Consider the following 72089-nt stretch of genomic DNA (forward strand, 5'->3'; position numbering starts at 1 on the left):
ACCAAAGGAATTGTTCCAAGTACGTGACTTATTTATAAGTTGGAGGCGTGGGAATACATAAGGAACTAGGTGAACTATAGGGTTAGTTACTTGGTCTCAACTATACGAAGTTAGTGTAATTATGTGTAGCGGCTTAATCCTGAGAGTATTCAATTCTGGACGAAATCCCGGGGGTTTTCTGCATTTGCGGTTTCCTCGTTAACAAAATCTTGTTGTGTCATTTACTTTTATATTCCGCATTATAATTGTTTTATTATAACTAAAGTAAATTACACAAACATTAATTCCTATTTACTTGATAAGCAATCCTATTGTGTTTGGCTAAGTCCGAACCTTTGTATCAAGTAAACATACTTCGTTGTTGTATTGTCTCAATCTCGTATCCATAGACGATCACACGAAGTGTGAACCGATTAGTTGTATTGTCTCGACTCAGTCCATAGACAATCACTTTCGGAGAAATGACTTATAAGTAGGAAAAGTTTTAGCTTGAGGTATATTTGGGTACCCTCGCCTTTTCAATTGGTATCAGAGCAGGCAAACACGAAAAGATTTAACAGTATGTGTTTGGTGCGGTCCAACCTATGAGAATTGAATCTAATGAATGATTCATTTAACGTAAAGCAAGACATCAAGAGTTCTGAATTAACACTTGATGATGGCATCTACGATTCAATATCTGAAGAAATCATCTCTAGAGATTCTACGAGACAAGTTAATCTTGTTAATAATGTAGAAACCGATGACGACTGGAAAATACGTCTACAAAAGGGGTTAGATGAAATTTCCGATGATGATGACTCAGATTTTGAACAAGAAGTAGAAGAGGATATCTCAGAATACTCTAAACTGCTGGAACCTTTGAAAAATGAAAAGCTGAGAACTTCGGATTTTCTTGGTTTTATAACTCCTCTTTGTCGTGAGAACAAGAAATTGAAGAAGGTTTTTCAAGGATATTATATTGGTTACCAAAACAGTGATTATCTTCTTAAAGTTCGTACAAACGATCTAAATTCTATGAAATTAGAATGTGAAATCTTCGAAGAGAACTGTTTTTATCGAAAAAGAAACGTGTTGAATCGGAAGAAATGTTTAATTCCCGACAAGTACAGGGTCTTGAAGAAAAAGCCAGTGCTAGTCTCTCTCAAACAAAATTGTTAGAGAAAGAGTGTGATGTTTCTTTTGAAAAAATTCACTTGTTGGAAGAGAAACTTGTTGAATCTGATGCAAGGATTAACTCTCAACAAAAGAGTTTCGAAGAGAAAGAAGGTGTCTATCTCTCACAAGAAAAACACCTTGAGGCTGATCTAGCCAGTGCTCTTGATAAAATCAAGATGTTGGAATAAGAAAATTTGGAAATGAAAAAATCCAATGAAAGCACGAACAAGTTAACCTCAATGTTAGAAGCAAGTAGAAATCATCGTGACACATGAGGATTGGGCTATAAGGGAATATATGCTTCAAACATTAGCAAAGAGGTAAAATTTGTTAAAGCTATAAATTTTTCTCAACCAGAGGCTTCCACTGATGACAAATATGCTCATATTTCTTGTAAAGAAGAAAAGTCTGTCAAGCCTAAGAATAGTGTTCAACCAGCAACAATCAAAGAGAGCACTTCTTCTAATGTCAAGAAAGCAATAACGCTGAAAAAGGATAAGAAGGAGAAGAAAACTCGTCGAACTCCAATGCAAGAGGATCCACAAAAAGGTAACATCAAAACTCATACTTCGTGTATTTATACTAAGCATTGTTATTATTGTGGTAATAAAGGACACTTGCAATGGGGATGCAAAGTTCGTAAGATGCAAGATGCACTTTCTTTTGTATCAAACGAATTGGCTAAGTTTTCTCCCCAAAGGAACTCAGATCGGTATTGTCCTAAGTTTAGAAAAAAGAATTATTATAATGATAGTTCAAATTTTGCATATCATTCGACAAGCTCGTTTCATAAAACACCAATTATAGAAAGAGACATGACTTTTTAAACGCAAAAACAAGATCTGATGTTCCAAATTGGAGAAAGGGTGTTTCGCAAAATACTCAAAAGGACAATGATCCTAATGGTATTATGAAGGAGAAAGCTGCTCCTGCGAAACCCAACTCTAAATGGGTCCCTAAGTACTCCATAGCCAAGAAGGGACCAAAAGTCAGTCACAAGAATGACTCTCAGCTGTTAATTGTTGGTGACAATAATTACAAGAGTCTTCTTGAAAGGCTAAAGATAGACATTATGTTTGAAATCTCTTGTACTAGTAAAGATTGTGATAATGACACTCTACATCACAAGTCAAAGAAGAAAAACAAGAGATGGGACAAGAGAAAACAAACCAAGCAAGAGGTCAAGAATGATGATTCCGTCTTAGTCACTCGTGACGAACAAGACAAGGATCAACTCAACACAACCTAGTTGTGTTAGAATGTGCATACTCACCTTGGTGCTCAATTTTGAAAGGTGAGGAAGCACATGAAACTGAGCACATGATCTCTCGATTTTTATATGACCAATTAACATCTTTAGGAGATTTTTTTTCTTCTATACTCATACTTTTTCTATCTATTTTTGGGTTTTGAAAGAAACGGTAATTTTAGTTTATGATGTTGGTATCTACTGATCATATATGTGTAGCTCTTGTTTTTATGGTTAAAACGAGCCAAAAATCATTGAATTCGGACATCGTATGCAAAAGTTATGTCGAAAACAGTTTAGCATTGTGATCTATCACAAGTAGCTCTTGGGAACCGATCATAGTACCCTATCATAGTGAGGGGACCGATCCTAGTACCATGTCATGGTAAGGGAACCGATCCTATTAAGAGGCCCCCTTACAAAGAAGTGTAAAAATTGTTTTGCGCATAACTTCTTCGTCCGAACTCGGAATGACCTCATTCTTTTTGCGTCGGTTTCGTAATTCAATTTCCTAAAAGATTGAGGTAATTGCAATACTTGATTTTATGTTGAATATTTATGGTGTATTGCAAATTGTTTTATGGGATGTTTGATTTCGGTTTTACTACCTTAATATTTGAACTCATATATTGTGAACTCTTATGATTTGGGTGACTTTTTGATTTAACGGGATTAAGTTCTAACCTTAGTAGGTAGGCTTTACCAAAGGATCATGAGGAGTTCTGATAGAAACAATATGTGAAAAAGTCACAATATGTTGAATCGGTTTTGGTTTAGCATAAAAGCATATGTGTTTCGACGGTTTTCAACTTTTGCTTGCAATTATTAAAACCGGTTTTCAACCTTTCTCTGGTAAAGGTTGAGGTGTGTTGTTATTATTTTGTTTATGCATAAGGATGACAATGTGGTGATATTTCGATATCAATTCTCCCTGGACGAAGATGTTATCATATTGGAGAAGTGGATGCGAAATTTGAGGTAACAATCTTGTTAGTTAATTGTTTTCCTGTTTAAGAAAAGCCTGAGTTTATATTATATATATTTGTTGCTTTTGCTTAACAAAATTTCAGTTCAATTGATATTTATTCCATGATGTGTGTGTGGATGTGTGATTCAGTTGGTTCCGGTTAAGAAAAACTATTGTTATCTTGCTTTATTGTGTGGTATCAATTGTTTAGGCTTACAAATTTTCGGTACAATTGATGTGTGTGTGATTCAATTGGTTCCGGTTAAGAAAAACCATTGTTATCTTGCTTTTGTATGGTATCAATTGTTTCGGCATACAAAATTACAGTGCAATTGCGGTGCTTTTAATGTCTATGTTGTTTCAATTTCTTCCGGTTGAGGTGAATAATTATACAAGTTGATTTATTTTGGTTTGTATGAATTATTTATGGCTTAACGAAATAATTTGTGTACGAGATGAGTTGTTTAGGCCAATTCGATTCCGGATAAGAAACTAAGTTAATTCTGATCTTAGTTTGTCTTATCAAAGTGAGGTTTCGGTTATTCAAGTCTAATCGAATGCCTAAACAAAGAATGCTAGTTAACTAACCTAGTACTTGTCTTGTTTAAAATTGAAAGGTCTAAGTTTATGGATAATTAGAACCTGATGAGAAAAATGGAGTTTATCTTTATTTTGGTCTTATCGAATTAAGTGGTTGTTTTTGAACAATCGGTTTAGCAAAGGGACTAATGTGCTTAGTTGTTTTTGGTTTGCTAAACTAAATTGGAAAAATTGTTTCGGACAATTGTTTCCTTGGTAACATATACTACTTGTAGTTTCGGTTTTGATATTGGTTATCAGAACGTGATGTGTGGAACCCTCATGCCTAACTCTACAGGTTTGCAATTCTATTCTGAGATTTGTAAGATTCTTTTCGTGTTGTCCTTTATTTTTTTCGTTTTTTTATCATTTTTGTGACAAAAAGGGGGAGAAATATATGGAGTAAACAGGTGATGTTGGCATTGATTTTATATTGATTGGCATCGCTAGGGAAAAGAATATTGGTACTTTAATGTTTTATCTAACGAAAGAGTGAAAGCACAGACTAAGGGGGAGTAACATTTCATATAAATTGGTATATCAAAGACGTGCGGATTGAATATCTATCTATCTTCCTTAGGGGGAGTATTATCTTTTTTATTATAATGTCAACAACGACATTTTCAAGGATTGAATGTAAGCAGTTTTACTGTGTTGTTGGATCGGGAATCAAGCGGATTGTAATGAATTCTTGTAATTTGTTTATCCATATGATGTAAGAGTTTTGTCACTAAAATTGTCAAAGGGTGAGATTGTTGGACCATTGCTCGGTTGACCCACCAAGTGTTGGTACGTCAAGTTTAGTTGTCATATTTTAGTGAACTCATGTTAAGAGTCGCTTGATTATGTACTAGAGTCAACTTCGTATAGGTTAGCTTGAAAGTATTAGGATACGAGACATTAAAAATATTACGAAGTCTTGAAGATGTGAAGAAGCAAGGAGCTACAACGACAACAATCATCCTTCCACTTGAGGTTAGTGATATTTGACTTGAACTGTTTCATTCCCTAACGTATCTTTCAAGTCGTGCATATTGAAAACATAACTGCGAAGCATATTTGAACTCTAGATAGACATAGTATTAAGGAATACAATACAAGGTTTATTGCTTAATCATTAAACTTTGTAGATAAGACATCGCCATAATCATTTGAATGGTATTGTGATTATGTATGGGTATGAGGTGAGGATTTCATCCTAGGGAACAATGTTTACATGTGTTCTAAGGAAGTAAGTTCATAAACTTGTTTGTGTACCAAAAAGGAAATTTCCAGGTGTTATTGGTTTTGTTATTCATTGCATATCTTATGAACAACCAATATGTGTGAGAAAGTATAACCGCTCACAACTTGTTGTGTTCTTGGAAGAACTATTCACAAAGGCCTGACTTATGTATTGGTATAATTTTTATAAGTAAAACCGATCTTAAGTAATCACCTGTGGTATGATCGGATTTTGTATGTCTGACCAATTAAAAGGAAAGGGGAGCCGATCCTTGTAAGGGGTGCAATACATTAAAGGGAACCGATCCTTGTATGGGTGCAGCAAGGTTTATAGTAGAAAGGGGAACCGATCCTATGGATATGTGCAACACGTTTTTAGGCAAAGGGGAACCGATCCTTTGGACATGTACAACACATATAAGTTAGATACCATATATATGTGGGGAACCGATCCTAGTACCTAGTCAACCGAATTTTTGGAAAGCTAGTGTGACTATGCACAGTACTCACATGGAGGTAGAACCGAAACTTGTTTTGGTAGAACCGTTAAACCCATGATTGTGATGAATGTTGGTTTGATCAATCACATAGTTTTTGAAAGTCAGATGAACCAATTCTAAACTTGTTTGGAAGTGTGGCAAATCGGTTTCAAGGTTGTAAGTGTGAAAGAGAACTTACAAAGTAAAGATGTCGACAAACTTTGAACACGTGTTGTGAATGTTTATTTCTTTAATTGTTCAAAGATATTCCTTAAAGGCTAAGGGAAGAGAATCCTAGGATCGAAACATAAGTAAGTTACGAATCTTTTAATTAAGGTTATTAATTTCATTTCATAGGGAAATTACAGAATTAGTAATGTGCATTTACTAATTAGATTTTCCGAGAGATTTCGATCGTTATTTTTGGACAGAGCATTTCTAGGAGTTATGAAAACCGAATCTGTGCTTTAATGAATATTTTGAGAATATTTTCAGTTTTGGAAATTACTTGGTGTCCAAACTTCCTTGTCTATAAATACTCGAAGTTTGTCTTTTTAGCAAACTAATCCTTCGTAACAACAGATTTACTCTTTTGTTGTTTTTACTGGTGTACCCGCCTATTCGGAGAAGGGAGTAACCTAATTAGGAAAAATCTCTTACGACCGCTTAGTTTAAAGTCTTCTTTGGGATTGAGAATCTCTAGCGTGTACCGTTGGTGGGAAACTAGATAATTTCGGTTTATCTTTTGTTTTCGATTGATTGATTGACTAACGGTGGTTGAAATCTGATTGCACCTGGTTTGTTTATTCTTGAGAATCTTCTCTTCTAATATAAGATTCACTCAAACTAGTTCAGAGTTTCGACAGGGATCTTTAGACTATTGTTAGTTCTAAAGACGATCTTGTGATAATCCATTATTAACGGACTCCGTTCTGTGCGTGATTGATCACAAGAGATTCAAGTGATTGTGTGCAGGTTTTTATTGAAGACTTAAGAAGATTTGAAGACAAAGAAGATATTGAAGATCTGACTTGGGTTTTATAATCTTTGGTGTGCACAATATTTGTTTCTGTAAAAGAGGATCCAATTAATAATCGGTTTATCCTTGTGGTAGATTGGATTGATTAATTGAGTAGATCGACATCAACACGATTCTTCGGATTAAAGGTGTTGTTGGCTTAATCTTAAACGATTACCTTTGGGTGATTGAATATGACATAGATCTAAGGACCTGACGAAGGAGTTTATGTTGAGATAAACAGAAGATCCTTTGTCCGAATCATATCACTTGGTTGCATAGAGTTGATACCAAACAGATTTGTTTTTCCTTTACTGTTTGGAATACGAACCAAAGGAATTGTTCCAAGTACATGACTTATTTATAAGTTGGAGGCGTGGGAATACATAAGGAACTAGGTGAACTATAGGGTTAGTTACTTGGTCTCAACTATACGGTTAAATCCCGAGAGTGTAATTTTGTGTAGCGGCTTAATCCTGAGAGTATTCAATTATGGACTAGGTCCCGGGGTTTTTCTGCATTTGCGGTTTCCTCGTCAACAAAATTTCTACGATTTTTAGCCATGTTAAAATAAACAACCAATTCCTTTTTCTTGTTCTAAATCTTGCATATACCATCCTCTATAATAATTTTGAATCCGTTCTCATAAATTTGATCCAAACTTAATAGATTCAATGTAAACTAGAAACATAATAAACATTGCCCATGAGAACCATTCTTTCAGTGAATACGTAACGAATTTTACCTTTTCTCATGATTGGAACCTTGGCTTTATTTCCAAAATTCGCATCACCACAAGCCGATTCATCTAGATGGTAATGTTGTTCTCGTTTTTGTTTCCGCACACATGGTTATTTTTCCCTGTATCAAAATTTCACTTGTCCATTTGTGCATATTCAGGAACACTACAAGCTAACAATAGAGTTTCCGTTTTTCTTGACTTCATCTTGAACAATTAGCATGCTTAGAATTGAATTTAACATGAAGAAGTTTACACTCTGATTTATAATGACCACATTTCTTGCAATGATAACATCTTATTTTAGATTTATCGTATATTCCCTTAGGCTTAGAAGCTTTGTCTTCAATCTCTCCGCTAGAACTTTCATTCTCCGTCACAAAAAACCTTGCTTTGAAAAGCTTGTTCTATAGACCTGCAACATATATTAAGTCCATTTTATATTCATGAGCACACAACGAACACATCAAACCATCAACCATCATAGTTGTTAGATTTATTCCTTCCTCAATTGAAGCGACAACGTAATCGAACACAGCTGGTAGAGACCGAATATTTTTAAAAATTACGTAATCATCTAACACCTCACTGTTAACTCATAATTTATTAAAAATATAGAAAAATAATCAGAAATCTTTTCAGAATTATTCATATGGAGAGTCTTGAATTCACCTCACGCGGTCTGTAACCTCTCGTTATTCTCCTTGTCATCACCTTTGCAAGAATTCTGCAACTTATCCCAAGATTGCTTTGCTATAGTTGAATTCTGAATCTTTTTCATTACCACTTCGACTGTAGCGTATATGTAATACGGTGTCTTCTTGTCTTTTTGTAATACAAGTGTCTTTCCGCGCTTGAGAGAGCTCTGCTCCTGCTGCTGGTTCGACATAATCATTCTCCATTATCTCTTTCAACTCCAACAACCCAAACAAAGCTACCATTTGGATGACCAATTGATCAAAATTCTTACCACATAACTTTGGAAGTGGAAAAATTGAAGCATTTTGATAACTACTTTAACTTACTTAAAACAAACACAAATAACCTAGCTCTGATACCAATAGTTAAAATCATACTACTAATTTCTAAGGAACAAAAAATTGAATCAGAACAGTGAACCACCAATACTATAACTCGTATAATTTTCACTCAGAAAAATGAACAAACACTCTAACTATAAAGGTAAAGTTGAAGACATGATATGTATCTACCGAACTTGTGTATTATATGATTCGATTAAATAAGATGACAATCCGACCACCATTATATGGATGAAGATCTGTACATATTTTACACCCACTACCGACATGATCAGTTACATAAATGCGATTAAAAACAAACTAAGTTATGGACAGCAACAACTTTAATGGTTGACTGTAAAACTACCGACAAACTTGCTGGACTTCAAGAAATAATGAAGTGTGCAAGAAAAATTAAACAAATAATTCCTACTAACCAGGAATTTGGATAACTTAGATTTGAGTTTAAGATTCTTCAAAAAAAAATCCCGCAACATAAAACCAACCTTAAGACGGATATGATTTTAATATATCAACTTATGAAATGGCAAGGATTTCCCTCTTCCGGACGATTGCATCTTACACTTCACATCACATTAAAATCCTGAAAGCTCAACTTTACTTATGAAAAAGAAAGGTATCCAGTACACCACCAAATTTTAATCCGGAAACCTGTATGGATAAACCTGTCACAATCAGTAGTACAAATCAACACTAATGATCCGATATCTGATATGACAAATAAGTTTAACTTGGAGGATCCCAGATATCAGTATCCAAGCAATAACCTAAGTATATACTGAACTGTAACAGAACCGAATTCTAAGAATAAAAATCTTGTAGTCTTTCTTTCAAGATACGAATTATCAAGGATAAATCTTCTAGATTCTACACAGTCTTTTAGGATTAGAATGTATAGGTTATTTTAACGTACTTCTTGTGATATTTTTAATTATAAAGATAAATAATATAATGCAAAAGAAAGATAACAAAAGACACCAAAAATTTTGTTAACAAGGAAAATTGCGATGCAGATAGGACCTAGTCTAGAACTTGAGAACCATACTGTATTAAGCCGCTAAAAACACTAGCATATTATCAGGCTTCGAATGGAATGTAATTGGGACCAAATCGACCCTACAAGAAATTCATCTTCAGTCGCGTTACTTTACGTCTCTTGGATCTCGCAAGATCTTATGCAACACGATTCCCGTAGTTGATGTCCTTTACATGCCTAGGAGTTGCTTCAGCCTAAGTGAGGACTTTTATGACTATTCTGCCTCTAACAGAAGGCCTATTTGATTTCCTTCAGAAAGATATTTAATCAAGGTATGAGAATTTATATGCTTATGAGGGATCTTCAAACAAAGGAGATATCAAGTAAACTCAAGATTAGGTTGAACTTATTCTCTTCAAAAGTAATAGAGATGCCTAATCAATTCTGCCTCACAAGAATAATCTAAAAAAATAAAAAATAAAAAGCGATTTAGACATCTATCTTGTGGAATCACAAAGTCTGAGACGAAGATTACTTTGTGATTTCTATCAATCAAGTTTCTGATTTAAAGTTTCGGGAACCTAGAAGATCGATAATAACAAGATCTGGATAAAAAAACTATCAGGTAAAAGATAATCAAACGGGACTTCACGCCCTTAGTGAAGTCTTTCAAAGTCGTAATCTAATTATGTTTCTTAGAAGAAACTTAAGTTGTAGAGGACAACTCTAAAATACAACTAGGACGCGGCATTGTTGGGATTAAGCTTATAAAGTGAGGGAGTCCCTACCAATAAACCTCAATAAAAATAATAAACCTCAACAAAAAATTTCACTAACACCAACTGATTGTTTTGAATCGCTTTAGTCACAGTCGTCGATGAACGAATGGATTTATGATCAAAGAAAAAGAAATCTATATATAGCTTTTCAAGAACCCTTCTCATTTGCATTACCAAATGATTTCTCCAATCTACTTTGCACAAACCACCAAGAATCGGTTTACTTCCCATATTTTGTTCTGCAAATAATAAAATTTACCCTTTATTTAAACAATTTATAATTTCCTAAAATTGCCTCAAAAAAGTATTTAGAATATATGATTATCCACGTGTGAGAAGAGAAGGAGGTTTATGATCCTTTGACATGGCATATACTTTTGTATGAATACCATATTCTCTCAAAATAACATCTTTGAAGAAGAATATCCAATCACAATTCTTCCTTTACAGATCCTTTTCAATATTATAATTACTTCCTCTACTTACCTTACTAGAATAAACCACAATCATGAATACTATTTCTTCTCTCTATATAAATCATTCCTTTTCTCCCTTCCTCCCTGCTACCAACTCTTCTTCTTCAACTTCAACTTCTCTTTCTGTTGTCCATTTTCCATCTTCTTCTTCTCTTTGTAATTCTAGAATTAAACTAAAACCCGTTCCTTATTTGATTAGTAGAGAGCTAAGGAGTAGTAAAGGAAAGAAATTTATATCGAAAATGTCAATTACTGAATCTTTGCTTGAAGAGGGTCGTGCTGGTGCTAATGATAATGATAATGATGATGAAGTGATTCCTCCTGTTGTTGATTATACTGAAGGGAATAAACCTAGACGTATTGCTCTCTTTGTTGAACCTTCTCCCTTTGCGTGAGTATTTTTTCCAGCTCCTGTCTTGTATATTCTTGATGTGATTGTGGTTGTAATTGAGTGTGTTTTGAAGTCTTAATCACTTTTTTTCATGTGGTTTCTTGTTTTGATCAGTTTTTTTGTATAGTTTCTTGTTGCGATGTTGACTTGAATTGGGCATTATAGTATCAATAACTAGTTTTTGAAGGCTAATTTCGTTCATTTAGTAGCAGATTTTAGTTTTTATTCTCAAGATGTTGGCATCAATTTGAGTGTTGATTCCATGATGGAGTTTAGTCCAGATGTAGTTTTATGGCTGACCCAAGTTTGTTGTTGCTATTAGCTGTACTTGAATCTACTTCTATGCTTCTGTTGACTTTAGATTGGGCTTTGTGTTTCAATTGAGATTTTGATAAATATAAGTTTTAAAATTGTTGTGTCATATATTCTCTCAATTACATTGTCAAGAAATGTGAATCATACAGGTTAACTGTTTACGGTTTTGTCTGTGAGACTGACAATTGCTTGGTTTTGTTTTATAGCTATGTCTCTGGGTATAAAAATAGGTTCCAGAATTTCATCAAATACTTGCGTGAAATGGGAGACGAGGTATGAATCCTTTGTTGGTGGTCATGTTTCCATTTGTAGTTATACATTACAGGCTAATCACATTATGAGTCTCAATGTGGTTTAATAACAATCAACTTTTGTATGCTTGGTTTAGGTTTTGGTTGTAACAACCAAAGATGGAGTTCCTGATGAATTTCATGGAGCAAAACTAATTGGATCAAAAAGGTTAGTTTCCGTTACTATCAAATAATTACGGTCAATACTCCACTTCATATGAATTCTATTTCTTTTACGCTTTATCTCAAGTATAAGCTTATTTTTTCTACTGTTATGTTTCAGCTTCCCCTGCCCGTGGTATAATAAGGTTCCCCTTTCACTAGCTCTTAGCCCTAGAATTATATCAGAGGTTGCCAATTTCAAGCCTGACATTATACATGCATCATCACCTGGAATTATGGTAACTTTGTCACAACTGTTCTACATCTTCTTATAGTGATGTTTTCTTTTCCATCTTCCACAGTCTGCTCCCAACTGTAGAATTAAGTCGTTCTACTCTTTGGAGGGTAATTCGTCTTAGTAACTGCTGATGCATGGCTGACGATAATGTTGATGATGTAGGTATTTGGCGCTCTTATCATTGCAAAGCTCTTGTCTGTTCCAATAGTGATGTCATATCACACTCATGTTCCAATGTATGTCTGCGGTTTCTATATCTCTCTCTTTTGGTTCTTCAATAAATATGACTTTATAACTTCTGCTTTATAATATTGTGAACAGTAGACACAAGCTAAATGAGATGCCTGACTTGGCTCATCTGGAAGTTTGACCAGGGTCACACTCATAAATATTAATTAACATAGCAAACCCACATTTTTATACTTAAATGAAAATAGCTGAATTGTTTTCTAATATATATGTTTGTTCCGTGCTTCAAATATTTGGGGTGCGTAAAGTATTTTCTGGACTAAAACTAATCCAACGATTGCATAACAGATACATTCCAAGATACACTTTCAGTTGTCTGGTGACACCAATGTGGATGGTCATAAGTAAGTTATCTGTTGTTTTTAGATATGATATTGATTAAGACGAGTAAGCTGCTACATTTTCTTAAAATCTTTTCCTTGTTTTACAGAGTTCCTGCACAGGTCTGCTGACCTTACTCTAGTGCCATCAGCTCAAATTAGCAGGGATCTCCAAGCAGCTCATGTGACAACAGGTGAATACTGAACTCCTGTTCACTCGATGGTTTCTTAATTAACACAAAGCAAGTGTTTGTTTCACATGCTAGATAGCCACAATTACATTGGAGGATCACCATTTATATATATGCATTTTTGCTTGAACTACACTCTCCTTCCTCTAGTGGATGCTCACTAAGTTCGCATTAGTATTTTGTTGTGTAATACTTATAGTAATCTTAAGTGGAATATCTCTGTTTTTCATTCTTTGTCTATACACACTCCAACATGTATGCCTTTTCGATTTTGTTACTTCTTGTTTGTTCTGTTCCTTTACCCTCTCTTGTCACTTTTCAGTTCTTTTCTTCATAGTTTCGTTTACTTATTTTTAATGTTTCACTTGTCAGCCAATAGAATCCGTCTCTGGAATAAAGGTGTAGATTCAGACAGTTTCCACCCACGTTTCCGGAACCACGAAACACGATGTTTACTAAGGTATGGCTATTATGTCATCATCTCCCTCCCTGGTAAATATTCTTAGTTGGCTGTTTGTCTAATCTTCAAATTTCCGTCTACTCAGCAATGGAGAACCGGAGAAACCTTTGATAATTCATGTTGGGCGACTTGGAGTTGAGAAGAGTCTGGATTTCTGTAAACAGTAAGTTCCTGTCTTTTGGTTTTGAGTTTTTTTTTTTTTTGCCTTTTCTCCTTCGCTTGTTTTATCCATATTTAGGGCACCCCCATTCATCACTTCAAAATTATTTCTATCATTTTGATATATGTAGTCGGGTGTCTGAAATCACTCACATGTATAAAACTTACTTTGCTTGAGTTTGACAATAACTGGATGAGTCTATTCAACCTTTGACGAATATGTTGTGCTGCAGGGTGATGGATAGGATTCCAGAAGCACGAATTGCTTTTATTGGTGATGGGCCATACAGGTAAGCGTAGAGACTCTGCTATCCTCTTGCTCGCTTAAAATAAGCTACATGTTTCTTATATTCACATGAGCATTGTCATGACCATGCAGGGCAGAACTGGAGAGCATATTCACCGGCATGCCTGCAGTATTTACAGGAATGTTATCGGGTGAAGAACTCTCAAAAGCATATGCAAGTGGCGATGTTTTTCTTATGCCATCAGAGTCCGAAACTCTAGGTCTCGTCGTCTTGGAATCCATGTCTTCAGGGGTCCCAGTGGTGGGTGTTCGTGCTGGTGGAATCCCTGACATAATTACAGCAGATCAAGAGGGAAAAACAGGATACCTTTATACTCCTGGAGATCTTGAAGACTGTTTAAACAAATTAATTCCTCTCTTACGTGATTCCGAATTGAGAGAAAGAATTGGGAAAGCTGCTCGTGAAGATATGGAGCAGTACGATTGGAGAGCTGCCACGAAAAAGATCAGAAACGAGCAATACAATGCTGCAATCTGGTTCTGGAGAAGGAAGAAAGCTGAACTGTTGAGACCCTTCCAATGGTGCTTCAAAAAGATATTCGGACCAAAAGATGAAGTCACCTACGTAAAGTAATGGTAAGAAAATATGATTTGAACACGAAAAAAATGCTTGTTATTATAATTATTTTTAGATTGTCGTGGTACTAGTCGTCTATAAAAAGTAGATTCAGGCTTAAAAGGAAAGCCATTTTAGGGGTTTTAGGGTGTAGAGTTGAAAGTTAGTTGTGTGAATGTATAATGCTACTGTGGTGGGGTTCAGAATGTAGACTTTGGGAGGGTGGATGGATGAATGTGTGGGGTTTTTGATTTGTATGTATGAATACGATGGATCTTCCAATTGGTTCTTGTACATCTCAAATTCGTTAAAATTGCTATTTGTACACCTCTTGTCATTTTTAGATTCATTTAAAATTGCTATTTTAATCGCTGCTGCATCTACACTCTCTTTACTTTCCTCACCTACAGGTCCTACACTGGATTAGGGGTGTAAATATTACCCGAAAAAACTTGGATTAGGGGTGTAAATATTACCCGAAAAAACTCAGCCTGCCCATACCCGCCCAAGCCCGCCTGTACCTCAAATTGCCCAAAGCCTGTTATGGCCCGTTGCGGGTTACCCGGCCTGGCCTGGATTAATTTATTGGGCGGTCTCGGGCTTTGCGATTAATTATGATGCCCGGCCTGATACCCGGCCTGGTGCCCAGCCTGAAAGGCTTCTATGTGCTATTAATCATTTAATATCCTCTTAAAAAGACTTAAAAGTTATAATTTTATAATTGTCAATTTTGTGTCAAGAAAAATAAAATATATAATTGTTTTTACTTATAATTAACCTTTTCAAAACATTAATGGTAATATATTTTCTTATTAGAAAGTTTATTGTACTCTAATTAATTATTTATTATAGCCTAAAATTAAAAATTTGTCAGTGTAATTTAAATATAAAATAATACTATCACTTTACTTACGATATGTGATGTTGTATTTAATACCGTTGATTTGAAAATTTAAACTTAAAAAAAAAATTCAAAATAGTGGCCTGTCCGGCCCGATCTGGCCTGCCCGTATAAAAAGCGGGCTTTGGGCGGTCTTTGGGTAGCAAATTATCTACTTGTACCCGGCCTGTCCGGCCTGAATTTGTTTACGGGCTCACAAATATTAAGCCTGGACTGCCCGGCCGGTCTTAGTTTTTGGGTCGGGCGGCCCGGCCTGCCCGAATTTACACCCCTACACTGGATGCACTCCCAGTTAGGGATGAACATGGTGTCGGTTAACCGTTGGAAACCGACCGAACCAGACCAATAAGCAAGAAACCGAACCAAACCATTTAGATTTGGATTGGTTTGGTAAAAGATGTTGAAAAACCGACATTACTGGTTTGGTTTTGGTTTGACCTGAAAACCGAACCAAAAACCATTGGGGAACCGATTAATTTTTAAACTTAATTTCTACCGTGGATTTAAAAGTATTAGATTCTACCCATTAATTTAGAGGATAAATAGAAACCCTAAATCTAATATTTCATTATGATACTCTCCCTCTTTCTCTTTCTCCTTCTCTCAGCCGCCTCCCTTCTCCACCCCCAACTACAGCTGCTGCCACTCGACTTTTTTCTTCCCGTCTTCCTTCTTTTTTATTTGTCAATATCTAAATTAAGATATATTATATATCTTCATTTGATCTCTAGAATTAGAGTAAGCTTTAACTATTCTTGATTTTTTTTTTGTTTGTATATTTGTGTAAACCAATACTATCGGCAACTACGATTTTTTTATCTGTAAATTTGTGTATTTTTTTTTGGTTTGACATAATTATTGGTTAACCAAAAACCACTGGGACAAACCGAAACCAACTGGAACCATTTGGAATCCGAACCAATGGTTAATGGATTGGTTTGGTTTAGATTTTTAGAAACCAATAATATTGGTTTCGGTTTTGGTTTGGCTAGAAACCGAACCAAAACCAACCATGAACAGCCCTACTCCCAGTTGCTTTCTTTGTTCCTTCCACTACATTATCTTTCAAGGAACCTGTTATATCTTTCGCATTGGCTTGTAATTTCCTTGATTTCGCACTGGCTGTTTCAATATCTTTTGTCGCTTTTGCTTTTGCATTATCTGACAATTCTGTTGCATTTGCAACACCCTCGTCTATTTTTTCTCCTGCTTGACCAACCAGTAAATCTTTGCTTGCTCTGCATTTCATTTCTTTAGAGCGTCGACAGTCACGACCAAAATTGGGGACTATTCCCAAATATGGTCTGTGATTCAACCTTAGTAAAGCCAAATATGGTCGGGTTTTTTTAGGGTTTTGAAACAAAAAAATATTCGCTGACCCAGATCAAAATTTAATTAGCGTGTGAGGTTCGGCGCGAGTACAGTGAGCATGTGAGGTTCGGCGCGCGTACCGTGAGCGTCTAGGTGTACATTAATTAAAGTACTGTTTGAATGTTAATGTGCGCCTAACCATCAGGCGTAAGTATAATATATGCCTAACCAAACTGCACTAACCAAATCCAAAATCTTTTCCAGTAGAAAGTACCGGGTCGACTAGAAAATATCTCCTAAGAATCGAACATGGATTTTACGCCGGTCTGTCCGAGCCTTGCACAACTTGCACTACGGCAAGCAAAAATACTTGACGCTACCCGCATCGCGATTGTTTTTGTTTTTGGACCCGATGGGCAGAAATCACTGTGTTAATGGAATTACGAATTCTCGACAATTAATGCGGATATACTTACATCATGTCCCGGTTGCAGAAGCTACGGGGTGTTGCCCCTTCACAATCCTGTCAACTGCAGCGCTACAGGGGGATTCCCCCCTTCACAAACTGCAGGGTTGCCTTTACGTGTTCGTTGATTGGGTTGTAAAGAAATTTATAGAAAATAAAAGGAGAGCGTTGTTAGTCTACATACTTGAAACCCACCTCTTCCACGCGTATTGCCGCCCTCCATGTCCGTATGTCCAACGCCTGCTCTGGTGAAAGGTTTCGGTTGCTCAAGTTGTTCTTTAGGCACTCGTTCCAAGTTAGCTTCGGTCGGCCTCTTCGTTGCATCCTTCCTTCGGCGCGCCTGATGCAACCTACTCGAACTGGGGCATCAGGCGGTCTTCGCTGGAGATGCCCAAACCAGCGCAGCCGATGCTGTACAAGCATCTACTTGATTGGCGCTACCATAAATTTCTTACGTACGTACTCATTCCTGATACGGTCAAGCCTCGTATGTCCGCAAGCCCATCTCAGCATCCGCATCTCGGTACTCTTCGGTCTCAAAGTGTCCCGACTGTTTATCGCCCAACATTCCGCACCGTATAGCATGGCAGGCCTGATCACCGCTTTGTAAAACTTACCAACTACACTAACCATCAAGTGTAAATATAATGTGCGCCTGACCACCAAACGCAAGTGTAATGCGCGCCCAACACCGGACACAATATAGTGTGCACCTGACTAAATTTAGTCTGTCTCTCGTTGTGCTTCGCGTCTAAGAATACCAAATTGTTTTAGGATTTAGTCTGTTATTTGGCTCGTTTCATGATTATGGGTAACGACTACATTTCTATCTTACAATGAAAAATTATCAAAACTGTTTAGCTAAATTTGGCTCTGGTCCGTGGGAACTATAATTGTACGGATCCGAACTATAATTGTACGGATCATCGTATGAAGGTATTTTCTTATTGTTATCATTATCGACCTCTCTTTCCCCCCTCTTTTATTCATTTTTTAGCGGGATATTTTACTAGATAGAAATTACCATATATTCCAAGAAATAATATTTTAGAGTGAGTTTGGTCATGTTGACTCGCCAACTGTTTGTTTGGTCTTTTTTTACTATTCTTATTATTGTTTGGACCTAATATTACAGTTTGGTCCTAGGTGTACATTATTACCTTCTGAAATTGGTACCTAAAATACCTTTCCCTTTCCATATATATAGAAAACATTAGTGGAGAATAAATCATTTTCAGATTTACTTTCTCTCTCCTATCTGTTTTCAGATCTAGACTCTCCAATCATTTTTCTTGATTTCTTTCTTAAAATTGATTTCGAAGACTGGGGATGAAAATTTATTTTACAAAGAGATCGGTTTGATTTGATTACAGAGATCCATTTGATTTTGATTACGGAGATTTTGATTTTGATTGCGCATATTTTGATTTGATTATAGAGATCGAAGATGAACTCATGTTGAAGATGAAGATGATGAGGATTTATTTTACAGAGATCGATTTGTTTTGATTATAGAGATCAATGTAATTTTTATTACATAGATTTCGATTTGATTACAAAGATCGAAGATGAACTCATGTTGAAAATGAAGACGATGAAGACGATGAAGAAGATAAGGAAGATGAACTAATGTTTTCCTTCTCTGCTGTTGTTGTTGAAGATGACGAAGACGATGAAGATGATGAATACGAACTCATGTTATTGTTGAAGATTGATCTGCTGTTGTTGGAGATCTAATTAGTTTTTTTTTTCTTTTTCTCTGTTGTTGTTGAAGATTTGAGTTTGAATTAGGTTTTGTTGTATGTTCATTTTTAAGAATGGATTGCATTTTCAATTAGGTGTTCATTTGAAATGATGAACTCTGTTTTAAATATTGATTTAGTTTGGTTTTATTAGGTGTTCATTTTAAAGAACGAACTATGTTTTATATTTGATTTAGTATGGTTTTATTAGGTGTTCATTTGAATGAATGAATCATGTTTTCATATTCGATTTAGTTTGGTTTTATCAGGTTTTCATTTGAAAGAATGAACACTGATTTTTGTTCATAATAATGAACATTGATTGGTTGTTCATTTGAAAAAATGAACTCTAATTTTTTTCACAATGATGAACTTTGATTGGGTGTTCATTTGAAAGAATAAACTCCGTTTTCATATTTGATTTAGTTTTGGTTTTGATTATGTGTTCATTCGAAAGAATGAACTCTGTTGATTGTTCATAATAATGAATTTTTCGTTGTATGTTCATTTTTAAGAATGAACTCAAATCTACAAAAAACATTACCAAACACCTGACAGTTCATGAAACAAAATGAACTCCTGCAAGAAAATAAGTAGGAAGTTCAAAGTTCATCATAGAGGATGAACTCAAACAATTTCGGGAATGAAACAGGCACGCAAATTAACATAGAAGGGCATTTTGGTCCATTTTATATTTTCAAATAATTATGGACCAAACAAAAAACACTTTTTTCCGCTGGTCCAAAATTGGGACCACCTAAAAAAGGACCAGACGATAATTTCCCCTTTACTCTATTGATTTGAATAAATGGGCAAAATGATTGTTCCCGCTATAATGATTATAAGAGGAAGAGAAAAGAAGAAAAACAATCTATAGATCAATGTCACATTACTTGTTACTAAATCGAATATAGCGGTCATTTATTACAATATTTGTTTGAAATTTGAGGGTTATGTGCGGGCCATGTGCCCTTTTTTCTATTTTTTTTCTTCTAAGGGTTGTTTTCGGGTGGATTAGTAATTTTATTGTTTTCTTTAGTTTCTTTGTTTAATTTCACGATACAATTTGCTGGATCATTAGACCTATATATCTTCGTTTTTTGTAAGTATTATATATTTAATGACTTGCACAACCTGATAATTTGAGTAGTATTATTGTAAGATTTTATCGAGTCTGCCGACATATATAACTCTCTTTTGATACAGAGATTGGTTGCAAAGTACTTTAATTATCACCTTTGGAAATCACTTGATTGAGGTTGTGGAGGTCTAAATTTCATCTAATAGCATGACGCAAGTCTTTCAGCATACATAACTCTCTTATGATGCAGAGATTGGTTGCAAATTACTTGAATTATCACCTTTGACAATCACTTGATTACTGTGGAGGTCTAAACTGCATTTGATAGCATGGCAAGGAAGGGCCCCTGCTTGTCCAATGTCTCTAGCTCGAAATAGTTTGATTTTTTCTGCCATAAAAGTTCCTACATTCATTAAGTTCAGTCTCAAACCTACAGACTGCCTTCATGTGGATAGGAAGCATCATAATTAATTTTAAGCCGTTATTCGGGGGTGTTTTAACACAATCCTAATAAAAAAAATGAAATAGAAATGAAAGCAAAACTAATTAAGACACACACAACACAAGGATTTATAATGGTTCTATCAAGATGATATACATCTGTTTACCAAGATGATGAACTGATTCCACTATGATCAAATAAATTTACAAGATAATGATTGAAACCCCTCTCAGAAACCCTAGCTACCTATTCTGCATCTACTTCTCTTACAAAGAATGTAAATCTCATTTTTCTTCTATGTTTTTGTTGACCTAACATTAGCTGCACCAATACATGTACTGTTGCACATTGTATGCAACGGCTCCTGGTGAGATCAAGTTAGAAGCAACAACTTCGGGTGCAGATCAACAACCTCCAATGCGTTCCAGTTCTGCTGCAAGAAAAGAACTTACCGGCAGGACTAAAACATGTATTCAAGTCATATTACAATAAATCTCTACCTTGACTTGAATCCTACTAAGTAAACAACCTGCATTCTAATTGCACACAACTTTTATTTATCATCGTCTTCGCTCAACCTTACAAGGGCTCTCAGTGCTTGCTGACACCATCCAAGTCCAAGCAGTACTTAAAATTGATACTTGGAACCGTATTTGTCAATATGTCTGCTGGGTTATCTGTTGTAGGAATCTTGAGAATTCATAGCTTTCCTTCCTCAACTGCATTCTTGATGAAATGGTACGTGATGGTGATGTACTTTGTTCATTCATGATATATCTGGTTCTTGGATGAATGAATGACATTTTGACTGTCACTATGTAAAGCTACACCCTCTTTCTTGAAATCCTAATCACCAATCAAACCTATCAACCATATACCTTCCTTAATTGCTTATGTGGTCGCCATGTACTCTTCTTCAGTCATAGACAATGCAATTGTACTTTGCGAAATTGACTTTCAACTTATAGTACTACCACACAATGTGAAAGTATGACTAGTCAATGATCTTTTTCTACAACCGTCAATCTATAATTGGGATCGCGGATTGATCATAACCCGCCTTGTCTCAAACATGCCCGTCTTGGCTTGTTGTCTAAATATGACAGGTTAGATTTAGATTTGCATATATGAACCCGTCAAAAACAAGTCGGACTAGGATCAACCAGCGGGTTACTCTTTAACCTGAAAAACTGTTATTCAGATAAGGTTTTGTTAATAATAATTGTTAAATTGTAATTAATGACATCATCTATATCATTGAACTTCATCAGAAAAACTGTAAGAATTTTATATAATTAAATCTTGAGTGTCTATTTATTATTAGGATCTACATTCTAAACTATTGATGATACATTAAACCAACCATAAACACATAAAGCAAATCTTAGGAACAATGAATCACCAATACTAAATGATATATGTATAGCAGATTGTAATGTAGACTTAGAACAAATAAAGACTCATTTATTACCTTTTCCAAAACTCAGTTAATTATTTGGTGTGATGATAAACCTTCATTATTAATTTTAGATCATAACAAAGAAAACATCATGAATTGAGATATCCTTAAAATAAAAAGAAGAGAAGAACCTTAGAAGATATGTCGGCGATGTGTTGAAACAATGGAATAGTATACTAAGTATATGGTTATACTTTTTTTTTTTGAACAAAAGTAGCTATTTTATTAAGAGATTAGTTGTCTAGGGTACAAGGTCCCCATGGAGTTATTCATTACAATTACATTAAGGAAATTAGGGCATGTGTGATCCCAGATATTTGTGGACAAGTTGGTGTTGTTGTTGTTTCCCGTTTGTAACTGTTTCAGTGCTACGTAGTTTTCCAATCCATCTGCCGCCTGGTTTGATTCCCTATATGCGTGTGCAATTATGTACTGTTGAATTTGGCGAAGGTGGTACTGAATTTCCTGCAGCATTGTCTGAACTATCCAAGGGCCTTGTGAGTAGTGTTTATTAATCATTGTCACCAACGCCGTGGAATCTGATTCAAAAATGATGTGCTTCCATTATTTTGTCGTATCCATTCTAGCGGCTAGTAGAAGGGACCACGTTTCTGCTACCAACGCTGACGCTTTCCCAATCGGTGCTGCCAAAGACATTATAACCTCTCCTTGTGAATTGCGACATATCCATCCTGAACCTGCAGTTTCCGGCTGACCACCTGGTTGGCTTTTACTTGCTCCATCTGTATTGATTTTAATCCATCCCGAAGTCGGTGCTACCCATCTAACTCATATAGTTCTCATGCTCGTTCTTGTTGGTTGCTGGTCATGTGATTGTTGTATTCGTGGTTGGTTGAGTAGTTTGTGTTTAACCGTCCAATTATATTCTTGTGCTAATAGTGTTGAGAGGTAGAAGATCTGATTTGTAGTTTGTGTATTATTGTTGTAGACCTTCGCATTTCTCGTGAGCCATGTGTTCCATAGTACGAAGCAACACGTTGTGAAGTGTTCTTTTGTGGACTTGAGATTCAAGAACTCACTGAAGTTTGATGGTGGTTGCACATTGACACGATGTTGGTTAGCAGGAGTAGTACGGATAATTCCAGTGTTGTTGTTGGTTACAATAGTAGCTGGTATTGGTTGTGGTGGCAGTACCAGGCCATCATAAGGATTGTGATTCCCATTGTTAGCATTGTACTGAAGGCACCAGAGTTCCCACACCTTCTTTGCTCTGGGATAGGTAAAAAGGCAATGTTGGACTGTCTCCGATTGCATATTACAAATAAGGCAGGAATCGCTGGTCAGTGATGTTCCTATGTTGTAGTGCTGAAAAGGTGGCAAGTCCGTCATTGCTGACTTTCCATAAGAAAAGTCAGATTTTTTGGGGACAATCTATTTTCCAAATCGATTTGGAAAATTCTTCTTGGAGCCTGTGGTTGATCTGTGGTTGTGCATTGTTGTTGTTCTCTTGGGTTTTAATTAGCACCTCATAACCACTTTTACCTGTGTAGTGTCCCTTTTTGGCGTGAAGTCAAATTGGTTTATCTTGGATCGGTGGATTTTAAATGTGTATGCCTCTGATTAAATCTCTCACCGTAAGTGTGAAAACCTGGTCTAGCATATTAATATTCCATGATGAAGGTTAATGTTCAATCAATGTACTAACCAGATTGTCTCCTGAGCTGCCATATGATACCGTATGTGCCTGCTTGGATATCCAGTTCTCTTTAATTGTTGTTGTTGCGCCGTCACCTATTTGGATTCCACGATTGGCCTGAACAAAAGGTGCCACTTTGGCCAGATTTTTCCAAGCAGGATTGGCTGCCGCCGGAGGTTTTGGAATGCTTTTTAGTATTTGCTACTATTGCAAATATTTGGTCCTATACATAGTGCTGCAGATAGTATTTGGGTTGGTATGTATTTTCCAGACCCTCTTACAAATAAGTGCAAAATTATGTTTTCTTGAATTTCGTATTCCCAAACCTCCTTGCTTGATTGGTAGATCGAGTTTCTCTTTACAAATCATGTGAAGTTTCCTTGTATTTTGATCATGGCCCCAAAAGAAATTCCTAGCCATCCTGTCAATCTGTTGGTGTACATGTGCTGGTAGCAGTTGGGTTTGCATTACATGGTTGACAGTTGGGAGGAGGCTTGAGTTGGTAAGTTTCCATCGTCCATCTTGATTGAGACACTTTGCCATCCAGCTTTTGACCTTTCTTTCTAGTCTCTACAGCAAATGAGCAAAGACGGGAGAAGAGTTTCTTCCCTGTTTGAATTCAACTCCTAAATATTTAGGTGGGTTGTGGGTGGTCTGGATGTCAAAGGTGTTCGAAAGCCAATCTCTTGTGGTTTGGTTTGTAAGCGGATGGTGTATAATGATTGATTTGTGTCTACTAATTTCTTGGCCTGCTGACGTTGAATATGTGTGAAGAATTTGTTTGAGGTTGTCACAAGTGATCTGATCAGCAGAGCATGTAATGAGCAAGTCATCCGCATTCATGAGGTGTAAGATTGGCGGTGATTTTGACGAGATGTGCAATCCCTTCAACTTTCCTTCATTCTCCAATATGGCCAGATTGGTTGAAAGTATCTCATCACACATTATGAAAATGTATGGTAACAACGGGTCATCCTGTCGCAGCCCCCTGCGTGGCTTGATGTGTCCCTGTGGAGATCCATTAACATTGATGGAATATGTAACTGATATTATACACGGCATCAGATATTCAACAAACTTTGTCGGGAACCCTAGAGAAGTAAGGGTTTGTCTAATGAAACCCCAGTTTTAAACTGTCATAAGCCTTCTTGATGTCCAGTTTCAGGGTTATTTTTTTAGTGGGTTTATCGAATGTGGTGGAAGATATCAGTTGCAATTGCAATGTTGTCATGAATGGCTCTACCATGAATAAAAGCACTTTGAAATGGGCTTATCATGCATTGCAGAATCAGGCGAATTCTATTCACTAGAATTTTTGAAATAATTTTATACACCATATTGTAGAGCCCAATGGGTTGAAATTCATTAGGGCTTGAAGGGTTTTCATTTTTCGGAATGAGAGTAATGTTGGTGTGATTGAATTGACCTGCTAGTTCTACGTTGTCAAAAAAATTAACCACCAACTTGATGATTTGATTATGAGTGGTATCCCAATAAACCTTGAAAAACTTACTTGTGTACCCATCGGGTCCCGTAGATTTTTCCGATCCAATGCTGGCCAAAGTTGCACGTATTTCATCTATTGAGAGTTTCTTCATTAATTCCATGTAGTGGTAGTTAGATATTCTTGGAGTGATGTGATTGAATAACTGCATGTACTGGTGCTCAAAGTGTTGTATCAGCATCAAGGAAATATGTTTTTGGTTATATATCCACCTGTTGTTGGAATCTTGTAGCTGGTAGATATAATTTGTTCTTGCGTTAATCGTTGCCTTTGTGTGGAAGAACCTTGTGTTGTGGTCAACATTCTGTAGCCATTCTACTCTAGCTCGTTGCTTCAAATAGTTGTCGTGACAATGTAACAACATGAAATGAGAATTTCTTGTTTCTTTTTCATGTTGAAGCCAAAACAAAAGTTCATTTCCCATAGTTGTAGCACACTTCGCTTGTGCCAATTGTATCTGGAATTCCGCTTCAAGAATCAGTTCTGGCAGATGGCCAAACGTCTGTTTATGCCATTGCATCAATGCTGCTGCCGTTGCAGTCATTCTAATGAGAAGGTTTTGCGCAACCTCCATTGCTTGATGTTGTTGCCAAGTTGTGGTGACAATTTCTTTCATTTGAGGATGTAGGAACCATAAATGCTCTATACGGAAAATTTTAGCGTCTCTTCTTGTCATGGCTCGTTTCATTAGTAGTATAGGAGCATGGTCCGATCCTATTCTTGGGAGATGTCGGAGTAGAGCAGTGGGACTGTTGTCCAGCCAAGATTGAGTCGCCAATCCCCTGTTTAATCTTTGCATGATGAATCCTTCATCAGTTTGATTATTGGACCATATGAAGTCATATCCCTAGAATCCTAGGTCAATGAGTCCATTATTATTGATGAAGTGGTTGAAAAATCTGACCTGACTATTCACAGGTATGCCTCCTTTCTTTTCATGCTGAGCTACAACATTGTTGAAGTTGGTATGAAAATGATTGCCAAAAAGCTTTCCTTGGTGCAGGTTGTGAAGGTCCATAAATTCCAGTGAACATCCAGTGTTGAGTAGTATGCTGAGTTGCAGGCCTAATACAAGCATGGATAACATTTTGATTTGCTACTAAAATAGAGACATTAAGGTGGGATGTCCACATCAAGCAGAGGCCACCTTTATGTCCTACACTAGGTACAGTACAAGAACCATTAAATCCTAGAGAAGTTTCCAAAAAAGACATATGAGAATAAGTAGCAAGCGTTTCAGACAAAAAAAGTAAAGATGGTCTAAATCTGCGAGTGTACTCTCGCAGTTTAGAGACTGTCAAGGTATTGTGAATACCTTGACAGTTCCAGGATAAGCAACTCATTGTTTGCACGGGTGTTGGTTGAAACCAACTGATGAGTGCTAAAAAGTGCATATTTATATATATTTTTCTTGGCATTTAACTCATCTTTTGTGCTCTAATTCTCCATTTTAACCCATATTCTGTATTTTCATTGTTTTCAAGAATAAATATTTTTATTATTTAATTTTGTATTTTTAGGTACTAAATAAAGCTTGGATGAATTGCGGAGCAAAAAGAGCAGAAAAGTGGTGGAAGCCAAGAGGAATCACACAAGGAAGCCGCGAAGAATGTTGTGCACAAGACCAAAAGGCTAAAAGTGGGCTTGAAGAGGAAGAATTGTTCTTAAAGAAGATATGGGCTTGGCATACCCAAGTCCCAAAACCCTCACCCAAATCCATTTCCTATATCCATACTCGTTCCCCTTTCTAGCCGTCAGATTGGATCATCTCAGCATCCTACGGTCGCAGCATCGCCAGTACATCAAAGTCTGAAGCTCCTGTCTAACACCACATCACCTTACTCGATCTTGAGCCGTCAGTTTCGTTGTATTTTTGCATCCAACGGTCGCTCATGATCTGTCTCTATCTCGCCGTTAGATCCGTTCCAGAAGATATTATCCCACGGCTCATCTTCGCAAGACATCAAATCTTGATGTTCCCGACACACCCTAACACCTAGGTCTATTATACCCAAACAAACATACCCTAAGCTATAACGCCATCGACCTTCTCTTTCCTTCTTCTTCCCCTCTTCTTTCTGCAACATCCATGTCCGCCTCAACCACTACCATGTCCGCCTCTGCCACCACCACAACTCTCACCAAAGACATCATGGCTCCTACCAACTGAAACCCACTCTTCCCCTGCTCCTCTAGCTTTCTATAACATGAATTCCTCGATCTTTTCCTCTCACAGGAACCCTAGGTTAGGGGTTGGTGAAATAGATGAGCTAGAAAAGCAATTAGGGCATGGGAAGAACAAGAGAAGACGCAGGAAGAGGAATAGAGGCATGGGTAAAGAGTCATAATCATTTTCAGAGATTAGGTAAGATTTTTTATCAAACCCTAATTTTTCTGACATTGGGGATTTTTTGGGGAAATCGATTGTATGTCTAAATTGAAGTATGGGTCACGTACTAGTGTTGTTATCAGTAGATTAGGTTAGCCAATTTTGATTTTAATTGTATTTTTCAGCAAACCCTAATTTTGCTGATGTGGTACTGATTTGGGGATTCTTTGATTATAGCTTGTATGTATAAATAGGGGTCTCTGGGTGTTGTAATGGGGCATGCCTGGATTAGCCAGAGCACCATTTGGAGGCCTGGATTAGCCAGTGCTCTCCACTGTTAGGTTTTGTAATTTTCTGTTTTAATTCTAATTCTAAATTTCAATTTCAATTACTCTTTATGTTTATCATGTTCTAATTTCATGTGCTAGGGTTTAGATGAAACTCTTGATTGTATGTTAAGATAGTTAGTAATCATGTCATTGTTCTTGTAGTGCTAAAAATGAGTTAGGACTGCTAGTAGTCATTTGAACAAGCAAGCCTGTGATCAGCTGTGCTGTAGAAAGACAACTGATGCTAGGGGTAAGTGAGTGATAATGGTTAAGAATTCAGCCCATTAGAAGGATTGTGCTCAAATGCCTTAGGATTGATAGATTAATTGGTTGTTACAAGTAAGCCTGTGATCAGCTGTGCTGTAGAAAGACAGCTGATGCTAGGGGTATGCTAGTAAAGTTAGTTGATAAATCACCCATTATAGTATTTCCTGAGATGAAACAAGATATGATTCGATTAGATGCTGCCTTAGCTTAGGACCAAGAAGTGGATTCAATGCCTTAGTAACTTCACACAGTTCTGCATCTTTTTCATTCACTGCACTAGTTCACTGCCTTAGGCTCACTGCCTTTGTTTAACTTCCACTGTCACTATCACTGCCACTGTCACAATCATTGATTCATTAGTTCACTGCCACTGCTTAGCTTAGAGAACTAGCTTAGCTTAGGAAAGCTTCAACTCACACCCAAGTCCCTGTGGAAATGACCCGTATTTTCCCTGTATACAATCGACACCGTGCACTTGCGGTTAACAAGTAGGCTTCTTCATTGTCTTATTTTCTTACACTCTTAAAAGCCTACCAAGTTTTTGGCGCCGTTGCCGGGGACTGGTGCTGTGTTGAAGTTGTTTTCTTGCTTACATTTCTGCATCATAACTTGCATATTCATCTTTGCATTGCATTCCTGCATGAGCATTTAGTGTAGCATCTAGTGTAATTTTCCTTTTCTTTGTAGCTTGCTCTTAACTGATAACTCTGTTGAGTAACAGGTGCCTTCTCCAACTGACATGTTGCTTGCCAAGGACCTGTTGCTTCTTTACCTGTGCTTAACCCTTGGTGCTGCTGCCAACCTGAGCTGCTGTGGCTCCTGTTGTTGCTGGCTGCCTGGTGCTGTTGCTGCTGTACTCTTGTTGTTGTTCCCTGTTCATGTTTCTGCTGCCAGCCTCTGCTGCTGCCAAGACTGCTGCTGTGCTGCTGCTGCTGTGCTGCTGCTGCTGTGCTGCTGCATGTTGCTGCTGCTGATTGCTGTGTAGCCCTGCTGTTGCTGGTGCTACTGTGCTGCTGAGGAGAAAATCACAAGCCCAACTGGGCCTGCTGAAGTTGTTGCCAAGCTTAACAAGTTGAGCCAAGCCCAACTGGGCCTCAACAAAGACAAAAGCTTAGGATGATCCAAAGCCCAACTGGGCTTTTGCAACCAAACTGAGCAGCTGGGCTGTGCTTAAGCAAGTAAGCCTAAACCCATTAAGAGAACCCAACCTGTGGGCTTCCATTTTTAATTTGTGGGCTTGTAATAATTTTTTCCATTTTTCTGTTGGGCTTGTTTGTTTAATTTCTTGTGGGCTTGTGGTGTTAGATTGATTTGGGCCTGTAGTTTTAAATTAGAAAAACTGAACTTTTGAAAGCCCAACTGGGCCTCAGACCAAACAAGCAACAGTTGGGCTATCTCAAAAGCTACATTGGGCTTCAGTTTGCATACACATTGTGGGCTTAGTCCACCTTCCCTTGGCAAAGAAATTTCTCCCACCAATGTGGGCTTGCTCCCATCAAAACCAAAAGCTCCCAAATGGGCTTTGTCTTCAAAGTCTAAAACCAAAGTTTTCAAAACCCAATAAACCAAAGTGTTTTCTTTTCCCATTAAGTCCAAATTTTCTAAAACCCATTAAAAACCAAATTTTGGGCTTTGTAACATAGTTACTTAGCTTTTGAGCCCAATCATGTCTAGATCTTGGTCTACAGTTGGGGAATACAACAAATCCCTTAGAGAACTTGCGTATGGACATACTCCACGTTATGAACCTCCCATAGACCATGATGTCAATAGTTATAGGAATTATTATGGACATTTTCAAAGTCCCGAGCCTCAATACATGAACCCTAATGACTATTCACACATGCATCATTCATCACAACGTGAAAATGAACATTTTGCTAATACCTCACTCACACAAGCATCTCTTGTGGATCAATTAGAAGCTCGAATCGCAGCTTTAGAAATGCAATCACATGAGGAATCTGTCACATTTAATTTTCTTAGGAAACCTGAAATCTATGCGTGTCCCGCATGTGGTAGTTTAGACCACCCTGTTGAGAATTGTCATATTTTGCATAATTTTAGGCAATCTAGAGAAAATCCAAGGTATGAAATGCCCATAAATTGTGAGGCTGGTAGTCATTGGGACCATAATCAAACCTTTGAGGGTTGCGATCAATCTTTTATAAACCCTAATGACCATGCACACATGTACCAATCACCACAATTTGAACATGAAGAATTTTGTACTCCCATGAATTTAGACTCCACCACAGAAGCTTTCAGACACAGTGAGCAAAACTTCGATAGATCTACATCACGAATTCAGGCATATTTAGATCATATTTTGCTTCACCTACAAAAGGAGGAAATTCATGAGGAAATGTATGTTGTCCCTAATGAAGTGTCTAGTCCCATTCATGTAAATGATGTTGAATATGAACCTAATTTAGAGGAACATGAATCGACTAATGACACCACCACTGTTAATGAGGACCAATATGCATGTTACCATGATGATGATTATGAAGATTATGATGATAATGATGTTATGTTAGAAGAACATGAAAATATTGTGGAACCTTTTGGTGCAATAACATATGGCTTCTCGCCCTCGACCTTCATGAATGTTGTTTCTTCTAATACTCATAGCAATTCATATTATTTTGATATTGATATGGTACTCGTACAATTGTTCTTCGAAGATGAGCATGACATAGGAATAGTTGAATCTTCTGTAGACACTAATGTTAATATGCATGAAAATATATTTGATGTGTCTGATTCTCTACCTAGGTCACATTGTGATATTTCTCCTGATTTGCCGATGCATGAGAATAAATCTGTTGATGATGTTGATTCTGATTGTGGACTTGCTAATTTATTTGATGAATGTGAGCATGTTGTGACACTTGTAGAAGACTTAGGAGATATTGATTTGATTAATAATGATGTGTCTATCGTCCTGCCTGAGTCACAATCTAATGGTCTTCCACCCAACCTAGATTTGGTTTGTACCCATATTGTCAAACCGACTTTTCTGAGAGTCCCTAATCTAGGTTTGGAACTGTGTGCTTCTCAAGTCCTTTTGGACTATTTTGCATCTAAGTATAATATCTTTGAGGAGCCACAGTTGGAATTAGCATGTTTGCCCGTCCCTAGCACAGTTCATTTCGAGCTAGACCTTGTGCATGATGAACCCCCAAAACTGCGAGATTTTGTTTCCAAAATTTTGTCCGTTGAAAAATCCAGGTTTGGGGGTAGCTCATTTTGTTTCACAGTTTCACTTGCGTTTCTTTCCTGTTATATTTGTGTGAAGCTGTTGAAACCTCTACACTTCGTCTTTTGGGTTGATCCTCAACTCTTTAGATTATTGGTGTATGGTGAATTTTTTGTACATAATCCAGTAGATAAACTTAAAAAAAAAAAAAAAAAAACCTTTTGTTCCTTTTGTATATATTTTGCTAATCCAATATGATCTCGGCTGACATATGTTGGATTCTTGCCTTGAATAACGGAGTTCTAATCTTGCTTTCGCCGAAATCGGGTATTCTCTTTCCTTTTTCTCTACTCAGCATGATCCTCTTCATATGTTGTATTATAATTGTTCATATTTTGAAACATTGAGGACAATGTTTAGTTTAGGTTTGGGGGTGAAAAGTAGATACTTTGATAATATGCCATAATTGAAAAAAAAAAAAAAAAAAAAACAGAACTCCTTCTTTTTGAAAAAATTAAAAATTCCAAAAAAAAAATAAAAAATTGAAAAAAACATAAAAATGGAGCTCATTTACCTTGAAATGTTGACTCTTGTGCAAATATGTAATTTTTAGGAGTCTTAGTCTAGATATTTAGGCACCCTGATTCTAGCACAATTCACATAGTGATAAGAAACTTGCACGCGCACGATCTACCAATACATGTATAGCCTCGATCTTCAAGGTGTTTGATAGGAAGTTAGATTGCCAATCACTTTAGAATACTGAATGAGACTTGACTAGCTTGTTCTTTGGTTGGTGGGATAGAAGTTGGAGGATACGTTAAGAAAAGCAACCATAGAATTTGACCGGATGCATTCGATAAGGGCCACCTCTTGCTAAGAGTCATGTAATTATGTTTTTCTTTTTGTTCATGTATCAAAAGTGTCACTATGTTGTAAAGATCAAAGTTATTTCTTACAAAAAAAAAAAAAAAAAAAAAAAAAAATCAAAAAATAAATATATCAAAAAAAGAAAAAAAAAATCAAGTATTTATTCCATGTTTTGTCATGTTAAATACAATAGTTCTCTCTTGTTCCAAAAGTAAAAGAGAGTAATCAATGTAAATAAGAGTTATGTAAAGAGTCATCTTTTTGTTGTAAAAAGTCTTGTAATAAGCAAGGAGGGTGCAGCCATCGATGTATAACGCGGGTAAACTGAAATATCACCAACTCATTGGGTGAACATTCACAATTCTCGTAAAGCCGGACAACTAGCTTGGCTTAGAATTCGGTTCTTAGCCTAAAAACTATCTCTTGGTGATTAGTAGTCATAACTTCAGGTCATTCTAGAAACATGTGTAGATACACTTTACACTCTTATCACGTGTCTTTAGTTGTTATCAGTGCTAGGATTGTGCCTTTGATAGCTATATTGACATCTCCATTTTGCTGTGAGCTTCTACTGTCTTGCACATGTCACATTTCATGGAATCTGAGCTTATATTTTGGCCTAGAACTTTGTAGGTACGTTCTAAGCAAACCTTCACGAGACTTCACTCGTCCACTAGGGACACTTAGTGGTTTAAAAGGCTTAGTGCATACGCTAAATGCATTCGAGAGACCAGCGACAGTGGTATAGTTAGGATTTCCTTAGTTTTGTTTTACTTGAGGACAAGTAAAATTCAGGTTTGGGGGTATTTGATGAGTGCTAAAAAGTGCATATTTATATATATTTTTCTTGGCATTTAACTCATCTTTTGTGCTCTAATTCTCCATTTTAACCCATATTCTGTATTTTCATTGTTTCCAAGAATAAATATTTTTATTAATTAATTTTGTATTTTTAGGTACTAAATAAAGCTTGGATGAATTGTGGAGCAAAAAGAGCAGAAAAGTAGTGGAAGCCAAGAGGAATCACACAAGGAAGCCGCGAAGAATGTTGTGCACAAGACCAAAAGGCTAGAAGTGGGATTGAAGAGGAAGAATTGTTCTTAAAGAAGATATGGGCTTGGCATACCCAAGTCCCAAAACCCTCACCCAAATCCATTTCCTATATCCATACCCGTTCCCCTTTCTAGCCGTCAGATTGGATCATCTCAGCATCCTACGGTCGCAGCATCGCCAGTACATCAAAGTCTGAAGCTCCTGTCTAACACCACAACACCTTACTCGATCTTGAGCCGTCAGTTTCGTTGTATTTTTGCATCCAACGGTCGCTCATGATCTGTATCCATCTCGCCGTTATATCCGTTCCAGAAGATATTATCCCACGGCTCATCTTCGCAAGACATCAAATCTTGATGTTCCCGACACACCCTAACACCTAGGTCTATTACACCCAAACAAACATACCCTAAGCTATAACGCCATCGACCTTCTCTTTCCTTCTTCTTCCCCTCTTCTTTCTGCAACATCCATGTCCGCCTCAACCACTACCATGTCCGCCTCTGCCACCACCACAACTCTCACCAAAGACATCATGGCTCCTACCAACTGAAACCCACTCTTCCCCTGCTCCTCTAGCTTTCTATAACATCAATTCCTCGATCTTTTCCTCTCACAGGAACCCTAGGTTAGGGGTTGGTGAAATAGATGAGCTAGAAAAGCAATTAGGGCATGGGAAGAACAAGAGAAGACGCAGGAAGAGGAATAGAGGCATGGGTGAAGAGTCATAATCATTTTCAGAGATTAGGTAAGATTTTTTATCAAACCCTAATTTTTCTGACATTGGGGATTTTTTGGGGAAATCGATTGTATGTCTAAATTGAAGTATGGGTCACGTAGTAGGGTTGTTATAAGTAGATTAGGTTAGCTAATTTTGATTTTAATTGTATTTTTCAGCAAACCCTAATTTTGCTGATGTGGTACTGATTTGGGGATTCTTTGATTATAGCTTGTATGTATAAATAGGGGTCTCTGGGTGTTGTAATGGGGCATGCCTGGATTAGCCAGAGCACCATTTGGAGGCCTGGATTAGCCAGTGCTCTCCACTGTTAGGTTTTGTAATTTTCTGTTTTAATTCTAATTCTAAATTTCAATTTCAATTACTCTTTATGTTTATCATGTTCTAATTTCATGTGCTAGGGTTTAGATGAAACTCTTGATTGTATGTTAAGATAGTTAGTAATCATGTCATTGTTCTTGTAGTGTTAAAAATGAGTTAGGACTGCTAGTAGCCATTTGAACAAGCAAGCCTGTGATCAGCTGTGCTGTAGAAAGACAGCTGATGCTAGGGGTAAGTGAGTGATAATGGTTAAGAATTCAGCCCATTAGAAGGATTGTGCTCAAATGCCTTAGGATTGATAGATTAATTGGTTGTTACAAGTAAGCCTGTGATCAGCTGTGCTGTAGAAAGACAGCTGATGCTAGGGGTATGCTAGTAAAATTAGTTGATAAATCACCCATTATAGTATTTCCTGAGATGAAACAAGATATGATTCGATTATATGCTGCCTTAGCTTAGGACCAAGAAGTGGATTCAATGCCTTAGTAACTTCACACAGTTCTGCATCTTTTTCATTCACTGCACTAGTTCACTGCCTTAGGCTCACTGCCTTTGTTTAACTTCCACTATCACTATCACTGCCACTGTCACAATCATTGATTCATTAGTTCACTGCCACTGCTTAGCTTAGAGAACTATCTTAGCTTAGGAAAGCTTCAACTCACACCCAAGTCCCTGTGGAAATGACCCGTATTTGCCCTGTATACAATCGACACCGTGCACTTGCGGTTAACAAGTAGGCTTCTTCATTGTCTTATTTTCTTACACTCTTAAAAGCCTACCACCAACACCTCGCAAAAAGGGGTGAGTCTCTTCTTGTTCCGCCTCTTGTTCCAAAGATAGCTTCCAGGCCGGTGTAACCTTAGTAGGGGAATTGATTCTTTCATTCTCCGTTGGAGATGAGGTAGATGCACAGTTCTTTGAAGCAGGTAAACCAAAAATGATTGGGTGGTCTTGTGGTAGTTTGTTGGAGCTTCTAGTACTTCTCGGCTTCCTTTCTCTTGTGGTCGGTACTTCAAAATCTAGAGCTCTCGGTTTGGTGGCCTGCTGTGTTTCTAATTGTGCCAAGGACAGATTCTTTCTAGATTTTGGTGGTGGAGGTTGCAACGCAAAGTCCGGAGTGTTTGGTAACATAAGATGTTCCGGCAGCTTCGTCGGAGTTTTGATTGTTCTTCTCTTATAGGTGGAGAGTGGCTTGATGACATCAAATTGCTTGTCCGGCATTACATTGGTGGTAACAATAACCTCCAGCTTGCCGTGAACATTATGGACTAAGAGAGTCACCTCTGCATCACTTTTCTGTAACACATTCAACAAGGTTTTAGTATATTCAGGTGTAAAAAATGCTAGCATTCTATTTACACCCGTATTTGTTCTTGGTTTCTTTGATGCTGCTAGTTGCGGTTTTGGGTGTGGTCCACGGATCCTGGATCATTTGTTTGGGCTTCATGGGTGTTGTCCTTCCCTTTACCTTTTCCTTCCTCCCTAAGATGGGCCTGATGAGTTAAGCTGTTGTGTTGGGTCTCCACGTGTGCAGTGACTCGGCTAGGGTTTTGAGATGGCATTGTTGACATGTCTCTAGGCGGGACCTTTTTTCTTGCTATCTTTCCGACATTCCCTGTACCCGAAGAATTTAAGGCAGGTGATTTTGCATGGGCACAGTTTTTAATGCCCAGGTTTTGCGGCTGTGATGGTTGGTTTGTGGCAGTATCTTTGTCAGGTTTCTGTTGGCTCGAAACCGGGTTCCGAGCTATTCCTCTCCAAGTCATTTCAGGTGAAAGGTGAGTCGGGCACTGTGTTGAGTAGGTTTGATTTGTTGGATCGTTAATCTTACCACCATGGTGATCTTGCTGTGTAACTTGTACTTCCTGAACAAATCCATCGACCTTTGGTTGTTAATGTTGTGGTTATTGCTGTTCTTGGATGACTTCTTTACCTTTGATAATCCAAGTTGTTGATGATTCTCCAACATCCATATGTGTGTTCAAAGTCCTAGCTTGGTGCATATAGTTTATCCTTCGGATTCTAGATGACGGATCCCTGATCTTAGTGTTGAGCATCCCATAGGGGAAGTCTGGAAATTTTTTGTTGTTGCGAGCTTGATAGATTCCAAGAAAATTGGTGCATTCTTTGAGAACATGCCCTGATAGTGCCTTTTTCAGCTGACCAAAATCATTATGCCCTCCTATCACTTTAACCGCCAAGCTGTATTCATTGTGAGATTTCATGAGGATTTGCATCCTTTCCGTTAGATGGAAGATTGGGGTTTGGGATTTTTGTTATTTTTGGGTAAAGTTTATGGGTAGACCTTTTCAGAAATACCTTTTGGGGGTATAGATTCGTACCCATTTTCCTTCTTCTGATAATGTATTGAAGGCTTTTCAGGAGAGGTTTGAGTGGGAGAATCCTTTTTTATAAAAGTGTTGTTGTTGTTACTCGAGACAGATGCAGAGGAGAAGGAATAAAAGGTTGGGTTTGAGTCTTCAGAGGCAGAAGGGATTTTTAATTCCTTCATTGGGGAATCAGAAGAAAAATCTGCAAGAGGGGTATTGCATGAGGTTTGATGTTGTTTACGATGCAAATTTTCAGAGGAGTTGTGTAAAATTGGTTGATGCAGAGAGTTTATCGAGGAGCTTGGAACTGTATTGGTGGATGAAGCCGGTGCTTGAGTTTTCATTGGTGATGACGACGGTGGTGACAGAAGCGTGCGAAACAACTCCAGTAATTCAGACATAGCTTAGCCTGGAGAAGAAAAATTGATTCCCAGTTGTGATTCCAATAACTTACAAAAGCTTGAACAGATCTACTAAGTGGTTGGTACAATTGGATTATTCGGCTCTTCAATTCACAAAAGCATAAATTACGTTGATATGAGATGTTGATATCTTGACTTGAATCAATGCCCACGGCCCTCATGTTTTTTGCTTCATCTCCTTTTTCTTCACTAGTATGGTGTTCATTAAAGTTAGTATATGGTTATACGATTGTTATTACTTAGGTTTTTTTTTTTGATGGACTTAGATAATTAAAAATATTAGCACGAACGACTACCTAGAGTAGTTGATTTGATAAAATGCATGCACTTAATAAAATTCATGCTTAAAAAAAGAAATAAAAAAGAAAACATAGATTAGTTGATTTGTGTATGTGGTATGAGCAGAGTGTGGTACCTCACCAACCTTGAGCATTTCTTGATTTGTTTTGAGCTTTAGTAGAAATTTGGGACATTTTGACTTTTCAATAATATTAACTTTATCTCTAGTTTAAAATTTTATCAAATTTTGCTGTTAACTTTTCAATACGACGCACACGAGTGCAAAATCCATAATTAGAGTTACCCCATTCAATAATATTAACTTTATCTCTAGTTTAAAATTTTATCAAATTTTGCTGTTAACTTTTCAATACGACGCACACGAGTGCAAAATCCATAATTATGCACTATTTTACTATCAAGCCACATTTTGAGATTACCCCTGCTTAGAAGTATCATTTATGCTTTTCCCCTACTTCTAGAAAACCAAAAGGTAGACACGTATAGTGATCATAGAAGCCTCTAAATGAACGTTTGTGGCAGTGTGATCATTGCCAACAGTCATATTATATATTTCTAGCACCTATATAACTACTATTTTTCACACCAGTTCTATGATTGTTGTCTCATATTTTCTTCTAATCAATGACAATCAACAAAAAAAAATCAAATATTGGTGGTGGAAGAAATAGTATAAGAACAGTGGTTAGGGCAATTCCTATGTCAATGGTCAGACGCAAAATTTTGTTGAGCTGGGTGAATGACCAAAATGGTTTTTCCATTATGGTAAAGTACTGGGCTTAGATAACTAAGCGCGCGACCGAGGGAAAAACTCTGGAGTCTGCGAGAAAAGCGCCAGCGTTGATAGGCCAAGCGCCGGCGATCGAAGCTTCGACGCGCGTCTTAACATATGACGCTGGCGTTTGTAGCAAAAACGCCAACGTTTTTTTTTTTAAATTCAAAATTCACTTTTTACCTCTATAAATTACCATCGAATTCAAACAATTCACTCACACCAAAATTCACTTATCTTGCATTTTCTCTTCTAAAATCTATTTCTCAATGGCTGAAAAGGCGAACACACTTTTTTGCGATGCAAAACTTGAAGCTGCTGTTTCTAAGATATGTGGGAGTTTTAAAAAGATTGAAAATTGTAAGAGGAAGTGCAATTTTTTGAAGTTGCTCCAAGAAAATGTTCCGCTAAAAGGCAAAGAAGAGCTCCAGTTTTGAAAGTTAACAACAAAAAATTCAAAAATAAAGGTGAAACTGTCAAAGAGCGCGTTGAATGGAAAATACGTCAAATTAAGATAAACAGGAGGCCAAAACTTGTACTTGATTTTTATTGAAGTTTTTATTATTGTCTAATAAGTTTATATCTTGTAAAAGAATTGGCAGTAATATCAATAAATGAAAATGTTTATATTTTAAAATAGATTTCCACTTCAGATTAAGTGAAATTTATTAAACTTGCAAATAACATCAAACTACATTTTAATAAGTCACAACAAAAACATCAAACTACATCAAATACAACGACATTCTCTCTGTAAAGTTCATAGCATTCAAAATGCCTAAACTCTCTCCCACTTTCTTCGGTAAACTTGGTCTGAGCGATGGTTTTCAGTTCTTCACTGGATAATCCAGAATTGCTACGATGAACCATCCACAATATTTCTGTATAATGTTTGACTCCATTACTGATGAATGCAATTCTTAGTTCTAGGCTCTTACTGTTTCTTATTGCTTCGTTCCGCGATGCTACAAAATTTCCCAATACTCTTTCCCATAAATTGTCATGGTTCATTGGTCTCACCATACGATGTAACCAACATCGAACAAGAGAAACATCTTCTTCCATTGTAAATTCCGGCAGCGGCATTCGAGTGCATTAACGATGTGATTGAGATGGACCATCTTTTAGAATTATGAAACACGCTTCGTAACGAAAAGCCTCACCGTGATCTTCCTCCCAATTATCAAGAGCTGTTTGGATCACTTTATCTTCAGTTACACCGCTGAACTTTTCTCGATCAATTTCTATCACCAAATCAAGAAATGGCTGGACTGCAAGCCTAATAGAATGAAAACGAGCACGCAATCGACGAGCATCTCGGTTTCCTGCGTTTCCCGTCAATGAGAAGAACATTGAAAAACGTTATGCCAAAAAGAACTATCATGAGGAGAGATGTAGGGAAAAAGAAGAAGAATAAGAAATGATTTTGGAGATAGGAGGAATGAAATTTATACGTTGAGAAAGAAAAGTTTGTCGTTGGAAATGGAAATTTAGCCGTTAGCGTTCAAAGTAAAATCGCCCGCGACTTTCCTTTAGACGCCCGTTTGAATTACCAACGCCTATTTTCTATTATAAATAGATCACTAGGTATTATTCTAAACCAAACCAACCGATTTCTTTTTCATCATCCACCATGTTTTCTAAAGGCAAAGCGAAGCAAATATTATATGTCGAAGCAAAAAGAGGTTTGCCCATTATGTTTCATGGATAACCACAGTCTTATGCAATGTCCTTGGATGTATTCAAAGTGTCCGCGAGAAGGTTTTTCACGCATCAAAATGGTGATTGAATCACAACTGGAAAAGATCATGTATTTGCAATGTCAAGATCCCAATTGTCTAGAGGAACCACATATGCTAGATGATGCTACGAAGATTAAAAAAGAAGAATAAGAAATGATTGCAACACTCTGCAAAAACTTCAAACTTAAATCCAAATTGAAGAAGGAGTTATTACATTGCAAGCATTGTGGATATGGAGATCACGATTACAAACACTATCCACAGAGAATCCGTTCATGCTCAAAGCCCGGTTGCAGGACTTTTATGCATTTGAGGACTTCTTCTGAAGAATAAACATATGGAAGGCATTTCTGGGAATGTCCCAGGTGTTTTTTGGTGGAGTGGGATGATTGAAGTTGTAGGACAAATCGATTCACTATGATATTATGGTATTACGATTATCTTCACATTTGCACGTCAATAATTTAAATTTTCCAGGGATGAAAAATTGCACCATCAATATTAACATCATAAATAAAAATGTACTGCATTGAACAACCAAATCATACATGAAAATAAAAGAAATACATTAAACAACTACTACATAGGCGACCTAATTCTCGGTGGGTGGTGTAATTCCTAGAGTAGGGGATCGTATCTGTTGAGCATCCTAAGAATGTTGAAAAAAACATGGAAGTCGAAAGGACGATCTCTGTGAGATACTGACCACACCGCTAGAGTTCTGGGTTCCACTTCATGTTCGGCTTCACCGTTGAGATTATTTTTGTGATTCTCCATTAGTAAAGCCATGAACTCCAGATGCGACAATCCGTGAGAATCACGCCCATAAATGTTCCCTGTTTCAGCGGTGAACATTCTGAAAACTTTCTCCCAGAAAGTCAACATCGATACGGCTACATTACGAAAGACAACATCTTGTGTGTGAAAAACGAAGGATCTACAAATAACTAAATTCTCTTGTTGAGTGAATCCAACAGAACGAACTCTGGGAGGCATTTTTGTAGATGATTTGAGAGTGAAGAATGTGTAGAATGTGTGAATTTGGAGTTGAAATGAGGAGTATTTAAAAAATTCAAAAAATTGTAGCCGTTGGATTACAAGAGTTTTCAGCCGTTCAGATGGAGCAGTTGGCATTTTTGGGTCTGACGCGGGCGCTATACCTGTTTACGCGCGTTCAACATTCAAACGCTGAAGTTTTCTTTACTTGCGCCAGCTTTGGTAGGAATGACGCCCGTCATTCCCACATACGCGCGCTGGTTGTTCCGACTCGATGTTCAAACCAACAAATATGATGGTTTGAACATCCATTTTTTATGTTTGTTCATTCCATAGTGGGAGCAAAATGAACAAACTCCAGGTTTGTTCATTCCATAGGAATTTCTCTTATATAGGAAATCCTAATGAATTATGCTCAAATAAATAACTATTAATAATGTTAAATAAACGGGTCAACCGCAAATCGGCTAGGAATGTTCCTCTCAGGCTCAATGTTCACCTAATAAACCCTAATAGAAAACTAGTTGGTCTTCATAGCCTTCCTAACTCGCCACATATTGAACCTAACCCGTCCCGTTGATAGCCCTACCTTCATATATCAAGATCACCTACATAATCAGAATCAACATAACTTATGATCCCTCCGTTCTGTTTTACTTGATGATTTAAAAATTCTCACGTATAACAAAAAAGAGTAAATTGTTCCCAAATGTAATCATATTAATAGCTTCCTTAAAATTTAAAGTACCTAGTTTTTAGTTTCCAGATTTAATATAAATTACGAATCTCGTTGTAATTTACTTGGGAAAGAGCATGTATCCTCCATGGAGTGGATTTAAAAATTAAATTAATTATCTATCTGCTGATTCCAATAATGGTATATTATGATTCCACAACAAGGATAAATTAGTGCGAATTTGGGTAAAATACTTAAACCCTCATATATTTTGGAACAAAAAAAAAACCTAGAACATCGAGTAAAATGGAACGGAGGGAGTAACATTTATTGAATCACCATAATGTTTGTGAAAACACGAAACAAACATATGTACTGCCCCTTAGATACCCCAATATCCACTTTGGCAGAAAAACTATGGGACTTAGTCTAGTTTTTGAGTACTCTAAAGATTAATACGGTAAAAAAATTGACTAACGCAACTTCCTATAGTTGAGACCAATTAAACTACTCATAGTTAATCGGTTCCATCAGTATCCCTGTGTCTACAGTCAATCTAGTCTGCGCACGTGAATCCCAGGATAAAGTCCCATATTCTGAGTCGCTTCACCTGTTTTGAATACTTATGCTCTCAACTTATTTGGAACGTAACCATAAATTGCAAAGGATTAAATCTGTTTTAGTAACCACTTCACTTTTGTATCTCCCAAATATAGCAATCATGAGAGATAGAGTTGAGTATAAATGGTCATGCATTTGATCAATATAAACTCATTTGGCGAAAGATTAAACCAAAACAAAGATTATATAAATAATATATCTCAGTGAACAAGCATTATCCATGCAGCCTCTACTAGGAGAAACAACTAGACAGTTTTGCTCGATCTTTACAATAAGTCTCATGTCCATCGAAATAAATAGCTTGTTTGGATCCCAGAGAATCAAGTTGATAAGTGCATATTTCACGTATATTTATTGTCAATTCCATGCTAGTAATTGCTTTTATTCTTGCAAATTATTGTATATTACATTTGTTTTCTCTTATTTATGTTTTATTAGGTGAATCATCTGAAAACAAGTGAAAAGAGCTACAAAAGTGAAGTCTACAAGTGGAGATAGGCCAAATACCATGTGGAACTCGTTCAAGTACAAGATTTCTACTTTCCATCTTGAAGAGGACGAGAAGATGAAGACGATGGCGAGAGAACGAAGTCATTCTGAGTTCGTATGAAGAAGTCAGGAGAAAAACAAGAATTTGGAAGAATAAAGGGTAAAATGGTCATTTTAAATGGGAGATGATATTGGCATCCCAACCGAATGATAAGGGACACATTCCTGTTAAGGGGCAGTCAAGTTCAAAGCAATTGCTAGATGCAGTCAGGTTTTTTTTTACAATAGGGGGCTGCCAAAGTTCGAACACTACTAAAGGCACCCGACTTATTACTGGAGGCACTTCATATTCTTTATTCCTAAACATCACACATGTAATGGCAGTCGAAACTTGATGATCATGATGATCACGACGGTGATGGATTTTAGACGCAGTGATATTCGAACTTGAATACATCACTGGGTTCCTGGAGTCGATGGAAAGCTTGGGTGGGAGCCCGATTTCAATTCAATGGGCTCGAGCAGGTTCAGGGAGATGATGATGCTGATGATCGTGATAACTTCGATGCTGTTGGAGCCGTGACGAGATCGAGATGAACAAAGACGGTAGAGAACATGGCATTAATAAAGACAGTGGCTTTCTGCTGTTGATGAAGGCAGTAAAGATAAGAAGAACTCGAGCAGGACAGTGGCTGTGTAATGGAGATCAACAAATCATTGATGCTGCTGCCATTGATTATCGGAGCTGTGAATGATGGCAGCGATGGAAAGTTGGAGTTTGCTGTGATAATGGAGCTCGGGTTAAGAAACAGAGAGGAGATGGAGTTGGCTGTGATTGTTCGATTGATCGTGCTTGAGTTTGTGCTCGCTGGAACAACATAGAGAAGGTTCAGATGATGGTGATTATGAAGGGCCTCGAACTGAAGATGAAAATGGCAGTGACGGAGAAGTTGTGGTGCTATCAAAGAGAGAAATTTAGCCGTAGCTGTTGCTCGTGACGACCGTGACCCAGTATGACTGATGGATGGCTTTGCTGACGTGAGCACATGATCGGAGGAGAAGAAGTGCGGTGGGCCCTGCCTGCTGTACTTGCGAGAAAATAAAACACGCTTATGGCACAGGGTTGACGTGTTTTGGAGAAATGCAATGATTCAGTGCAAGACGACTCATTGAAGATGGATAGAGAAACGGTGTAGATGAAGACATATGCGATCCCCAGGAGATCGAATGGATGAGAAGGCATGTAGACATTTCTTGAGTACGACCTGCTACACCGAATTACCATCATTTGTTTTTGGATAAGTCAAACCGAGTTTGCTTCCCTATCTTGCACGCATATCTTGGATCTCCTGGGTTATTAGAAGCCTATAAATAGCAGCCACCACAAAGAGAATAAACACAACTTTTGCAAGAGAAAAATACAACGAAAAGAATAAAAGAATAGAGAGGAAAGGTTTTATTTCATATCTAGGGTTTATCCCTTTAGGGAGAAATCAAGTTTTCTTCTTCTAAATCTTATTTCATATGTTTTTATGGATTTTAGTAAATTTATGTGTAGCTGAACTTTTATTGATTAGGGATGATTTCAAAGTCCTGATTAATGGAACTTTAATTCTTTTCACAAGTTTATTTTGAGTTCAATTTCTCGTCGATTATCTCTATCATATTTATCGTTTAAGATTACTATTGGGTTATTCAATTGGCCATTTGAATTAACCTAATAATAAATCTTCTACTAGTATTGGGATTGGTGATACGTGTAATAGTCACTCAATTTCATACACAAGTAGTACATCGCAAAAGCTGACAGAGGGATTCTGTTAAGCAATTGTGTATAAAGATGACACTAGTAAGCAAACCGAGCTTATGCATCTGATGCTAGGATCAACCTAATTCACAAAACGTAATGCATTCGATAGGTTACACCTTGAGAGCTTATTCATGGTGGCTCAGATGGATATAATCTGGTAGTCGAGCGCTTCAGTATCCAGTGACAACAGAAATTCCGGGGATAACAGAGCTTATTGTTATTCTACGGTTGGTGACAAAGGAAATTCTACAAGAAATAAACAAGTACTTTTATTAAGTTTCTTTTCGGTGATGGCGAATGATTCCCAAATCATCTTTGTTTTCTTATTATCTTTTTATTTATCTTAAAACTAATCCCCTATCTGTTATTTACTTTATTTTGCTGAGCTAAATAACCTATCAATTACACAGCTCTCTGTGAGAACGATCCTTACTACCGCTATATTACTTGTTAATTAGTGGAAAATATCTTAATTAATTTGTTGCACTTACGACACGCATAAAATTTTGGCGCTGTTGCCGGGGAGCGGTTGCTAATTGATTTGTTATTTGTTTAGTTTTTTTTGTTTTTGTTCTTAGATCTTTGTTTTATTTTCTCTTTTTTGTGAGTCGTCATGTTTCCTTACAGAAATAACATGTACGGAGCACAAGATCAGACATATAATAGTGGTTATCAGTATGGTTTTCAATCTCATTCTCATGAAAACTACCAACCATCCTATGGGTATAATCAAAATCAATCTTTTGGCTATGATCAATATCCCACGGAACCTTACGGGTATTCTCATACATGTCAACAACCTTACGACGGGCATGTAAGTGAACAATCACATGGATGGGAGGATAGTTATGCTTCTAATCCTATTTCTTCAAGTATTGCAGAACAAATGTGTACCATGATGGAAGACATTCGCATACAAATGGAAAAATATTACCATGGGTTAGAGCAACATCAACAAAGCGTTGATCAATCACTCCAAGAATTTAAAGAGGGCATTAATAACTTAAGAAGAGACATGGATAAGATTAAGGAAGAAATGGAGGAAGATGAGCAACCTTTGGAAATTCCATGTAATAGTGATGAATTTATTCCAGCTCCGGATCATTATAAAGATCACTCGCCTATTCAAAAGGAGGAGCCTTGGAATTACCGAACCATTGTTATGAACAGTGTAACATACTCAAATATATATCAACGTTATGAGGATTATCCGGATTACAATATTTTTAGGCCGGTTGATTTGCAAGAAGTAGAACAAATTATTCCTTCGTCGGAGACTCATACGGAAGACCCTTGGATTTGCACCAATGAACTAGACTTTTTGGGGGAGGATTCTGATGATGAGACTGTTTAAGAGATAGAGATTGAGAATGAAACCAAATTGATTGAAGTTGTGGAAGACCCAATTGAGCTTGTCTTGGAATATAATGATGCTGAGATTTTGGTTGAAACATAAATTAAAAGTTCGATAGAGGACCACGATATACTTGAGGTAAATAATTCAATAGAGATAAAAGATGAGGATCCGATACAAGGTTTGTCTAATCCTTTGCATAATTCTATATCTATTGATCCTTTCCATCCAATTGAAGTAGCTTCTCAAGGAGTTGGTAACCCAGCTTTTAGGAAAATACCTCACGTAGGATTGGAGTTATGTGCTTCCAAAGTTTTAACGGATTATTTTTCTCTAAGTATCCACCACTTGATGTGTTTGATTCTAGCATTGTGCAGGTTCACCGAGACGAACCTATAGAAGTTCCCTTATTTTATGTTCTTTATCAACTTTCGAGTGTAGAAAGGACTAAGTGTGGGGGAAACTTCCAAGCTATAACAATTTCATTATTCATATGTTATGATAACAATTGTGTAAAGTTTTTACTAAGATTGCAGATTGTTGGTTTACAGACGATAACTAGCGGGCCAGGATGAGGGCGTTAAACTAAGCGCTAAATGGGAGGCAACCCATCGGTTTTGTATTTCTAATTTTATCTTTTATTTTTCGTAGCTTTTCATATCTTATTTTGATTTCCCACCTTGATTTTACTTAGGATGAGTCAATTACATTGAGCACAATGTAAAGTTTAAGTGTGGGGGAGTGTTTAGATATTTTGCATATAGAGTTTTCAAAAAATTTGCTTAAAAAACCTCCAACTTGTAGAGATTTTAGAGTCACTAGCATTCTTCTAGGTATGTTTATATAGAGAATTCTGACCGACATAACTGAACTTGGAAGTGTTAGGGAACTACGTTCGGATTTCTTACGAATTGGAGTGTTAAATAATGGATTTAATCATGCCGGTGATGCAAATGAGGAGCAGGGAGAAATGCATTATTAGAGCTGCTGATCAATCATTAGTGGAGACTACCTATTTTCAAATCAACAGAGGCATTATACCAAATATTCTTTGTAGTTGACTAAAGAGATTTTTTTGAGTGTGTGTCACCGTACGTTAATTCCAGGTAGAATGGTAAGCTACCCAACCTCCCACCAATAGAAGCACTACTCTTTGATCTCTTGAGTGCTAATTTTTTCAATTATGAGGGTGACGTCTATAGACGAAAACCACCTTCTTGTAGTTTGATTTGTAGTTAGCACCATTCTCTATCGCCAACAACAGCTCCATAGAAACACGACATCATCATCAACAAGGGATCGATATCAAAATCTACAAGGAAAGTTGAAGACGTTTGAGGTTTATAAGCAACAATACAAAGAAGAGCAGATTTCATATCCAAGTAAAGAGACATATGATGAGCGGAATTCTATATCCAAGTTGAAGACTTATCTACAAGAGCGAAGAAAATCAAAAGATGAGAGTGATTGAAGTTTATGATACGAAGACTATACAAGTTGTGAAGATTCAGGTGGTAAAGTACTTCTTTCATGGCCGTGTTAATATTTTAGTTGCAATATTTTTGTTTGAAAAAAAAAATACAAAAAAAAAAGAAAAATAAATAAAATACAAAAAATAAAAATATTTTTTTTTTTTTGCATTTAGGTTGTTATTTGTTCAATAAGGCCATGGGGAAGAAAAATCTATAATGTAGTTTCAAGCAACAAGGAAGTTGAGGAAAATAGTTAAAAATTGTCAGAGTTCTACGAAGTTCAAGGAATTATCGTCAATAGTTGAAGACCGAAGATGAAGACCAAGAAGATGAAGAAGACGAGTCGAAGGAAGGAAGACGTTTCTATTGGATGCTGTGAGAGTGGTGCTTTCGTCACTTCCGATCGGATGTGAAGGTAGTAAGTACTCCCATCCTTGCTATAGTGGTTGATTTCCTTCTTAGAGATCATCAGAAAAATATCTTTATTTTCCACGATTTTGTGGAGTCTCCAGAAATTATTTCGGAAGGTTTCCTTCCTACCATTCAACGTGTTGCAGGATCTCTCTCTTCATTCCTACGTGCACACATGTGAGACCCATAAAAATGTTGTCTTATTGAGTGTAATTATCGGAGGAAAGGTTTTATTTCATATCTAGCAAAAACATGAATTGTTTTCCAAATCTTGCTCATGATTTCTTTAAAGCTAAATGTTATTCCTGTTGGGCACCCCTTATAGGGATGATGTGCTCACCCATTCCCACTTTCAGTTTCAGAGACAGATCAGAGTTGCAGCGAAAGCTCCGAGAAGTTGACTTCGTTAGTTGGTTATATTATGATATGTTTATTATGTTGTATATTCTATTTGTAAACCAAATGACTATTGTATATGTATCATTTGAGAGGAGTTCTTGTATATATATTTCTGAGCGGGGTTACTTTTGGGTTAAGTTTTTGTGGCAGATTTCTTAATTGAAAGTTTAAGTATTTGATTTAGATTCGTGGTGCCTCTTTATCACTAAAGTTATTAATAATTAAAAGGATTATTTGATTGATTGATTGATTGATTTGTTTGTTTGGTTGATTATTTGTATAAAGTAAAAATTGTAGGGTACACCAGTAATTTTAGCCAATAGGGATTCGGGAATAATTAATTTAAAAAGTATGAACACGTGCATTATTCAATACTAAAATTAGTGAGTTTAGTATTATTGATAGAATGTCACATAGTAGTTAATTGAAGACCTTGACTTATACATAGAATCAACAATTTATAATTACATAAATGCTAATAATATTTTTGAACTCAATAATTTTTATAAGAGTAGTTAGAATAATAGTTCGACCATCAATGTTAATAATAACAATACTATAATAATAATTACAAATGATAAATAATTTTGGTAACGTTGTAGATGATAGGAATAATAATTTCAGTAAGTAATGTTAGCATTTGTCAATTAGTATCATATTAAACTTAATTTAACTAAAATCTCATTAAAGATACATAGCGATAAAAAAATTATTATGATTAAATAAATATGGAAAATTATTTTCGCTTATCTACGAATAAGTTTTGTAAATTAAACTAAGTGCAAATTATCTTTAATCAAATAAATGACTCAGTAAATTTTTAAAAAGAAACAAATATACACGAAGTAGTGATAATAGTATTTGAGTAATTAAGTTAATAACAATCTCTAGTAGATAATATTTGGAAAATTTATATATGGTATTACAGTGAAGTTAAAAGTATCAGATATCATAAATTGACGTAAAAATCGAATTAGGGTTATTTATATTGGTAAAATAAATAAATGATATATAACAATAATAAATAAAAATAAAATAAAATAAATTTCGTTGATTATAAATAAAATTGTTTAAATGCTGTGAATTATCTATATATTATACGAAGTAAATTTATCAGACTTACACCCGTTAAGATAAAAGTTTAAAGACTAATTAATCTTAATAAATTAATACTTAGTTAATCCAGCACTGGGGAATAGTAAAGGTTGTGTTCTCTCTGTTCGTAGGAAGGCATTGTCGGGACTGGACAACCTTGACAGGGCAACTGCATTTACAGGTGACTGATCATAGACTTTTAGTATGATTTAAATCTTTTAGAAAACTGATAATTATAAAGTCAATTAGAAATATTCATAGGAATCTCCCTTATAATTAGATACAAGTATTTTGTAAGATAGAAATTATTGTAAGAAGCTTAGACTTCTGTATTTGTTATAACTTAAAATCAACATAGTTGAACTTAGAGCCACAAATTTTAGTTGTACAAAGCCATTTAGGTTGTGTTTTGTTTTATATTGTTTGCGCTTGGATAAGACATAGGATTATTTCTATAAGGTGGGGAGTTTTTGAAGACCAGAAGAATGGTTTGATTTTGGAGGACGAAAATGATATAAGGTGGGGAGAATGTAAAGACCCTCAAGCTCGTCAATGCTATTAGACTAGTCAAGTGACGATTAGCCTATAATAACTCGATTAGTTTAACACGAAGGTTAATTAATATAATTTAATCTAACAACAATATAGATACGAAATTAGTACCACTGGATAGATCTCTAAAAGTTACGCAGAATGGACTGCTCGCACGTGTCATTCGGATACCGGACGAAGAAGATATCGCACTCGATTAAAAATTGATTTTTGCAACAACAAAAAAAGGTCTTTGTTGACCCATTCAAAATTGATTTTCCCCAATATTTTCCTGCAATTACCCAGCTCCCCTTCAACTACCTTGATTCACCTAATTCTTGTGATTCAATCTAATAACTATCATATCCAACATGCAATTAAGATAAAAATTGAACTACATAATTCTCATGATTGACATACAAAAGTTCTATGTTGAGATTTATCAATGAATTGAAAAAAAATGATTCATTAATGGATGGTTGAATTAAAAGTATCATAGTAGAAGATAGAAATGTTTACGAGTTTTACAACTTACTTACTGAGATGATAAAGACGATAAAAGTAGACATACAATGTTCTACGTGGCAGAAGTAAATAGATACAATGTTAACATAATTTGTAACTAGGAAATTGTATACCTAATTGCAGCTACAGTTCTAAGCCGAAGCACTTTAATACCAACTATTTCCTGCAAACACCGACAACTACATTAACAACTCTTCAAAGATTTCAAAAATATGACCAGAAAAAAAAAGAGAACCAACTTCATAGTATATGCAGTAAAACACCAACTAGGTATAGACCTTGTATCTCTATCTGCAGATCCATCTTAATTGTACACATTTGATATCTACATAAAAAAAATAAAAACAACAAAAACCCACTCAAAATCAATCTCACTTACATAAGTGATTAGAAATTTTTCGTGGGTTGTAGTAATGAGGTTCAAACTCTCGGACTTGTGAAGGATAATTTTTTAAACTTAACAAAAAATGATAAATATATACAATAAAAATATTAACACTGGTGCGAGAAACTGGGACTAAAGATTCGGCCATTTTTCATTTTCAAGTGGTTCAGAATTTAATTCTAGGCGATTATAGTTCAAAACAAAACAAATATTAACTCTAGTTTATTGCCAAGATAGATTTTATAAAATATTACTTGTATTTCTTAAGCATGGCATATCAAAAATCCCTAGGACTAAGCATACTCCATCAAATGAAATCACAAGTAATTAATTTAAAATCTTAATTCAATTAAAATTAGTGCAAAAAGTAAATAAAAGAATTAATGAAATTACCACATGGATGAAATTCGACCTCCTCCGTCGTCCCGGTGTTGGGTTTAGCTCATCATGATAAAAACACGCTCAAAATATTTATTTATTTCTCAAAGGGTGTTTACAAGGATGAAAATGGAGATGAAATAATAAAACAGTGAATGTGCGACCCACAGAAAGCGTCCAAAATGAACGACAAAGAAGAAGTGCTATTGTTACTGTAGCTCTAAGACCCACACTTACGACCCACGGTTGTGAGTCTGTTTCACTGTTGATAAACGACTGCTGGTGCAGGTCCGTTCTTCATGTTCTTCATCTTCATCACGAACAGCAGCAGCAGCAGAGAGAATTCGTGATTCTTCCTCTGCAGCTTCCTCTCTTCTCCTCCCAACTCTCGACACCGCTTCTACATCACCCTAAGAGACTATTTATACCCATATCATGCATTGAATCTCGTCATAACTCCAAATAATCTTCATTGAACACAAATATTTTCCACGGGCAATAATTTCTATATTTTCTTTCTCCACGCGTTTCTGAGATGTTTCGATCATTCCAATATCTTCTAAATATGTATATGAATCCTCAGAATTATTTTTCTTGCCTTTAGTCTCCTTTAATTTCCATAAATCAACTTGAAACCCTATTTTCCTTTTTTAATTGTTGTGAAAAATATCTGGCGATTGGGCCCAACTCAGGCCATTCCAACACTCAAAATATATTCATATACCCATAAGGAGTCTATCCCTTGAATTTCAGCTCTTTAGTCTACTCATAACCCTTTCAAATCATGCCCGTAAAATCTGCCAGTGTATGAAATAATTTTCCCGCCAAAAATATTTTCAAATTCTGGGAAGAAAGTGACCTCCCCCTAATCCATTCCTGGGGTCCCTTTAGCAATTGGGGCGGAAATAGTAATTTTTGGGGCTGAAACAGTAATTTTTCTGGGGTTCCTCCGGGACATTTCTGGGGTTCTTCCGGTGCATTTCTGGAGTGTCTTTAGTACTTTATCCTAGGGTGTAAAACACCACTTTTTGAGCCAATTTTTGCCGCAAGAGCTTATTTCTCTAAAAATACCTATAAAGACATAAAATAACAAAATAAATAGAAAATCGAGTACTAACAATACATACAATTGAGACATATTAGACACATAAATGTGTCTATCAACACCCCCAAACTTATTATTTGCTAGTCCTCGAGAAAAACTAATATTGAAAATAAAATCCCAACTCACTAGGTGTCCCTAGTGACCGAGTTAATCTCGGGAGGGTTTACCAGAGGTGTACCCACAAAACCAATACTCCAGACCCTAGCTATCTACAACGAACCTTGGAAGGCACTAAAGAATCTCCTTGGTTGGCATACTTATTGACTACAAGAGGAAGTACCCTGATGCGAAATTCCAATTGATGTACACGAGTTTGCACTCAAGCATACTAAAATTCATATATAAGTGACAGAGCTCTACTCAGATAGTTGCACTATGGACATCATATTTGGAGACAAACTAATCACATGGAAAGATTAAGAGATGGATATAGAAAAACATAGATGGTTTTGATGTTTACTAAGTGAACGGCGTTTCCCATATCTGTCTGAAGGCCTCCGCCAAAATGAACCTATCCTAATGGATTGAGATACTAGTCTGACTAATATCAACACACTGGCATATACAAGGGAACCAGTGGTCGATAACCTAACTCTAGGTCAACACAACTGGCATATACAAGGGTACCAGTGGTCGACTTTATTGAATTTTCCTTTTGGTCGAATGGTCTGGTCTCAGATTTTTTTTTTTTCCCTCAACTTTTTTTTTCAACTTTTTTTTTTTTTTTTTTGTAACTCAATCACTCTAATTCATCCTAGCATTGGTAACAACTTGAATCGTGGGCCCCACCTATCACTTAGAGAAACATGGTTTAAAAACAAAATAAAATAAAAATAGAAGTGAAAAGGACTCAACGAGATATGGTGAAACTATCATGTTATTTCTAACACCGAGCTCTGTGCTTTTATGAATAGACTCTTTAGATGTTTCCATCTATTCAGATTGGTTCCTCAACTCCTACAACCAAAATGCTTCCATCTTCTTAGATTGGTTAGTGCCATCCTAAATACGCATAAATTTCTAGGCTCTGGAGTTTATTTATTCATACTGCAACTAAAAAGTTTCTCCCATACCCCCAAACTTAAATCTAACATTGTCCTCAATGTTCTAAAGATGAAATTAAAAGCATGAACAAGGAGAAACTGTTACCATTTGAAGTAAAAGAGATAAGGAAAGATATTACCGTGTTGCATGAGATTGGGTTACCTCCCAAGAAGTGCTAAGTTTAAAGTCTTCAGCCAGACATCGGAAGGAATTAGTCACCTCATAGAATCAAAAAGTAACAGCCGAAATAACTGTGGGTCTTCAAAACCAAAAAGAGCTGACCAAAGGAAACTACAATAACCCAAGAAAGTGAACAAGTATAACATGCCCTTATCTAGTTTCCTGATTAAGATATTTATATCTAATTGTGGTTCAGGTTCTAAGAAAGGGTCTAAATAAAATATTTTCTTAGGTTGCGTTTCTTCATAGGTGGGATTTGAATCATTAGGTCCTAGAGTCTGGAAAAACTCAGATATGATCTTAGAAGCGCACAATAATAACCTAAATAACTGAGGATCCTCTAATTCAATAAGATTTGACTTACAATATTGACCTAAATGAGAGTAGTGGTCATTCTTAAGCAAATGTGTCGATTCTAATTTCCTAAAGCATTTAGGTTTAGTCTCACAACTTAATATTCGACACATTTGAAATATAAACGTTCCCACATTTGGAAGAAAACTATTTGGTGGGAAAACAAAGTCAATCTGAGTATCATAGCCTGGGCAAACCACATCAACCAGAGGATGGGTTTCTAACGACTGAACTTCTTCTTGAACATCATTAGGTTCGGGAAAACGAGTATGAAGGTAATCTTGCAAAATGGTCGAGGCAGAGATATCAAGTCCTAAGAGTGGGGACTTTCTGAGAGTTAAAGGTAAGGCACTAGGAAAGTGATAATCACCCCCAAACTCAGAGTTTTCAGTGTCTCTAGATAGACCTCTAATTATTTCTTGAATTTTCGTATCTTCAGAGTCCTTAAGATATTCAAGAGATTCTTCTAAGTTATTATCAGGTAGTGCATCTTTACTCATCTCTACGGGTCTATCTTCTTCTTCCATGACTATTGTTTCTAAGTCACTAGACTCTAAAACAGTATTTTCGAAATGAACCCGTTCGTCTAAACCACTATCGGCTTCGTAATCAAAAGGAAAAACTACATCGTCTAAAACGGTGGTATCCCTAATCAAATCCTCGTCCTTTTGAATAGGTGAATAATCATAAAAATTATTTGGATTTGAACTAGAAATAATATAATCACTATACAGCTCAATTGGATTACTAGACTCCTGATCACTATGCCTATATATTTCAGATTCTTTATTACTTCTATCCTCATCATCATAGTACGAAGATGATTGAACCTTATCTAAATAAGTAGTGTCTTTTATTCTAACCTCGTTCTCTATATTAGGAAAATATTCACTATTTACATCAAGGGTAAAATTGGAAACACTATTTTGGAAATTTAGATCTTTTAGAGAAGTTCTATTCTGGGTCTCTAACAAAAGCTTTTGGGCCGACTTACATGAATTCCTGACGTAATCTAGGAAATCAGGTAAAGAAAGTTCACTCATTGCATTATTTTCGTCCATAACTAAGTTATTCATTTCAGCGAACTTACGTGCTGTCTCAGCTAAATTACGTGTCGACTCAAGTAAAGAGGAATTAGCAGAATTTTTCTCGTATGAATGATGGTTGTGAGGATAGTGATTGGGCTCACCATGGTATGAACCATAACCTTGAAAAGTTTGGCGTTCCCAACCACTATTCCCACCATGATAATAAAACTGATGATGTCCATATTCAAATTCAGGTCGATATTCATTGTATTGGCTTCTATCATACCAGCTCGACATTCTTAATTGCAAGGGAATTCTACACAATCACAAACAAGGCTGACTCGACCAAATCAAACCTATAAAATCTAGCAAACAAAAAGTATGATGGCTCCACTTAGATTGTTTCTAGACCAGCTTCTATCTTTCTAAAGGGAATTCGTTACAATTTAAGCAAACCCCTCTGGAATCAATCCGATTCAAAGTAAGTTGAATTGAGGCGAGGGAAGCTCAGTGGAGCTTTGATACCCAAGGCCTCACCGCTATCACAAGGCGGCGCAGTCACGCATTCAAATCACAGAAACCATCATGAACTTTGGAGTGTGCTTAAAGAGCAAGCAATATTTTTCGAACGAGTTTCCTATTAAGCTCGTTACCCTATCGGTCTCGTTCTATTCCAAATTCTAAGCTTGGGTTCGCGTTAGGTTTCGTTTTCCTAAGGCGGGCAAGAAGGGAGTGGTGATGAAATCCGAACCCTTATCTTGTATTGGTCAGGCGTTGCCCTTTACTAGGAATTTAAAAACAGTCCAAATTCGTCCTCAATCAATGAATCACCTTAAGGAATACAGTAAAGCCGCTGACAGGATATTCACGAGTGTTTCGATGGACTTACCTCCCGTACCAGACGGGGGATGAACCGTTGAAGTCGACTCGGGACACGACTCCTATGTCATGTACGAACCCGAGGGGCCGAGACGATATAGTAATCGTCGTCCTTCCCTGCACACAGTTTATATAAATTTTTTTTTTTTTTTAATAATAATACCCTTCCGTATGGTTAAAAAAAAAGAATAAAGTCCAATTGTCCAGAATAAAGTCCAAATAAAAAGTCCAAAAATTACAAAAATTATGAAAAATAAAGCCTATTTACAAATCCTAAAAAAAAAAATTATGTCTTTTTTTTCTTCTCTTTTAGATTTTAGCTTTAAGATTTTTGTTCCCAAGTCCTTAGTATTCCACTTCGAACCTGTAAATCAAAGACACAAAAAGAAACGTAAAGAGGAACAAATAATAGTAAAAAAAATAATAAAAACCTAAAAATTCTACCTAAGCACAAATCCGCGTCGGCGGCGCCAAAATGATTAGAAATTTTTCGTGGGTTGTATTAATGAGGTTCAAACTCTCGGACTTGTGAAGGATAATTTTTTAAACTTAATAAAAAAAGATAAATATATACAATAAAAATATTAACACTGGTGCGAGAAACTGGGACTAAAGATTCGGCCATTTTTCATTTTCAAGTGGTTCAGAAATTAATTCTAGGCGATTATAGTTCAAAACAAAACAAATATTAACTCTAGTTTATTGCCAAGATAGATTTTATAAAATATTACTTGTATTTCTTAAGCATGGCATATCAAAAATCCCTAGGACTAAGCATACTCCATCAAATGAAATCACAAGTAATTAATTTAAAATCTTAATTCAATTAAAATTAGTGCAAAAAGTAAATAAAAGAATTAATGAAATTACCACATGGGTGAAATTCGACCTCCTCCGTCGTCCCAGTGTTGGGTTTAGCTCATCATGATAAAAACACGCTCAAAATATTTATTTATTTCTCAAAGGGTGTTTACAAGGATGAAAATGGAGATGAAATAATAAAACAGTGAATGTGCGACCCACAGAAAGCGTCCAAAATTAACGACAAAGAAGAAGTGCTATTGTTACTGTAGCTCTAAGACCCACACTTACGACCCACGGTTGTGAGTCTGTTTCACTGTTGATAAACTACTGCTGGTGCAGGTCTGTTCTTCATGTTCTTCATCTTCATCACGAACTGCAGCAGCAGCAGAGAGAATTCGTGATTCTTCCTCTGCAGCTTCCTCTCTTCTCCTCCCAACTCTCGACACCGCTTCTACATCACCCTAAGAGACTATTTATACCCATATCACGCATTGAATCTCGTCATAACTCCAAATAATCTTCATTGAACACAAATATTTTCCACGGGAAATAATTTCTATATTTTCTTTCTCCACGCGTTTCTGAGATGTTTCGATCATTCCAATATCTTCTAAATATGTATATGAATCCTCAGAATTATTTTTCTTGCCTTTAGTCTCCTTTAATTTCCATAATTCAACTTGAAACCCTATTTTCCTTTTTTAACTGTTGTGAAAAATATCCGGCGATTGGGCCCAACTCAGGCCATTCCAACACTCAAAATATATTCATATACCCATAAGGAGTCTATCCCTTGAATTTCAGCTCTTTAGTCTACTCATAACCATTTCAAATCATGCCCGTAAAATCTGCCAGTGTATGAAATAATTTTCCCGCCAAAAATATTTTCAAATTCTGGGAAGAAAGTGACCTCCCCCTAATCCATTCCTGGGGTCCCTTTAGCAATTGGGGCGGAAATAGTAATTTTTGGGGCTGAAACAGTAATTTTTCTGGGGTTCCTCCGGGACATTTCTGGGGTTCTTCCGGTGCATTTCTGGAGTGTCTTTAGTACTTTATCCTAGGATGTAAAACACCACTTTTTGAGCCAATTTTTGCCGCAAGATCTTATTTCTATAAAGACATAAAATAACAAAATAAATAGAAAATCGAGTACTAACAATACATACAATTGAGACATATTAGACACATAAATGTGTCTATCAATAAGTTACTAAATATTTAGGAAAAGGATGAGCAATAATAAATGATAAGCCTCATGAGGCAGAAGAATTATGATCCCAAGACCCACACACAACATAAGAATAATACGTAAAGATGTTCAAGTAGAAACGATCGTCTACGGGTCAAAGATTTTATTAACTTCACAATTCTCTTGAGATCTTGCACCTTCGGTTCAAGTTGCACATCCCATTAAAACAAGCTTACGGACCCAGTTCCAACCCTGCAACTTGATCTGTTACTGCCTCAAAAGATCTCTTATGTCTACACAAATGTATTCATAAATTCTAATGCGTCCAACCAAACAAGTATACTTAAATCGAAATAACATTAATTAGGCAACATGATGGACTACATGAATCACAAATTCGACATACCATGTTAAACTAAGATAGAAAAATGAAATCTTACTCAGGAAAAGTATGAGTCAGAAGAATAATAATGCATTTAAAATAATGAATGAGATGAAGTTTAAACTCTACTTGGTCACTGAAGCCCGCATTGAAAGACATGACTTCACCCTATTGGTTTCCACCAGTTTCCACTGATGTTACATGGAATCATTCTCCCCATTTCTTGAGTATTAAGTTCCTGTTAAAGTTAGATCATAAAGAATTCAGCAACTGAAGTTCAAGAACACACACAAGGAAAAGAACTATACAGATATGAACTACGATGTATTTAGGAAATCATAAGGAAACAAATTTCATAAAAGGTTGAGATTGAATGGAAAGAAAGAATTAGTGACTATACCTTCCGGCTTGATCCTGCTTTTAATATAACCTTGAAAACAGTTCATAGAGATCCTCTCCGAAACAGTTCACAACACTACCCCTTCAGCAGTTCACAACCACAACCAGCCTTTCACCATCCCACCAAAATTCACCATCAACTGCATCCTTGTGACAATCTTGTAGTTGAGTCAGCATGGTATTCTTTTACAGTAACCAGAACATAGCCCAATGCATCTACAATTATTTGAAAGCCACTAAACACTACATTAACAATGTTTTACGTCATGAACCAAATACAAAAACGAATTTGGTAACATATAACACATGTGTTAAGTAATACATAAGCTTCACTATATCGCAAAACCCATAAAATGACACAAAAGTCATATATCAAAGACTATGGAAAAAGGAAAAACAAATGAAAATTACCATTCGCTTTTTGTATGCCATCTCAACAATTTGGTTCATTGCAATTTGCTCAGTCTCCCCGCAAAAAATCCCCCATTATGTTTACTTCAGCAACATAAAATAATCTAATATTAAATTCATCCAAATTTTTATCCTACATTAAGAAGGGATTTATCTATCTTGCTTAACTGAACTTTCTTCCTCCTTTCCTGCTAGATCAAAACAGAAAACAAGTGATGTTCCACATCAGTTCCAAAAATAGATACACAGATCATATATCTCGCACATACAAGGTCTAGTCAATTGCTTAAAAGGAAATGCGGGGTAATTTGGCAAAGGTAAATGTTTAAATCCATTAGAATATTCTAAGAAAAGTTCAGTACAATAACAGAACAATCCAATGTCAATCCTTTCAGTATTTCCCCTTCTTAAGTTCCTGAATTTCTATAATTATCTGTTCATCTTCTCCCTCTATCAGATCAGGCTGGGATGAAACAAATATTAGAGACAACCAAACGAACCATTACCAAGTAATAATTAAGTGCACCACCAATAGCTTAACATTAACAAATATGCTGCATCTTAGAGTGAGATCGAAGTTTACATGAGGTTCTAACTCAAGAGGATGAACCTATTTAGAAAATGGGATCTTCAGAAAAGGAAGTGGAAAATGATACTTACCATTCTTTCCGGATGTAGGCCAATGCTCTGCAGTTCTAGCATGAGTTTTTCATCCAGACACATGACTTGATATTAGCAGTGATAAGAAGAAATTGCTAAGCAGATCTATTTGAGAAGGACGGTGACCCACCTAAATGATTCTCGCCAAATCCAGATGCAGTCCAAGTTTCTGAATTCATCAATTCACAGCTGGAATCAAGATCATACTCCAACGTAACCTCATCTTTACATTCACAAAAAGAAAAACAATCAAATCTCACTGATCAAATCAACACTTCAAATAAAACCACAATTCAGAAATAAAAAACAACAAATCTTGATGATTAGCACAGATCTTGGATGGCTTAGATAGTCTCATAACCAAATACTTTCTCAGTATGTTTATTTTTAAGAAGATTCAAAGTTTCAACTCCTCTTTCTTTCTATTGAATTCCATCTTTATCAAATCGATACAGTTTCTCTTTTCCACACAAAATCAACAAAAAAAATTAAAATTATCAAACCAATAAGCAACAAAATAGATTTAAATTCGAATTAGAAAATCAAACCACTGAGATTTATATAAGAGATTCTTCACCAGTCACAGCACAAACTTCTTCAAGTTTGATGATAGGTGCGTCTGTGCACCAGTATATTTTTCTTCATCACCATCTGCGGCTCCTATCTCTTATTCTTCTTCTTCTTCTTTCTTGCGGCTGGATAGAGAGAAGGGAGTAGATAAGATTTCTGAAGTCTAGGGTTAGAGAAATACGGGAGTCGAGGTGGATTCATCTATCTGATTGAAAATGGGTTGAGTTGACTTGGGGAAGACAAATAACAATGAGTGTTACTTGGCACGCAGACGAGTGGCATGCCTGATCTTTCTGCAGTTGCTAATAGCAACCGAAGCTTAGCAGTCGCGAATTTCACGACAGAAAATAGTTGTTGCTAAATCTTAAAAACATCTTTTTTTAGTTGCTAATTAGCAACAACTTTAGCTCTGTTTCTAATCTGGGTTGCTAAATCCATAATTCGGCGTAGTGTCAATTAGTATCATATTGAACTTAATTAACTAAAATCTCATTAAAGAAACATAACAATAAAAATAATAATCACGATTAAATAATTATGGAAAATTATTTTCGCTTATCTACGAATAAGTTTTGTAAATTAAACTGATTGCAAATTATCTTCAATCTAATAGATGACTCAGTAATGTTTTGAAAAGAAACAAATATACACGAAGTAGTAATAATAGTATTTGAGTAATTAAGTTAATAACAATCTCTAGTAGATAATATTTGAAAAATTTATATATGGTATTACAGTGAAGTTAAAAGTATCAGATATCATAAATTGACGTAAAAATCGAATTGGGGTTATTTATATTGGTAAAATAAATAAATAGTATATAACAATAACAAATAAAAATAATATAAAATAAATTTCGTTGATTATAAATAAAAAAATTTAAATGCTGTGAATTATCTATATATTATACGAAGTAAATTTATCAGACTTACACCCGTTAAGATAAAAGTTTAAAGACTAATTAATCTTAATAAATTAATACTTAGTTAATCCAGCACTTGAGAATAGTAAAGGTTGTGTTCTCTCTGTTCATAGGAAGGCATTGTCGGGACTGGCCAACCTTGACAGGGCAACTGCATTTACAGGTGACTGATCATAGACTTTTAGTATGATTTAAATCTTTTAGAAAACTGATAATTATAAAGTCAATTAGAAAGATTCATAGGAATCTCCCTTATAATTAGATACAAGTATTTTGTAAGATAGAAATTATTGTAAGAAGCTTAGACTTCTGTATTTGTTATAACTTAAAATCAACATAGTTGAACTTAGAGCCACAAATTTTAGTTGTACAAAGCCATTTAGGTTGTGTTTTGTTTTATATTGTTTGCGCTTGGATAAGACATAGGATTATTTCTATAAGGTGGGGAGTTTTTGAAGACCAGAAGAATGGTTTGATTTTCGAGGACGAAAATGATATAAGGTGGGGAGAATGTAAAGACCCTCAAGCTCGTCAATGCTATTAGACTAGTCAAGTGACGATTAGCCTATAATAACTCGATTAGTTTAGCACGAAGGTTAATTAATATAATTTAATCTAACAACAATATAGATACGAAATTAGTACCACTGGATAGATCTCTAAAAGTTACGCAGAATGGACTGCTCGCACGTGTCATTCGGATACCGGACGAAGAAGATATCGCACTCGATTAAAAATTGATTTTTGCAACAACAAAAAAAGGTCTTTGTTGACCCATTAAAAATTGATTTTCCCCAATATTTTCCTGCAATTACCCAGCTCCCCTTCAACTACCTTGATTCACCTAATTCTTGTGATTCAATCTAATAACTATCATATCCAACATGCAATTAAGATAAAAATTGAACTACATAATTCTCATGATTGACATACAAAAGTTCTATGTTGATATTTATCAATGAATTGAAAAAAAATGATTCATTAATGGATGGTTGAATTAAAAGTATCATAGTAGAAGATAGAAATGTTTACGAGTTTTACAACTTACTTACTGAGATGATAAAGACGATAAAAGTAGACATACAATGTTCTACGTGGCAGAAGTAAATAGATACAATGTTAACATAATTTGTAACTAGGAAATTGTATACCTAATTGCAGCTACAGTTCTAAGCCGAAGCACTTTAATACCAACTATTTCCTGCAAACACCGACAACTACATTAACAACTCTTCAAAGATTTCAAAAATATGACCAGAAAAAAAAAAGAGAACCAACTTCATAGTATATGCAGTAAAACACCAACTAGGTATAGACCTTGTATCTCTATCTGCAGATCCATCTTAATTGTACACATTTGATATCTACATAAAAAAAATAAAAACAACAAAAACCCACTCAAAATCAATCTCACTTACATAAGTGATTAGAAATTTTTCGTGGGTTGTAGTAATGAGGTTCAAACTCTCGGACTTGTGAAGGATAATTTTTTAAACTTAACAAAAAATGATAAATATATACAATAAAAATATTAACACTGGTGCGAGAAACTGGGACTAAAGATTCGGCCATTTTTCATTTTCAAGTGGTTCAGAATTTAATTCTAGGCGATTATAGTTCAAAACAAAACAAATATTAACTCTAGTTTATTGCCAAGATAGATTTTATAAAATATTACTTGTATTTCTTAAGCATGGCATATCAAAAATTCCTAGGACTAAGCATACTCCATCAAATGAAATCACAAGTAATTAATTTAAAATCTTAATTCAATTAAAATTAGTGCAAAAAGTAAATAAAAGAATTAATGAAATTACCACATGGATGAAATTCGACCTCCTCCGTCGTCCCGGTGTTGGGTTTAGCTCATCATGATAAAAACACGCTCAAAATATTTATTTATTTCTCAAAGGGTGTTTACAAGGATGAAAATGGAGATGAAATAATAAAACAGTGAATGTGCGACCCACAGAAAGCGTCCAAAATGAACGACAAAGAAGAAGTGCTATTGTTACTGTAGCTCTAAGACCCACACTTAAGACCCACAGTTGTGAGTCTGTTTCACTGTTGATAAACGACTGCTGGTGCAGGTCCGTTCTTCATGTTCTTCATCTTCATCACGAACAGCAGCAGCAGCAGAGAGAATTCGTGATTCTTCCTCTGCAGCTTCCTCTCTTCTCCTCCCAACTCTCGACACCGCTTCTACATCACCCTAAGAGACTATTTGTACCCATATCATGCATTGAATCTCGTCATAACTCCAAATAATCTTCATTGAACACAAATATTTTCCACGGGCAATAATTTCTATATTTTCTTTCTCCACGCGTTTCTGAGATGTTTCGATCATTCCAATATCTTCTAAATATGTATATGAATCCTCAGAATTATTTTTCTTGCCTTTAGTCTCCTTTAATTTCCATAAATCAACTTGAAACCCTATTTTCCTTTTTTAATTGTTGTGAAAAATATCTGGCGATTGGGCCCAACTCAGGCCATTCCAACACTCAAAATATATTCATATACCCATAAGGAGTCTATCCCTTGAATTTCAGCTCTTTAGTCTACTCATAACCCTTTCAAATCATGCCCGTAAAATCTGCCAGTGTATGAAATAATTTTCCCGCCAAAAATATTTTCAAATTCTGGGAAGAAAGTGACCTCCCCCTAATCCATTCCTGGGGTCCCTTTAGCAATTGGCGCGGAAATAGTAATTTTTGGGGCTGAAACAGTAATTTTTCTGGGGTTCCTCCGGGACATTTCTGGGGTTCTTCCGGTGCATTTCTGGAGTGTCTTTAGTACTTTATCCTAGGGTGTAAAACACCACTTTTTGAGCCAATTTTTGCCGCAAGAGCTTATTTCTCTAAAAATACCTATAAAGACATAAAATAACAAAATAAATAGAAAATCGAGTACTAACAATACATACAATTGAGACATATTAGACACATAAATGTGTCTATCAACACCCCCAAACTTATTATTTGCTAGTCCTCGAGAAAAACTAATATTGAAAATAAAATCCCAACTCACTAGGTGTCCCTAGTGACCGAGTTAATCTCGGGAGGGTTTACCAGAGGTGTACCCACAAAACCAATACTCCAGACCCTAGCTATCTACAACGAACCTTGGAAGGCACTAAAGAATCTCCTTGGTTGGCATACTTATTGACTACAAGAGGAAGTACCCTGATGCGAAATTCCAATTGATGTACACGAGTTTGCACTCAAGCATACTAAAATTCATATATAAGTGACAGAGCTCTACTCAGATAGTTGCACTATGGAAATCATATTCGAAGTCAAACTAATCACATGGAAAGATTAAGAGATGGATATAGAAAAACATAGATGGTTTTGATGTTAACTAAGTGAACGGCGTTTCCCATATCTGTCTGAAGGCCTCCGCCAAAATGAACCTATCCTAATGGATTGAGATACTAGTCTGACTAATATCAACACACTGGCATATACAAGGGTACCAGTGGTCGATAACCTAACTCTAGGTCAACACAACTGGCATATACAAGGGTACCAGTGGTCGACTTTATTGAATTTTCCTTTTGGTCGAATGGTCTGGTCTCAATTTTTTTTTATTTTTTTTTTCAACTTTTTTTTTTTTTTTTTGTAACTCAATCACTCTAATTCATCCTAGCATTGGTAACAACTTGAATCGTGGGCCCCACCTATCACTTAGAGAAACATGGTTTAAAAACAAAATAAAATAAAAATAGAAGTGAAAAGGACTCAACGAGATATGGTGAAACTATCATGTTATTTCTAACACCCGAGCTCTGTGCTTTTATGAATAGACTCTTTAGATGTTTCCATCTATTCAGATTGGTTCCTCAACTCCTACAACCAAAATGCTTCCATCTTCTTAGATTGGTTAGTGCCATCCTAAATACGCATAAATTTCTAGGCTCTGGAGTTTATTTATTCATACTGCAACTAAAAAGTTTCTCCCATACCCCCAAACTTAAATCTAACATTGTCCTCAATGTTCTAAAGATGAAATTAAAAGCATGAACAAGGAGAAACTGTTACCATTTGAAGTAAAAGAGATAAGGAAAGATATTACCGTGTTGCATGAGATTGGGTTACCTCCCAAGAAGTGCTAAGTTTAATGTCTTCAGCCAGACATCGGAAGGAATTAGTCACCTCATAGAATCAAAAAGTAACAGCCGAAATAACTGTGGGTCTTCAAAACCAAAAAGAGCTGACCAAAGGAAACTACAATAACCCAAGAAAGTGAACAAGGATAACATGCCCTTATCTAGTTTCCTGATTAAGATATTTATATCTAATTGTGGTTCAGGTTCTAAGAAAGGGTCTAAATAAAATATTTTCTTAGGTTGCGTTTCTTCATAGGTGGGATTTGAATCATTAGGTCCTAGAGTCTGGAAAAACTCAGATATGATCTTAGAAGCGCACAATAATAACCTAAATAACTGAGGATCCTCTAATTCAATAAGATTTGACTTACAATATTGACCTAAATGAGAGTAGTGGTCATTCTTAAGCAAATGTGTCGATTCTAATTTCCTAAAGCATTTAGGTTTAGTCTCACAACTTAATATTCGACACATTTGAAATATAAACGTTCCCACATTTGGAAGAAAACTATTTGGTGGGAAAACAAAGTCAATCTGAGTATCATAGCCTGGGCAAACCACATCAACCAGAGGATGGGTTTCTAACGACTGAACTTCTTCTTGAACATCATTAGGTTCGGGAAAACGAGTATGAAGGTAATCTTGCAAAATGGTCGAGGCAGAGATATCAAGTCCTAAGAGTGGGGACTTTCTGAGAGTTAAAGGTAAGGCACTAGGAAAGTGATAATCACCCCCAAACTTAGAGTTTTCAGTGTCTCTAGATAGACCTCTAATTATTTCTTGAATTTTCGTATCTTCAGAGTCCTTAAGATATTCAAGAGATTCTTCTAAGTTATTATCAGGTAGTGCATCTTTACTCATCTCTACGGGTCTATCTTCTTCTTCCATGACTATTGTTTCTAAGTCACTAGACTCTAAAACAGTATTTTCGAAATGAACCCGTTCGTCTAAACCACTATCGGCTTCGTAATCAAAAGGAAAAACTACATCGTCTAAAACGGTGGTATCCCTAATCAAATCCTCGTCCTTTTGAATAGGTGAATAATCATAAAAATTATTTGGATTTGAACTAGAAATAATATAATCACTATACAGCTCAATTGGATTACTAGACTCCTGATCACTATGCCTACATATTTCAGATTCTTTATTACTTCTATCCTCATCATCATAGTACGAAGATGATTGAACCTTATCTAAATAAGTAGTGTCTTTTATTCTAACCTCGTCCTCACTGTTGACCGACGACCATTTACCGTTACCGGTTGACCGGGCATCTAATTGAATGCACTTTTTTGTTAATTGGCTATCCCTGTCTAGTTTCCTAGAAATCAATTAATAAAACTTAATCAAGGATTAGTTAATAAATAATTATGTTTATGTAAGGTTAATTAATTAACGGTAACTTAAAACCCGTTTGAAGTTTATCTTCTATTTTACTCAAGCAGGAGGTGTAGTTTTGAGAGAGCAAGAGAACGGGAGTTTGACAGCGAGTAGGTATTTGGGTGAGGAGAAGCTTTGCTTATAAGATGACTCAATAGGTAGAGAGTTGGTTATTTTGGAAAGTTGACATATTTGTTGGTAAACATGTTTGAGAAATGATTATCATTAGGAGGTCTTGAAAATGAGTGTGAAGGTTAGAAAAAGATTAAGATTTTTGTAGAGTTCTAATAGAGTGAATAATAAATCAGTAAAAATTAGAGCAAGTCATGGGTTGTGGGACAAGAACTTGGAAAGAATTATGTTAATGGTGTTCTTGATGAATTATTTATGATGAGTTGTTGATGTATATGATGGAAATATGATTGATCGATTAAGGTAATATCTCTAAACGATTCTATTGTGTTATTGTTGAATTGGGTAGCTCTTAAATGATGGAACCATAGTGATATCGATTAGGTAGTTAATATAAAGGTTTATGGAATCATGATTTTATGTGAAATTGTTTTTTACTTCCAAACTTCTAGACATCTTATTAGGTAAATTAACTTTAGAATTAGTCTTGGGATATAAAATGAGACTTTTAGGTGAGTCTCTCATCTTCTTCCAGAACTTTGATTCACTCAATTCCGATAAAGTATTGAATTAGTTACGATTTTTCAAAGTTGCACCGTTTTGACTAAAAATCTGGAAATTGTGGTGAGTAGGCATGTTAATCGACGTTTATGTCTATGATAGAATCGTATTTGGTTTCCAGTCATAACTATAAAGTTGTAGAGGACATGGTAATATTTCTAGCAAGCCATTATAAGATTCATTTGGATAAAAATTGAGCAATTTATAGACCCCTAAAGTTGAGTACTTGTGTTGTGTACAAGTTTTTTGTAATTTGATTATGCTTAGTCATGCCCATCACCTGTTTGTGGAAATGTCTAGCACAACTCAGTGAGTCAGATGAGTTGGACCGATTCAGGGGAGCGGACCAGTAGAGCTGTCGGGTTAGTTAACGGGTCGGATTAGTGGGTCGTGCCAGGTCAAGCACATGGACTTGGGTTTAGGGACAGATATCTTATTTTGGATTTTTGGAACCATTTATGCTCTGAATTAACTTTCGGTTCCTTCTACAAAGTTGTAGTGTTTTTCTGGGGATTCCCAATGAAACCCAAAATGACCTCATTTGGATAAATAGGTAATGTTTTATGCCCAAATTACATGTTACCATGCTATAGAATCATTGATGGAAATATGACCATTAGTTATTTCACTTAGCCTATAACTAGAAATTTTTATGAAATTATGTTACGAGCCTTATGTGAGCCTTTTGGTTAAACTCTTAGAATTCTTGTATGATTAACTGTTAGTTTATTAACAACGATCTTCTCAAAGGATGAACCAGTGGATCGTGGATCTCGAGGTAGGCGTTGCTTGTCATCAAAAGAGGTGGGAATACATTTGACTCTTTTGAAACCATTGTTGTTTCTTTTACAAAAGTTTATGTTTTACAAACTCATACATTGTCTATTTGTGCATTTCATACATTGTTTAATTTGTGTTATGATTGTTCTGTTGATTCTTTGAATCTTTTCATGAATTGGAAAGGGCTTGTAATGTTTGTCGTCATTATGAATTGTTATGGGAAATGAGAATTTCCGCGTGTGGTATATAGGATATGCTCCTTCATTTATATCTACATGAATTCAGCCTTTATGCTTATTAGGTGTGGAACAACCCGGCATCAATATAGCTATGTAGGTGTGGAAAAACCCGACATCACTAATATATATTGTTTGAAGAAGGAGTTTGTCCATATACATTGTTTGTGCATTTCCAGTGACTTAGTCACTTTGATGTTTGGGAAAACATGAATTGTTTTCCAAATCTTGCTCATGATTTCTTTAAAGCTAAATGTTATTCCTGTTGGGCACCCCTTCTAGGGATGATGTGCTCACCCATTCCCACTTTCAGTTTCAGAGACAGATCAGAGTTGCGCAGCGAAAGCTCCGAAAAGTTGACTTCGTTGGTTGGTTATATTCTGATATGTTTATTATCTTTTATATTCTATTTGTAAACCAAATGACTATTGTATATATATCATTTGAGAGGAGTTCTTGTATATATATATTTCTGAGCGGGGTTAGTTTTGGGTTAAGTTTTTGTGACAGATTTCTTAATTGAAAGTTTAAGTATTTGATTTAGATTCGTGGTGCCTCTTTATTTAGTTAATCTCTTGGATTAGTCAGCTGCTAGCTTATGGGACGCTACAGTACACACCCGTAATATTGATGTCAATTCCACACCGAATAAAGCACAAAAGTAAAATAACGAAGGAGCGTATCCGATATACCATAGTTGGAAATTCTCATTTCCCAAGGACAATCATAAAGACAAACAAAGCATTACAATTCCTTTCCGAGCAATGAAAAGATTAAAGGAATCAACCGTATTTTTGGAATTTAAAATATACAAAGCATGGAATGCACAATCAGGCAATGCATGAGTTTGTTAAACAAAGACTTTTATCAAAGAAACAACAATAATGGTTACAAAAGAGCTAAAGTATTCTCACCTTTTTTGATGACAAGCCACGCCTATCTCGAGATCCATGATCCACTGATTCATCCTTTGAATCGATCGTTGTTAATAGACTAACTGTTAATCACACAATCACTCTAAGAACTTATCCAAAAGTATCATACAAGGCTCATACAAAGTCTATCTAATGGTTCTAAGACCATTTATGATTTTACACCTTTTTATTATCTATCTTTAAATCATCTAAGGATTTACTAATCCAATTAGGTTGATTCTATAGTTCGTTAGCTAAGTCTTTTGAACATCTACAACTTTGTAAAAGGAACCAAAGCCTAATTCCGAACATAAGTGGTACAATTCAACAAATAGGAACTCTAGCCCTAATCACAAGTCCACTAAACTGGCCCCATAATCTAAGGCCCAGTCCACCTGAGACAACTAACGCTCACTATCGGTCAAAGTGACAATCAAGGGTCAACTACAGTCAACGTCCATAGTCAGGTCAAGGTCAAACAGTCAAGTCTAAATTGGTCAGATAGTCAACTCAGGTCAATACAAGTAACTCGGTGAGTCAACGATTAAACTCAGTCAGATACTGAGTCATACAAGCTTAACTAAACACAATATGTTACAGATCACTTTAACACTAATTCTTACATCTTCATCTATCATTTTAACATTTCAACATAAAATCAAAACAACAGTACATTGAATACAAAAACTTCACAGGTGCATTCTTAATCACAATTCGGCTTACCTGCAATAGCAATTCCAAGCTTTCACAGCATCCACTATATACAACTCTAATCACAATTGCAACCTTTCTTCATTCTACCAACACACTCTCAATTCAACTTCTTCTTACTTCTCAGTTTAGACTTATCCTCAACCACAACATCTCAACTCAGTTCATTACCATCTCAATTCAGGTACACATATATTCAAGACCACAAGCACCACTAAAATCTGCAGCTCCACTGGTAGTTTCCACAACGCTGATTCACATGAATCACCATTGTAACACAAACACCTTCATCGGTAACTCAATTACAAACCTAATTTACCACTAGCTCAACAATTACTTGCAACTCAAACTAACTATGCAACCTTACCACCTTCAGGCCTGCAATTCATTGCAACCACATCATTTGTAACAACACCACAATCCCTTAAGTATCAGCAACAGCTACAGAACCACCACCAACAGTTCATTCCAACACCACCAACTCCATTACACAAACATTACCACTAATCTTTCACCTGTCACAGATAAACAACATTATCTTCTCTTCTCCACCTCTATTTCTCTTCCAGTTCATAACAAAACCAATTACTTCATCTTTCACAACCAATTCCATTCACCCTGTAATTATACCTCCATCAACTCTAATTAGCATCAACACGTCACATAATCTCTACAGCTTCATAATTACATCCATTTCAAACAGACCCATCCAATGAAATTCAGTTTCAAACTCAAATATACACAAATTCAAGATAATCAATTATGGAACCCCAAAAACAACTTACCACTTCATCTGAATTACCTTCAATACTCAAATCGACGCTTGTAACAGCTTCATCACCTTCTCATAAGAACAAACGAATCCTAGTTTCATCAGCAACTTCAAATTATCCATTCCACTTGAACTTTATAATCGCTGCTCAAACCCTCACTATCCATTTCAAGTTATTCATCAAACCTATCTCTAATCTTTATTCCAAACCTTCAATTCCATCTTCTCATTCTTCTTCTGAATTTTCCCCACACCCTAATTTCTTCTTCACAAATAATCTTCTTCTCTGAAACTTAATTATCAAATTAACACAACAATCTTCTTCTTCTATTCAGGATCTCGAAACCCATCTTCAATTTGTTGCATCCAACCTTAATCTAACACAAAACTTCAATCGACCCAAGAACCCTAATTCTACAGTTTACAACTACATCAATCTCTTCTCCTCCGGGAACTCAAACAACTTCAACACCATCACCTTCTCCACTAATACATCTACAAGCTTCTACGAAACACCACATCAAAACAAGTTCGCTTCGTCGACTTGAAATCGACGGAAAGAAGAAAAGAAGAAAGAACCGAAGAAGAAAGAGAGAAGAAAAGAAGAAAAAGAATAACAAAGAAAAGGAAGAAAAGAAAGAGGAGTGTATCTTCTCTATTCGGTCTGGTATTGACACGACCACACCAAAGTTCCACGACACTCGTTGAAGATAAGGGCAGCCACACAGCTAAGCTATGAAGTTACTATTTTTCCCTTCATACTTATCCGTTGATATCTTCTTCGTCCGGTATCCGATTGACACGTTCGAGTAGTCTTCGAGGCCTATTCAATGATACTAATTTCTTATCTAGATCGGTGTTAGATTAATTTCTATTAACTAACGTTCGCGTTAAACTAATCGAGTTATTATCGGCTAAAATGTCTCTTGACTGACTTGCATTGTTAAATAAAGGACTAACTAATTAGGCATATCGAGTACACGATTTACGCTATCAAAATGATTGTATTTCTACTGTCCCGTACCAATAAAATATTTAATATCATACAAATATTTCATATCAATTCCCAATTTATCCAATCTTTATGGACCAAAATATGCACGAGGATATATGAGAAAAGATACATGAGGCTACATAAGATTTTTACTTTACAGTATCAGTCCCAGTTTATCCAATCTTAATTTGTGGTACCAATTATCATTTGATTTTCTTGGAATTTTTACAGTATCCTTGTAACTTATGCACTACAACATACTAAACAATCAAAATATTTTAATGGTTAATTGTAGATATATACACATTTCAACGGGACTGCTTTCTATATCAACGTATAAAATTCAGTCACAATCTCCCACACTATGGGGTACCTAAAATGATGGGATTTTCTTAATTTTTTTTACAGTAGGTTATTTGTATTGTAATTAACAACATACTAAATTTCAGCTTAATCTAATTAAAGAGAAATGAGAAACGCAATATTGAGTGAATTGTTGATAATTTTAAACTCGCTGAATGCAGTCATAATACTTAGAGTTTTGTTTCTTAACTGTAACCAATAATTTTCAAAACTTACCGTATCTTTATGACTTAAAGAATCATAACATACTAGAATTTCATCACAATCTAATCAGTGGATCCAACAATATCATCAATACAAAAATAGAAATTATATGGCTTATTCCAAGGTTATATACAAGATGTTTGTTGATGAGAAATTCCAATAACTACTACAATAAAATAGTGGAGCTGAGAGTGCAGAGTGGTATTTGTATTTGGTTTGGTACTGATTTAAAGGTTGGAGTTCTTTTGTGAATGCGGCCTGTGATCCTTTATTTTTTTACTTACTTGTTTGT

The 72089-nt window shown here is 36.0% G+C and overlaps 1 protein-coding gene across 1 annotated transcript; it reads left to right on the forward strand.

Moving 5' to 3' along the window:
• Positions 1–10620: 10620 nt before the first annotated feature.
• On the forward strand, positions 10621–14616 carry LOC113338869 (sulfoquinovosyl transferase SQD2-like). Its single transcript, XM_026584269.1, has 11 exons — positions 10621–11075; positions 11597–11663; positions 11779–11849; positions 11964–12081; positions 12243–12316; positions 12618–12673; positions 12760–12843; positions 13213–13300; positions 13386–13463; positions 13693–13749; positions 13839–14616. The coding sequence occupies exons 1-11, from the start codon at positions 10717–10719 to the stop codon at positions 14338–14340; spliced, it is 1554 nt and encodes a 517-aa protein (XP_026440054.1). The 5' UTR covers positions 10621–10716; the 3' UTR covers positions 14341–14616.
• The last annotated feature ends 57473 nt before the right edge of the window (positions 14617–72089 follow it).

This window comes from Papaver somniferum, unplaced genomic scaffold, assembly GCF_003573695.1.
Source record: "Papaver somniferum cultivar HN1 unplaced genomic scaffold, ASM357369v1 unplaced-scaffold_19, whole genome shotgun sequence".
In the NCBI taxonomy this organism is placed as follows: Eukaryota; Viridiplantae; Streptophyta; class Magnoliopsida; order Ranunculales; family Papaveraceae; genus Papaver; species Papaver somniferum.

Coding starts and splice junctions, on each gene's coding strand:
- LOC113338869 (XM_026584269.1), top strand. CDS start 10,717: ATGAATACTATTTCTTCTCTCTATATAAATCATTCCTTTTCTCCCTTC. Junction 12,844..13,212: donor AGCAGCTCATGTGACAACAG/GTGAATACTGAA, acceptor TTCACTTGTCAG/CCAATAGAATCCGTCTCTGG. Junction 13,750..13,838: donor ATTGGTGATGGGCCATACAG/GTAAGCGTAGAG, acceptor ATGACCATGCAG/GGCAGAACTGGAGAGCATAT.